The 72,089-nt window shown below is 32.9% G+C and overlaps 5 protein-coding genes, 1 long non-coding RNA gene and 3 pseudogenes across 8 annotated transcripts in view; 4 read left to right on the forward strand and 5 right to left on the reverse strand.

The window, feature by feature from the left end:
* The window catches only part of LOC120197943, a 20,919-nt gene extending 20,345 nt beyond the window's left edge, over positions 1-574 (reverse strand). Inside the window, exon 1 of the long non-coding RNA XR_005523321.1 lies at positions 564-574. This is a non-coding gene — a long non-coding RNA (uncharacterized LOC120197943). The remainder of the gene's footprint in view (positions 1-563) is intronic.
* Positions 575-10,454: 9,880 nt separating this feature from the next.
* LOC120198428 lies at positions 10,455-11,306 on the forward strand. The gene has a single exon (XM_039199781.1). It carries the CDS (start codon positions 10,455-10,457, stop codon positions 11,304-11,306), a length of 852 nt encoding a protein of 283 aa, XP_039055712.1.
* An 8,696-nt stretch (positions 11,307-20,002) lies between these two features.
* On the forward strand, positions 20,003-20,558 carry LOC120198397 (bZIP transcription factor 44-like). Its single transcript, XM_039199745.1, has one exon. It carries the CDS (start codon positions 20,021-20,023, stop codon positions 20,465-20,467), a length of 447 nt encoding a protein of 148 aa, XP_039055676.1. The 5' UTR covers positions 20,003-20,020; the 3' UTR covers positions 20,468-20,558.
* A 1,094-nt stretch (positions 20,559-21,652) lies between these two features.
* Positions 21,653-29,135, reverse strand: LOC120198395 (annotated as a pseudogene).
* Positions 29,136-31,626: 2,491 nt separating this feature from the next.
* On the forward strand, positions 31,627-34,200 carry LOC120198396 (ubiquitin-conjugating enzyme 15-like). 2 transcript variants are annotated; one of them, XM_039199743.1, is made up of 7 exons: positions 31,627-31,769; positions 31,920-32,023; positions 32,135-32,237; positions 32,342-32,405; positions 33,587-33,667; positions 33,885-33,973; positions 34,076-34,200. In XM_039199743.1, exons 1-7 carry the CDS (start codon positions 31,740-31,742, stop codon positions 34,169-34,171), a joined length of 567 nt encoding a protein of 188 aa, XP_039055674.1. In that variant the 5' UTR covers positions 31,627-31,739; the 3' UTR covers positions 34,172-34,200. The 2 variants fall into 2 exon arrangements, with proteins under 2 accessions (XP_039055674.1, XP_039055675.1); XM_039199744.1 differs by lacking the exon at positions 33,587-33,667.
* A 903-nt stretch (positions 34,201-35,103) lies between these two features.
* Positions 35,104-38,518, reverse strand: LOC120198394 (annotated as a pseudogene).
* Positions 38,519-40,735: 2,217 nt separating this feature from the next.
* LOC120198398 (thioredoxin H1-like) lies at positions 40,736-47,905 on the reverse strand. Of its 2 annotated transcripts, none has more exons than XM_039199747.1 (3): positions 47,780-47,905; positions 47,397-47,519; positions 40,736-40,995 (listed from the first exon to the last, which is right to left on the reverse strand). In XM_039199747.1, the coding sequence occupies exons 1-3, from the start codon at positions 47,864-47,866 to the stop codon at positions 40,849-40,851; spliced, it is 357 nt and encodes a 118-aa protein (XP_039055678.1). In that variant the 5' UTR covers positions 47,867-47,905; the 3' UTR covers positions 40,736-40,848. The 2 variants fall into 2 exon arrangements, with proteins under 2 accessions (XP_039055678.1, XP_039055677.1); XM_039199746.1 differs by lacking the exon at positions 40,736-40,995 and adding an exon at positions 46,948-47,307.
* Positions 47,906-55,778: 7,873 nt separating this feature from the next.
* On the forward strand, positions 55,779-57,927 carry LOC120198430 (annotated as a pseudogene).
* A 644-nt stretch (positions 57,928-58,571) lies between these two features.
* On the reverse strand, positions 58,572-60,403 carry LOC120197949 (protein WALLS ARE THIN 1-like). The gene is made up of 6 exons (XM_039199347.1): positions 60,147-60,403; positions 59,995-60,057; positions 59,794-59,910; positions 59,303-59,708; positions 59,071-59,222; positions 58,572-59,002 (listed from the first exon to the last, which is right to left on the reverse strand). The coding sequence occupies exons 1-6, from the start codon at positions 60,368-60,370 to the stop codon at positions 58,822-58,824; spliced, it is 1,143 nt and encodes a 380-aa protein (XP_039055278.1). The 5' UTR covers positions 60,371-60,403; the 3' UTR covers positions 58,572-58,821.
* Between the last annotated feature and the right edge of the window lie 11,686 nt (positions 60,404-72,089).

Below are 72,089 nucleotides of genomic sequence, written 5' to 3' on the forward strand. Positions count from 1 at the left end.
TGTTCTGTCTCTTTTCTCTGGGATCGGTGGTACAGAGATTGCCCTCTACCGGCTCAGCATACCTCAGATGTGTAAGAACTGAATGATGATCGGTTGGAGAAATTGATGAGTAAATTTGGTGGATTCGACCTTGTTGTTGATGGCATCTCGTATAACAATCTTACTGAAAGAAATAAAGATCATCGAGATGAACTAGAAGATTTTTGTTGGCGTCTTTTCTTACAATGACTACTACATCGACTGTCTCTTCTGCTGTTCCAAGATACTCACTGCTATATCCCACTCTTCCCGAATCATGGAAAGGTTTGGTTGATAGTAAAACTGGTAATCTCTACTTTTGGAATCCTGTAATCAATGTTACCCAATATGAAAGGTCTATAAGTGTAGAATCTATTCCAATATCCTATTCTGTGCCATAAGTTCTCCAATTCAAGTTCAACAATCTTCTGAATGACATAATGGACATAATCCTGATAAGGAAAATGATCGACATGGAAAAAAGAGCAATGATGTATCAAATTTTAAACCAGTATCATGATATAACCAGAGTGCAGATGGGGGACTTGTTCATTCTCATAATACACCTTAATGGGACTTATATCTCTGTGATTGGAGGATCTGCTAGAGACATGGATTGATGGCTGGGGAAAATAATTTGTTTGGTGATGCTTATCACCTTTAGCATGAGATAAGTGATAATTTTTCTTGATGAATTGTTAATAATATCACAGGAGAGCGTCACAAGTTCAATTTTCTAGACTTTCTGGCTTCTTGGACCACTTGATTTCAAGAAAGTGAAATGCTTCATTATTCTGGTCTTGTTCATTCTTTTTCTTCAATAGAGGTTGAATAAACAATAACTTGCTTCAAGGACTTTCCTCATTTGAGACTGTCCTGTTTGAAAATGTTTTTCCTCCTTTCTTTATCAAAGAATGAAATAATTTTGTAAAGTGTTGCCTATCACAGATTCACAATAGAATCAAATCATAAGCATGAATTCAAAAAATATCAAAAGAATCAATAACTCTTTAATGTTTGAGAATTATAGCTTTTTGACAAGTATCAAGACTTATGGGTTAGTTTCAGAATGTCTTTCCTATTTTCTATGGTTACATCTATTTAAGATGTCACTCCTCTTTCTTTGTAAACATTGTCACATACCTCGCTTTAAGGACTTGATATTTTAACCAGATGCGTACAAAATAACATAATCTAGCATAACGGTTTCTAGACCTTCTAGAATACTTTCATTTCAATTCTCTGAAATCCTTGATAAAGTAATGTGAAAACATCGATATAATAACCAGATTTGTGTGTGTACGTGTGTGAAATAGACTATAACAGGTCTTCTTTTGCCATTTTGGCTAGCTGAATTCAGCTTTATTGACATTAGCCTTCATTGGACTAATTAAACAGTTCAACTCATCATAAATGTCTTCGACTTAACAATCACAGTGGAGCAAACACCGAACTGCCAAATACCCGATCAAGGTCATGCTTTAAATATATGACTCTTTTTTTTACATTAGCCTTCATTGGACTAATTAAAGGTTCAACTCATCACAATGTCTTTGACTTGACAATCACAGTGGAGCAAACACCGAACTACCAAATATCCCATCAAGGTCATGCTTTGAATATACAACTCTCTTTTTTTAAGAATAACTTGTTATAGCCTAGGTGTCTGGTGGAGTTCAGAAAATCTCATTACCAAATGACTTTAGACTAGATTTGTCAAAGTTTCATCGTCGAACTTCATCAATAGAAAAACAATCTAGTCAGATTTGCAATGTAATACACCAACGATGCCCCCATGTTGTACGCTCCTATATAAAAATACTAAGCCTTTTTGTAATTCCTTTAAATAGAAGTAGGTTATCTCATATTTGTAATATGATATTGTTTGGGTGTATTTCTTCTGAGGTAAGGTCAAGGGTCCTTGTTTTTCTAGTTTTCAATCTTGATATTTTGTCAAAGATTATAACTCTAATCATTAAGAGTTTTTTAATCCAATTGATATTCAAAGAACTGCAAGATTGCAAAATTGACTCAATGCTCAAAACCTTAAAAGCAACAAAACTTATTTATTGCACAAAAGGTAGAGAAAGGAACAAAAAAACATGTGCAAACAAGATGCTGAAAATAGAAAGTACTACAGTGGTAGATACCAACTTCCACTTGTTCATTTAGCTTGCCCCATCATTCCTTAAAGGTCAATACCCTTGATTCAATTAAATTCTGAACATGGCGTTTCAATGCCCCATAATTCTCAATAGTATGCCCGAGCTTCCCATGTGGTAACTACATATTGCATTAACATCATACCCTTCAGGAAATGGGGGTTCTTTCGGTTTAGACTGAACTAGAGTCACAAGATTCTGCTGAACTAGTAATGGGAGCAGTTCTTCATATGTCATTGGGATTTCAACGACAGAAGTCTTCTCACGGGTTATTCTATAAGGTTTGGCCCCATGATAAACTGAATAAGACTTCACTGTATTGATCTCGGCTTCTTTCTCGATATTAGTATTGTCGGTGCCTCTTATCCTGCCTCTTATCCTGTCATTCTTGATCATTCCTTGAGTAACTTCTTTGGATAAACCCTCAAATGCACAAATATTTGCTTCATTCTGAGCAGTTTCTTGATAAAATCCCATCATCATCTTTTTCTTTTCTGGCTGAAAATTGAGCTCATTTTTAGATCCAGAACAACTTTTACTAAGGATGATAACTTTGTCCTGATTCTGAACACATATTGCGGCTGTAATTGGAGTAGTATTCACCAGACTCTTTGTATTGCCCACTGTTTCACTTGTCCTCAGAAAATATGATACAGGTGTTTGAGGTTTCTTCAGAGTTACATCTTTCCAATTCATTCTTAAACATGTGGGCCAGTCTCAAATTACCTCTCATTTTACTTCTTTATCATTTATAATCAGAGAGGCATTGAAAATTGAACGTTTTATCTTTGGCTCAAATACTTTATTTTCATCTTTCTCTGCATCATGTACTTCACTTGTTTTGTTACTATCAACTCCACTTTAGGGTTTGATTCCCAATTGTTTGACCAAAACAGATTGACTAACATCCACTTCTATGATTCCCTGAACCACAAGGTCTTAAACTCGTCATTTGAAGTGACCACAATTCTTAATGGAGTGGCCTCGGGCTCCATTATGATATTCACAAGAAACTTTCTCCTTATACCAACTCGGGTATGGAAGAGACAAAGGCTTAGCCTGACATGGAGCTATAAGCTGAGCTTGGAGCAATTTGTGATATAATTTGCTGCAAAAAAATGAAGGAAAATTGGGGAGAAATTCTTTTGACCTAATTTTCTCCTTGTCATCATCTTGTGAATGATCGTCTATATTTTATCTTTGTTTAGCTTTCTTCAATGGCACTGTAACTTGTTCCATGCTTCTCTTCAACTTGATATTTGTCGCATTTTCTGGTGTCATACCCGATTTTTTAAGATTTATTGAATTTCCACATTCACTGACAAAGTCCTGGTCATTTGTTTCCATTGCATCAGTTACATCATTCATAATCCCATTCAAATCTTTCACAACATGATCCTCTAAGGGTTTCTCACCATGGATCACAACATTCATTAGCTCCATCAGTTTGGTTAGTTGTTTCTTTGAATCATCCTTGAACTTTTTTACTTGATCAGTCATCTCTTGTTGTGTCTCGATAAATTGCTTTTGCAGTTTCTCGATTCTATCAACCCTTGCTAAAATCTCATTCATGGCTATTATCCTTATTTAGGAATACCAAGTTAGCTCCAATTTGATTTCCAAAATTCTGTCAGGGAATTCTCCACGAATTATTTCCATGTTTTCATGATTAAATGCATGTAAAATTGTTTGAAACAAAATGTAATTATACAAATATGCAAATTCAAAAATGAAAATGTAAATACAAACGTAAAAATGCAAAGATGCAAAATGCAAATACAAATGTAAATATGTGAATGTAACATTAAGAATGCAAATTGTGCAATACAAAAGCAAACATAAAAGTACAAATGCAAAATGAAAATGCAAATATGCAAAATGCAAATGCATGTATCAAAAGGTGTTACTCAAGAGTGATCATCTTAAAACATATTTCATTGAACACAAAAGTTTTGGTGTATCAAACAAAACTTTACATATAGGGGACAACTTTTAGTCCCAACTTCAATAAAACTTTACATATAGGGGATAACTTCCCCTCCTAACTTCTCTAAAGCCAAGTTAGTTTCCATTCATGCTTAACAGTTGAATTATCAGTCTGCTTCAATTCCTTATAAAGTCAGCTAAGTCTATCAGCTTATGGGCCATATAGCTTGTATGGATTGCAGCTTCTTCCATGACATTATCTTTTTCCTTCATATTCCGTGTCAATTCTCGGAGTTTCTCATTTTCCCTTGTAAGAGAACCTTTGTGTTCAAGAAGTTCTTGGACAAGATCTTCATATATGTTGCAGTTCTTTTTTAGTTTGGTGGCCTCTGTTATCCACTCTTCTGGGGTGTTTCCTATGCCAGCATTTTGAAAGGCTTGACTGATCTTCTGGAAATCTTCATGCATGGTTTCCATTTTTGTGCTCAATTTCTTGTTTTGATCCTTCAAATAACATGCTTGAGCTTAATAAAAACCTTCTTTATTCTGAATGCCCTGACTGATACTCTTACCGTAGAATGCTTTTGGTATAAATCTAACAGGATCTTTATGGAATACTTTTGGTATTAATATAATAGGATCTTTGTGTGCATAGCTCGCTTCTATCCTCGGAGTTTCCTTAGGATGTCTTTCCTTGGCTGCGTCATATTTTGTTTGATCATAAAACTTTTTGTCCATTTATGAAAACTTTTCAATTTGATGAACAGTCTTTCAAGTCAACACCTTTTGGTTATGTCATGATCATGCAATGCAAACAAAAGAAATCAATATAAACAAAATAACATGCATGGAAAAAATAAAAATAAAAAATAAGAAAAAATAAAATGGTTAGTACCAATTAATGGAAAAAAAAGATTCTATCTATCATGGTATTTATAAATAAATCCTAACCTCATGTTTTCTAGTTCCATGCTTTGTTTAGAAAATTAGCCTAACCACATGATTTCTAGTTCGCAGGCATTTAGTTAGAAAAAAATGAAATCAAATAAATTGAAAGCTAGAGCTTATTTCTCCTTTTTGTATACCTATAGACATGGTTTTAGTATTGTCTTAGATCAAGATAATTTTTAGGGTTTATTATATACAGGGTTTCATTTATAAGAGTAAAGGTACTCGAACTATCCTTGTTGGTGCCCCTTTAGGCTGCCAAACCCTCAATCCTAGTCCATTACAGACTAAAGCGGATCGAGTTCAATTCGAGGGGACACATTTCCCTATGCCTGACACGGAGAATAAATTCTCATGAAGAGATAGGATATATGAACCCCGAAAGTTACTTGCTAGGTCTGACACGGAGAATAAATTCTCACGAAGTCGTCGCTTTCACTCCCACTTAAAAGGGACAAGCTTGATTATAAAGCTTATGTTATGCAATGCATGTGTTGTGTGTGAGGAGAAATTTTCACAGAAAAATTTAATATCTAAAAATAAATCAAATATACAATAGTATAAAATAAATTGAAAGAAATCAAAAGAATCATAAATTAAATAAAATTGGATTCTCAATTTCTAATTATAGAGACAATATATAATCGAATTAGGTTTGACCATTCCCCAGCGGAGTCGCCAAGCTGTCGTAACCGGTTTTTTCCCGGGCACGAAATTTCCTTGGCGGAAAAAGTGAAATGAATAAATAAATGATTTTGATTTTAAAAATATTTTGGGAGTCGCCATCGACCTTTTGGATTAGGTAGGTCGAATACCTAAAAATCATATTTTAAAAGAGTTTTTAAGAAAACATCAGTTAAAAGATAAAATGGTCTGCATTTAACCAAAAATTCGTTCTTTTTAATAATAAAAAGGGATTCGTGGTCGATTACGTTTGGGGAAGGATTAGCACTCCCACAATGCCCAAAATTGGTCTTTGTCGATTATAAATTGTCTCTAATAATAGAATTTAAGAATTTGAATTTGAATTTAATTTACAATCGTGTTATTTCAAATTTAATCTGATATTTCTAAGAATTTTTTTAAAATATATATATATTTAGGGTTTTGTAAATAAGACATTTATTTATTTAAAAATATCAGAAAAGGACATTTAGTTGCTTTAAGACTGTCTTTTCTTTAATATTGATAAATAAATAAATATTAATAATAATATAATAAGTTTCCTAAAAATAATGAAGTAAATATATGTATTTTTATAAGCATGATATTTTTTTTAAAATACCAGAATATGACATATAGTTATTTTAAGACTGTCCTTTCTGATTATTTAAAAATAAATAAATATTATTATTTAATTAATTGATAAAATTAATTAAATTATACTTATTAATATACATATATTAATATGACTAAAATTAAATAATAAAAAATAATTTTAATAGAACTAAAATAATTATATATGTATACTAAGATATTTATTTATTTAAAAATATTGAAATATGACTTCTAGTTACGTTAAGACAGCCCTTTTCATTATATTTTAAAATAAATAAACATTTTTATTTAATCAAATATATATATATATATATAAATAATATTTAAAATATTAAATTAAACATATTGAAATAATAATAATAAAAGTAAATTGCAATTAAATAGTGACTAAAATAAATAAAATTAAAACTATAAGATTAAATTGCAAAATATAAAAATTAATAGTCAAAAATAAAAATAATTAAAATATCAGTGATTAAAATATAACATATTAAAATTAAAAGCTCTAATTCAAAATATTATGAAATATAATAATTAACAGTGTAATTTAACCATAATAATTAACACGAGATTAAAATAAATTTAATAAAATTATAAGGGACTAATTATAATATTTACCCTAAATATATAAACATATACTGGAAAGGACTAAAATAAAATAAAATAAATTCGGAGACCAACTTAAAGGTTCAGAAGTTAGTTTCGGTGACTAAAATATAAATAAGTAAAATTAGAAGATAAAATTAAAATAAACATAAATCTGATTCGAGTGACCAAAAAAAATATTTATAAGATCTGAGGGTTTAAACGTGTGGTTCACCTAAGGAGAAATTACATGGAGGTCCCTCACCAAAAATACGTCGTTTTGGTGAGGGTATAAATACCCATTATTAAGCCTGAAAGGCTTAATCTCTTCTCATTTCTCCATTTCTTTCTTTCTCTAATAGAGAGAGAATTTTTTTTCTCTCAACTATCTCATAAAACCTCCGCTCGAAGGAAGATTAGAAACCGGTCGGCTGCCATGCTTCGCCACCAGTCACCACCGCCAGCCACTGTTCACGGTGGCCGGAACTCGAGAAAATAGCTCCGAATTTCCCTCTTTTAACCCTAAGTCCAAATATGGCCTCCATTTCCCCTAAAATTCCCCATAATTTCCTAGATCTAAGAAAATACCTTTGGTATTTTCAGTTCTTCGGAGATGTTTGGGGTTCTCTGACAAGGTAAGTTCCTCTTCTTCTCTCCTTTTTCTTTCCTTTGGGTTTGTTGCTTGCTGTTGGTGTTCATCCTTGATGTTTTTTTTTTTGTGGTTGTTGGATCCTCGTTCTTTCTCTGTTCTTTTGTTTGCAGGTGTGGTCGATGGTTGTGCTTTTACAACCATCGATGGTGTGGCTCTCAGACCGATCCCATGGGTGAAGTTCGGTGAGTCACCGAACTATGTGGTGACTCACCATATAGCTTCGACGTGGGTGGCTTCGTGGCGTTTCTGGAGTCTTCATCGAGGCGGCAGCGTGGTGGCATTGTCGGAGTAGAGCACCTGGCAGTGGAGGCTTCGGCTGTGAAGAAGCGGCTATAAGCTTCCCTTGGTCCAAGGCGGCGGCGGCGCTGGGTGATGAAACCTTAACAGAAACCTTAAATTAGTTTAGGGTTTTTGCTGGGCCAGCTATAAACGGGCCTTGGGATTTTGGTTGTAACTGGGTCGGGTTATTGGGCTCCGGGTTTTTTTATTTTTATTTAATAATAATAATAATAATAATAATAAAAGCAAACTGAAAAATTAGTGTCTACAACAAAGTACACAAATTCATTTGAATATAGAAAATTATTTTGTTGAATCCCTCAATTATTAAAAATTATTTTGTAGATACCAATATTTTTTTAGTCGTTTAACCCTTCTTGTTGTCTATTTCTTTTCAGGTTTAGATTTAAATTCGTTGCGACTGATCAATATGTTGTTTATTTGTTATCATTTTTATCTTTCATGTTTTGGATCCTCGAATTGGATCTGGATACGCAACACGTGTTCGTCGATAGTTTTCTCACTATACTTGGCTCTGATTTGTGTTTATCAGTGATATTTTAATAGTTTAATCTCATATTGTAGTTTGTTAGCTGTAACATTCAGGTTTATTCGTATCTAACTGTTGTTCGAGTTTTTTTAAATGAGTTTTTCGCATCTTTCTTGAATGATCTTAAGTTGCTAGTTTATTGTGTTAATGATTATAGGAGAATATACATATTATGTGTTTAGTTTACAATTTTATAAACAAACCCTCACATAACTTTGAATATATTTTTTAATAAAATTAACAGTTTTATCTTAAAAATAAATCAATAAACTAATTAATGATTTCCAAAATTTGTTAAGTAGAATCAAAGTAAACGTAATTAAGCTGGTATACAAGAAACACTCGGATAATGTGTACTGTCCAAAAGGGGTTAGGTAGTGTAAACTAATCATGTAAACCAATCCCAATGGGTCCGTATAATGAGAGTTTCTTTCATGCTTCCATAATAAATATATTATTAAATAAGTAAACAAAGAGATGGCCCACTTTTACTTTTCTTAGTGTGAACTGGGAAGGTAGACATGCGACACAGCTTAGAATCTATATATAATATTAAATTGGTGTCACCATTGGACCCCTTCCATTTCCCTTCCTTGTCTGCTGTCTCTGTACCACCTAACCTAACTCACCTCCATCACTATAAACCAAACTTATAATTTAGGCTAATAATATCCAAAAATCACTTTTTGATTAAATTAATATTTAAATAATGTTATTGATTATAATAATATCTTTTTAAAGATGCAGCTCCAAAAAAACTTTTACATTGTTTTTGAGGGCATATTTTTACTTACATGGTAAATCTTTCAGAAGATTTTTTTATAGTTAATGTTACCATGACCGGCATGTAAAAAATGAAAAATAAAAAAAGTATACGAATTTAAAAAAAAAAACACACGTAGTATATGTTGTATACATATATTTGATGAGTATAATCCGATTCGATAATGATTGCTGCACTCATTTGTAAACTTCTTCTTTAATAATTTAATGATTGCATATTTGAAAAATTGATTATATTTAAACATTCTAAAGAAGTTATATATATATAATGTGAGATTTTTTTATAAAATCCGTTAATTTTATTAAAATTATTTTCCTAACTTAACCATTTAAGATCTTACATAAGGACCATACAAGGAAAATGTTTAAAAATTAACCAAATAAACTTGAATAAGAGATAAATACGAATAGATTTGACTACATTGTCAAACGAATCACAAAAAAGAATAAAACTATTGAAAGACCATCGACATACCACAAATAAGAATCGAGCGATGTGAAAATACTATCCAGGAACGCAATTCACATATGCATATTCAATCCGAGAGTCCAAAACAGAGAAGATAATCATGGTAACAAATAAGTGTCATCTTGATCAGTCGTGTCAATATCAAATCCAACCATGAAAAAATAAATGAAAACAACAGTAAAACAACCGAAAACGTGTCATAGAGACAAAAAAATGTGTCATAGAAGTAGAAGAATACGCGTCATAGAGGCATAAGAATACATACTATAGAGGCATAAGAATACGTGTCAAAAGACATAATTATTAATAATAAAAAAACATGAAAAAACAAAGGTACAATATATAAAGCAAAGGAAAAATAATGAATATCAACGATCGGTAACAAAAACCAAGATCGGTGTCGCCACCATCACAAGATGAAGAAGAAAAGATATTAATGGTGGCTATATAAATAATGTGAGATTTAAAAATGTTAATGTAAATATTTATTAATTTTAAATTATCAAAAAATATTTTTAAACTTAGTTAGACTTATATCAGTAGAATAATAATAAAAATTAAAAAAAATTGAAGTATTTCATAAGTAAAAAACATAATAAAACCCTGAAACTTTAATATTTATAAATTTTTCCGTGTTCAGTGGAGAGGCAAGGGGGCAACGCACCTCTATATAAAGCCCATAATCGAATCTGTTCAAATCATTCATCTTCCAAAACACCGAATCATCAAGTACCTACCGTTTTGAAAGCAACCCTTAAACCTGCTCCTACATTTACCCTCGTAACTGTCTCGCTAAACAACAAAATGGATTCCTTTGAATTTGACAACGTTAAGGCAGAGAAAGAGGATGCTCTATGGAGATACAACATGGAGAAGAAGCTTAGGTCCGGTTTTCAATTTATTGGGTTTTTGTTGGTGTTTCTTTTTATATCATGGTCTTGGTTCCCCACTTTGATTCCCGACATCGTCCGGGTCGCCGGAGATCTTCGCCTGCGTTTTGACAACACTCTTAATGAGCCTCTTCCGATCTTCATTATTTTAAACATCATCATCCTCATCGTTTGTGTTCTGTCTAGCCAAAAACAGACCCAGAAACAATCCGATATCTACGAAGAGTACGTCGACTCTCGCCAGAGTATTATGCCTGCATCCGCCGTCGAAGATGACACCACAGTGGACAGACAAATCGTCGCGGCGGAAAATGCGGTTGCTGTTACCACCGGCGCGGAGGAGACCACGGCGGAGAAGCAAATCGTCCTGGTGGAAAATGCTGTCGCTGTTGCAGAGACAAAACGTTCCCTTTCACCACGTAAACGACAGCAACAGCAACAACAACCTTCGACGATGAGCCTAGCACTAACAGTGACAAAGCCAAAACCTGTAATAACTTCAACTGAAAAAGCTAATCGAAAAGAGTACGGAAGAACACGATCGGTGCTCTCGGAATCTGGAAACCGACGTCCCCGCTGGCAGTTCAAAAAATCAGAGATGGCAATGATGGGCAGAGAGCTGATGGTTTCAACTACTGAACCGTCGAGGAAATCGCTGGATGAGATGAGCAACGATGAGTTCCGATTAATAGTAGATAGTTTCATTGCTGAACGAAGGAAAATTTTGATCCAAGAAAACTGCATGTCGATCGTGGTTAAGAATTAGAAGATTATACAGTGAATTCATAGAAAAACCTGGGTATCGTATATTGATTACTGTCTGAGATTTTTAGTCACTGTTTCTCGGAAAGTAACTTTTTTATGGCATTTTTTTAGAGCCCAAATAATCGATAATTTAGATATATTCATATGATTATTTCCTTCTTAATCGTTAAATTTTTAACAACGGATGATTAAAGATGATCAAAACATAACTAAATGTAATTATAAGTATGATTTTAAAAAAATAATTAGATTACTAAAATAAAATAATGAGAATAATTGAGTGACTAAAACAAAATAATAAGAATAATTGAGTGACTAAATATATAGCTTATCTTAAAATATACACAATAATTGCTTAAAAATATTTTTTCTTCTAATAAATATAATATGAATACAAGGTAATATATATTTAAAAACTCTAAACTCTTCGACAATGATCACTTATATTCTTACATACATAGTACTCAAACTCAAAACTTCAAAAGATATCAATAAATTCTTATCCATTAAGACAAATTGGTTCCGAAATCAATTAAATACAAAAATGTTTTTAAGTAACGTCTGATGAAATCTACAGAGTTACTCGGTATTTAGTGCCTGACCAAGGGACCCATCGGGATAAGAAAAGAGGGTTGATATTAAGGCAGCAGTGGTTTTAGTCGGTAGTTGCAGGGGGCATTGCCTTTGTAGTGGGGTTGGTGCCCTTATGGTCTTCGGGTATCTTTTAATTTTGTACCTACATGGTCTCCGATATTTAAAGTACTGAATTTTTTTCATTTTACAATTATAAAAATTAAAATAATAAATAATATTCTGATGAATTATATAAAATTTGAATTGAAATATTGAAAATTGTAAAATGATATTCCACTTTGTTCTCATCATTATGCAACAAAAGAAGAGAACTTTCCCCTTGATTATTAGGCAATCATGACCCCACATTTTGCTACCCCTTTTGTTGTGACAATCGGGTCAACGCTGCCAACTATATTAATTATTCGCTTCTCTTTTTTATTCCGTACAAATGGCGTGTTCTTGTGGGAACTTTAAATAATTCCACCGTAATTAAAAATTATATTTGTTTATTCATAACAATTTCCTTTTTCTTCACCAAATTTTTACTTTACTTTATTAAAATTCGATCATTGTATTAAAAAAAATAAGTAACTAGTTTATTTATCCTGTTAATATTTTTTAAATCTTATCATTAAATTGTTAATCTGAAATACAATTAAAATTTTGATTTTTATACATAGCATATTAATTAAAACTATCTATTTAAGTTCATATGTTTATGGATAATTAGACTAATTTCTTGATCTTTATGAAGTACGAGGATCAAATTTTGAATTTATGATGAATTAATGTAAAAATGCTAACACACAAATCACTAAAAAAAATAAAAATATTAAAGTAAAAGTTTATTCGTTAAACGAAACTTGGTAGAAAAAGATTAACATTTGAAGAATTTTGTACCTCATAAGAGTTATTTATATATATTTTATCGTATGTGTCACATATTTGAACGTCTAAAAAATATCCCCTTTCATTAATATTATTTGGATCATAATGAATCTATTTTATTAATCTAAATAATTACTTAACGAAGAAATGATTTTTTTTAAAAATTGTTTTACCGGTTAATTACTTTTTTTGATTCAGTAAAATACCTTCTTCAGACCTTAACATTTCTATCCCCAAAAAAGTTCCGTTCACAAAGATATTTCATCATGAAATTATGATTCAATATTTTTTTTTAATTTTTCAATGATTTCAATATTATCTCTTCTGATTAACAAATTATCATTATATACAAATATGATCACAATCTTACCCTTTGCTTCTTTGTAAATAATGAATGATCATATATGTTATATTTATGTCCATCAGATAATAAGACTTTTTGTATGACACCCCAACAATTTTTGATTTTCTTTTAAATTTAACAAAAAATATAAAAATAAATAAAATATTTTTTTATAAAAATATTGGCACTCTTAAACATAAATTGACACTCACTATTCATTTTCATCCATTCAAAGGAAAAAAAAACTGCATACAATTTATAAATTTGACATCCAAAAATAAATTTTCTCTAAATTTATCACCCAAAATATGTTTCTAGCTTCTTCCCTGCATTCTACTGTAGCTTGTTTTAAACTATACAAAAGTTTTATAACTTGTATATCATTTTTTTCTCCGGATTGCAAAATCATTTGAGCAATTTCATAAAAAAAACACTTACTTATTAAAGTTTCCTCATGCTACAAAATGCATAACTTATGTACTTTTTATTTAAGCCATGTAATACTACTACTAATCATAATAATTTGCTATCGGCCATAGTGCTTTTATGGTGTTGATTCATGGGCTGATGGCCCTTAAACCATGGGTTTTTTGGGACACTCGTTACTCTGGAAGCCCATGTTCAAACCGATTTTTCACAAACCTTGAAGAGTAGGGTGATTCAAGTCCCTTTCCTTAGAGACACGAGCAGAATAGCACTGGATATTCAAAGTTCCATGTATAATCACACTTTCTTCATGAATTATCAAATATTTGTATTTTAAAGAGGTAGAGAAACAGGACGAGTAAAAGGATAGTGATCGAAAAGATGCTAAGGTTTACGCTCCAAAGACATGCCAGAGCTGCGAAAAATAAGATTATTATTTGGTATACTAATTTAATGTTGCTTGCTTCCCCTTCGTTCTTCCAAACTTGTAAAAATACAAACCACTTTATATTTTTCCAGGAGATTTAATAATTTAATTATAAATTCCTTTCTTTATCACGTTATTGAGATCCAAAATGGGTAAAAGATCCACCAAGTAGGTATAAATTTCGCATAAAATAACAGTTATGTTACCGAAACGCTTTATTCTCCCCGTAACATTTGAACTCCATATTTATATTTGATATTTTCTTACAAGTATCTCATTGATAGAAAAATTATAGTATATTGTTTAAATTCTTTCTAAGTTAGATGGAGATTGTCATTAGTATGAATTGAAGAAGATGATACAACATATAGAGATGAGAGAGAGTAAAAGAGAGAGGATCCATAGTCCTTTCTCTAATCATATATAGTGATTTATATACTAACATTTAGTATTGATGTCAGACTTACGATCATGATGATGATATTTGACAGAACAAGTAGATTTGTTTATCAAATAACACATGTAATTGTAACAAATCACATAAACTTGTCAATGATTATATCAATAGGCTATAATATGATATTCTATATATATATATATCATGGTATGCTACACTGGCAAAGCCAGCATGTGTTGAGCGGTGTCAATTGACACCCGAAAAGTTTTTAAACTTTATTTTTGGTTCATATAAATTATATATATAACAATAAAGAAAAAAAATGGCACCCCTTTTAGAAAGGTTTTGACAATCTTTAAAAAAATGGACCTGTATTTAAAAAAATATTTAACAATGAGGGTTTTAAAATTTAATTTTCCTACTTAAATTTTCTCCCATATAATTTCTAAATTTGACACTTTAAATATTCTTTTTTCTAACTCCGCCCCTGCTATGCTATATATATAATTTTGTATCCAAAACTGAACTCCAAATCAAAGATGATATAGTATACCATGGCAGATCTACAGTATCTTGACCATTACCATGAGAATCATCTTTGAGACTGTTGTTTCACGCATGACGAAGCTATCTGCTTTTTCTTTTGGAATCGTAAAGCTGATTCATTTCATCTTTAATGTCTGCTTTAATTTCACTCCCTTTGCTCGTTTAAAGTCGCACGTAGGGTTTTTAAGTAGTAAAAGATTAGACAATTTGTTTGAACTCTAATGATATCAACCAAAAAGAAAGTTTCCCAATCTCAAAATGGTAATTGTTTTTGTAGCTTTCCCAGATTCCGTTTCTTGGCTTTTTCACAATTTGGTTTTGATATTATCTGCTGTCTGATGTCAAGGGAAATATGCCAAAAGGAAACTCTCAGACCAATTGTTGCTATTAAAAGCTACTATATTATAAGGAAAACATTTGAAAATCTATAGGAAAATCGAAATTTAACTTGTTTCCGGAGGACCCTATTGCAAAAGTTGAGACAGTCATGTTCTGACCCTACAAAGCTGAAATAGAGTTAAATATTCGAATTCTAATATGGTGAATAGAAAAATAAATTAAAATGATCGCCCCTATAATGAATATGCATAGTATTGATTTAGATTAATGAGTTAATAATAAGATATCATGAATTTATTAAAAGAAAATTCTTTCTTAATTTTTTATTTTATATTTGTCATCTAAATATATCCTTAATTTCATCGGATAAAACTAGACAAATTCAAAGATCTATCAATCTTCATGAACAATTAATATAGCATACAAAAGATGTCATCAGAGATGGATCAATACGAATAGTGAGAACAATTTCCCATATAATTTACGTTTTTTAAATATTTTTATTAATAATATGTTTTTGATTATTTTAAAATTTCATAAATCTATTCTCCTAACATAAAGTACTGTGTTCGTCCCTAGTCGTTGCATTCAACATTAAAAACAACAGCTGGTTCATATATATATATATATATATATATAGGCTTAAGCAACTTAATATGGGTGCCTTATTAGGGATATGTGTTAAATAAAACAACAAAACAAATCAACTTTCTTGAGCTGGCCTACCCCAATAAGCATTTTTACTAAAAAATCACAAGTGAAAGAAGCCAAGCAAAGCACAAAACCAGCAAACTTCGTCCCCTCTATCCATGTATGCTCTCTTTGATTTCACCACAAATATTTTGTTAGCTATGTGTGTATATATATATATATATATATTTTGATTTTACTTTTAGGCATAGTGATCTTTGCACTTTTATGTGTAATTGTCACTATCTTGTTGGACCACATAAATACACAAATATCAACACTCACAAACTTTAATCTCTAAGGCCAATGATTGAGGTGAATATGATTACTTTAAGCAACCCATTTCTATTTTTAATCCATTTTCCGATGTCTTTCATTTAAATGGTTAATTACTAAACTAGGAGTACGAAGAGTGTGGGGGATCTCCAACTTCTTAGAGATAAATTTTTAAAATATAGTTTACTAGATAGATTTTTAACAATCGATATTATTTTTAAAATAAATTTTTTCCTCCCATCCTTCAAGAGCCCATAGTGGATTCACAGTTGAGTATATCGGATTTGAAAGTAATACAATCTACAAGACACATGATATGGGTCCGTAGATTTGATAAAAAAAAAAAAGTTTAAACTCGCAACCTAAGGGATATACATCACTGTCATTCATCTTGTAGTTATCTCAAATGGTACTATACTAATTGTTGAAAGTTGAATTGATTATTTAATAATTAAAAATTTTATAATTTTTTTGAAGAAATAAAAAAATCTTATAACAAAGTGAAATAAATAAGTTCTTTTACATTTATACAAACGACCTTAATTACGGGAAATTTATAATATGTCCTAAGATTTATTAGTCATAAGAAGCTTCTAGCTTATGCCATTACAAAGAAAGTTTATGGCAAGTCAAATAGCTTCCCCTTCAATCATGCCTCTTTTCCTTGCTTTTTTTCTTATAGCAATATATCTACTTTAGAGTTGGATTTTTTTAACGGAAGATATCATATTTTATTTTAAATTATTTTAAATAATAATAAAATTAGTTTTATTAAATAAATAAAAATAAAATACAATAAACATTTATAATATTGAAAAAGAAAGAAACTACAAAATTTAAAGTAGATTAATCATGCAAGAATATTATTTTCACTAAAATCATAAAAAACAGAAACTAAGAGCTAAATAGTAAAAATAGAATCATATAATGAAATGATAAAAAAAACCAACCAAACAACTCAAAAAATAAAAAGTATAATGTCAAAAATAGCTCCCACCGTTTATCAAAATAGTAATTTTGGTCTATATTTTTTTTGAGCATTTTGGCCCCCAACATTTCACTTTAGGGAAAAAACTTCCTTTATAGATGAAAATCATTAGTTAACACACGATTAACACTCCAAAATATGAGCCATTTTTAACCTAAAATGAAACATTGAGGACTAAAATATCTCAGAAATAAAAGAATAAGAAACAGAGTGATTATTCTATCATATGTTAAGAGCCTTTTACCTTAAAATGAAACGTTGGAGGGTCAAAATGCTCTAAAAAATAGAATAGGGGACAAAATGATCATTTTGATAAACGTTTGGGCTAATTTCGGTATTATGCCAAATAAAAATACAAACAAACAACAATGTAGATGAAGAAAGATAAGTATCATCAATATTAATATAATAATAGAACATAACAACTGACTTTGTCACAACTTAAATATGAAAAATTTGAGAGAGATTAATTATGAGAACATATCAATATAAGAGAATTAACTCAAGAATTTAAAATAAGCAAGATCAACAAACTAACAAATAACTATCAATGAAAAAAGATACCAACAAATTCGATCCTTATTATTTTTTTTAATAAAAGTAAGATAAACACGTGTTATAAGAACAATTATTTTTATAAGAAAAATGAGAATACTTAAAAGGTTTTAAATCTCTTTAAAAAAGCTGCATAAACAACTTTTAATTAAGTAAACTCGAAGGTCTTAAATCTCTTAAAAATAGATGCATAAACAACTTTTGATTAAGTATCTCTTAGAGAAAAGCTGCATAAGTAACTTAGTTAGACGTGCTAAAGCTCCGTTTCCATTGAAAACCAAGGATGTCACGTACACAGTTGGTGCAACAACAATATTTTATCGGCAGTTCAGGTATATACGAACATGTTTTTTCTTTCATGTTTCATAGTATTGTCGGTAAATGAAATAGTAAGTATCAAAAGATCATGTCTCATAGTCTCATAGATAGTCGTTCCAAATACGCTATTAAGTGGCATCTATTTTAAGTATTTTTCATTTGTTTGGTTAGAATTTTTTATTATAAAAAATGTATTATTTTTAAGATGTTTATGTGGCATTTTGATATCGAAATCTTGTTTTTCGACTCTTAAAAGGATTTCAAGATTATTTTAAAGAATAAGAACATAATATGAGATCATTTGATTTATTATTAGTTATCATCGTGTGGTTCACCATAATTGAAGTTGGACACAAAGCTACAAAATAGAAAAAAATTAGACTATGGTTTGAGATTTATCAGCTGTTGGGATTGAACATATATTCTTTAATTGATGAACCTTCAAATGATTTTCATTATGTGATTGTTCGCCTCACATCAATTGTGATGAACTAACGGTATGTTAAACGATCTTGGATCATGTTCTTTCTCTCTAAGGTATTTTTAATGTCTTTTTAAGGGTCGGGAGGCGTAAAAAAATACCAACATCTTTAAAAAAATATATTTCTCATTGTTGAGCGTTCTAAGTTCTAACCTAAAAATCAAGAGATCCCTTCACAACAGCAAAGAGAACTTATGGCTCTATCAGGCAAAGTTTCATCATTTTTCCTTTTTCATTTTAACTAAAAGAAAAAAAGGAAAAACGTCTTTATATATAAGGGAGCATTAGGGTTATCGTGCGTTGCATTATCAAGGGTTTAAGTTAAACAGGGTAAAGCAATTGGAGAACTTTGATGTTCCCTTTTCTATTTCATGACTTCAATAGGGTAAACATTGGGAACAGATCATAAAACAACTTTGATTTTTTCAATTTATTCTTTTTGGTGCTATAAAGCAAACCATATGGGATTGATCGGTGTCATTTTCAGTGGCATACACTTGCCTAACTTCACTAACACTAATGGAAAACATGATTTCGGTTGGAGCCCATGCAATAACGTAGAGTATAAACCATGATTTCACTATTTCTTTTTGTTACCAAATAATTTGAAGTACATACGTAAATATTTGAATTTTATATTTATTTAATCTATTAAGTGACTATATGATAAAAGAGAATATTATTTTATAGAGTATCTAAATTCGAGCAGTTGCATATATAAAATGCGTGTTACAAATAGATTAAAAACAATTATGAACATATATTATCTTATAATTAACTAATAGTACTATTTAAAATAAATAAATTATACGATGTTAATTCATTTAAAGTTATTAGCAATTAAATAATAAATTTCAATTATAATGACTACCCAACAATGTAAGATCCTTTTTTTGTTCTATAAATTGGCTTCACAAATCTCTCAAAATCCTCTTCCACTTCCACTCTCTTCCCCTCATAGATTAGAGGTTTTCTTGTGTTCTATTCTTGTTTTTTCATGGTTTCTTAATGTTTATTTCATAGAGTATCATTTTGATATGCATCTTTGCCTGAAATGGAGGGTTTTCGTTGTTAACCTTTGTATCTATACAAAAATCTCTTGGTTTCATAATCATCCTCTTCTTTTTGGTGGTGTAAATCTTGATGTTACATAAATAGTTGGCGTTTGAGATTTCATTTCTCCGGTTGTGAGTGAAATCCTCCGGTCGGGGTTTATGATAAATTCCTCACTCAGACGCAGGACCCATCTTGTTCAATCTTTCTCAATCGTCTTCCTCCACTGGTTCTATGTTTTTCATAAATAAACTTCCTGTAATCGCTAGCTTGACTTCCATTTCACATGCATGTAACACATAATAAAAATCAAACTCCACATTAGCTAAACATAATTACTTAATTAGTTTCCGGGCCCTGTCGTCGTTCTCAACCAAAAAAAAGGTTAGATCTTTGTGTAAATATATATAACATGGCCTCGTCTAGTGGAAACTCCAATTCTTCAGGTTCGACCCTGCTTCAGAATTCAGGGTCTGAAGAAGATTTGCATCAGTTGATGGATCAAAGAAAAAGAAAGATAATGGAATCCAACAGAGAATCAGCGAGGAGATCCAGGATGAGAAAACAAAAGCGTTTAGATAATTACCAGATCCTCACAAACTTCAACTTCATCACCCATCAGTACTTGAACATGGAGGCTGAGAACTCGGTTTTGAGAGCTAAGATCATAGAACTGAGTCAAAGACTGGATTCCCTGAATGGGATCCTTAATCATCTCAATAATCCCAGAATAAGCAATGGGGTTTATGAAAGTGAAGCTTTTGAAACAAGTGGTAAAAATTTCACCAATTTCATTGACCCATTCAATTTGGCTTATCTTAATCAACCAATTGTGGTCACTGCAGATGTTTTCCAGTAATGATCCACCATTACTAAATGGGTTTAAAAATCAATTGAATTGTGAACTAGAAAGCAAGAGCTGCCTGCTAAATATATAATCATGGCTCTCTTTTGTTGTAAAACAATGGGGGTTTCTGATATATATATATATATCATGGTGTCCTAGACTCTTAATGTCTTTATAGGTTTTTTGTCTGCTTCCTTCTGATCTTTATAATTGATGGTGTCTGTCTTCTCTTGTTGTTTGAGAAATAACCAAAAAAAAAAATCGTCAAAAGTAATTGGTAATTACAATTGACTACTTTTAATCTCTCTGCTCGGCAGTCTTATTCTACCTTCATCAAAATAATAAGTATTCGCAGCAAGGGATGGATTAAGAGGGAGGATATGGCAGTAGTAAAATTTTAAAATTATCAAATATTTTAGATAATTTTTTTATTTATTTTTTATTAAATATTTATTTTCACTCTTTAAACTTTTATAAATTTATTCAGTCTTAAAATTTTTAAAGTTCGATCCCTAACGTAAAATCATACGTTCATTCGTGACTATGTGTTTTTTGTTTTGTTTGTTAGTAAATTGGGTTGGTAATCCAAAGAATCAATATCTTATATTAGTTAGTTATTGATTTTGTAAAATGTTTATATATGATTTTTTTTGGTTACACAGAGGTTTATATATTTTATATCTGATTTTTAAACCTACTCTCACTGGCTTATTGGAGATAAGATCCAACATGGGCTAATTTCTATTTGCGTAGTTTGAAATATGTTTCCTTTCTGAATGTAATTTGTTTTTTTAGTTAATTGCACTACGTATCTTTAAACTATGAACTTTATTTAAATCAATCCTTAAATTTTTTTAACACTCTAATTTTATCCCCAAATTATGACTTTAATTTTAATTTAGTTCCTAAACTTTTGAATGTTTCAATAACGTCCCGACACTATCAACCAATGGATATGAGAAAGCCTATTACAAGATCATATTAACATCAGCAATGAAAAGTACTTGGCTACGAAAGTTGATAGAGAAAAGCATAAACTACAAATGACAACTGCAATAATATGGAAAGAATGGAGCCACTCATGGTGGCTGAAAATTTGAACTGACACTGAAATATTATGTCGATAATCCAGAGTAAAAAATTCAATTTTCTCGAGGGTACCTAGTCCATCAAGGCTTGTAGAAGAAAATAAAAGCTCTAGTCCTTCCCAAAATCAGCACGGTAGTGTGCAGTAGATTCAAGTTTCTTGACCTCTTTCAATTTTCTTACCGCCTGCAGTTTCACCAGATAGAATCAAGTGAGCATATGATTACCAAAATAATGGAATTATATTCCATTCATTAGGTCTTCGTGAATGGCATAGTCACGATCAACACAAATTGCAAATATTTCAGCCTCCGTACAAACATTTCGTAGATCAGCACCATTAAACCCCAAAATCAATGTGTGAGGAAGTAGATATGAAAGCAATGTATTGAACCAATACTTCATCATTCATTGAGTTATAGCACTCTATTTATACAAGAGTTTACAATTAGCTTTATAACCGTATAACTGCATGACAACTAACATAACAACTAACAGTTATTCTAACAGCTTCCTAACTATACAACTAGCTATAACACTCATCAGCTAACAACTTCATCGTTCAACATTCTCCCTGCTTCTTCTTCTTCCTCCCAAAGAAATGACTGCACATTCACCCTGGTTTTAAACACCTCAAACCGAGCAACAGCTAACGGCTTTGTGAATCCATCAGCAACCTGGTAACTTCCTGGCACATAGTTCACCAACATTTGCTTCAATGCCACATTCTCACGAACAAAGTGAACATCAAGTTCAATATGTTTACTCTTTGCATTATAGACATGGTTTGCTGTCATGGCTGCAGCACTACTGTTATCACACCAAACTATTGGAGTTTTCTGCCTTGCAACGCCCAAATCATTTAGAAGGGCATCCACCCACGTTGTCTCAGCAGTAACATATCTACACTTCTATACCCAGCTTCCATAGTCGACCTAGAAACTGACTTTTGTTTCTTTGAGTTCCACATCACGAGATTGTCACCGACAAACACACAATAACCTGAGACTGACTTGCGATCATCAGCACTTACAGCCCAGTCGACATCAGCGAAGGCTACTACATTGAATCATGTTACTGCAGGTGCAATGACCAAGCCATGGTTAACTGTTCCCACCAAGTATCTCAAGATCCTTTTAACAGCAACAAGATGCTCTTGTCTTGGAGCATGCATGTATTGTGTTGTCTTGTTAACATTAAAGGTTATGTCCGGGCGAGTGTGACACGCGTATAATAACGTACCTATAACGCTTCAATATTCATATGCATCTTGAAGCAACGTCCTCTCATTATGACTCAACTTGGCAGATGCAAGCATTGGTGTAGACGCATGATTAGCAATGCTCATCTTTGTCTTCATTAGCAATTCTAGGATAAACTTCCTTTGGCTGAGAATTAACGAACTACCACAATGTTTAACTTCTATGCCCAAAAAATAATGTAATTCACCAAGATCTTTCAGGGCAAACTCTCTTCCAAGGACTTTCACCACTTCTTCAATCTGTTCATTTGAACTCACAGTCAACACTATATTGTCTACATATACAAGTATGTAAACACAGTCACCCCATTCCCAATGAACAAACAGAGAAGTGTCAGTTGAAGACTCTTTAAAACCAATTTTAAGTAGGCAATTTTTCAGTTTGTCATGCCAATTTCGAGCGGCTTGCCGTAAACCATACAACGCCTTCTCTAATCTGCACACCAAGGGACTACCATATGTAGACACTTGTTTGAATCCTGGTGACTGCTGCATGAACACCTCTTCATACAAGTCACCATGCAGGAACACGTTTTTCACGTCCACCTGGCGTAACTGCCAGCCATTGGTAACAACTAGTGAAATAACTACATTCAACGTTGCAAATCTAATATCTAGATTGAACATTTCTCCAAAATCGTGTCCTGGCATTTGAGAGAAACCTTTAGCTACTAATCTAACTTTATACATGCTAATAGAGCCATCAGGGTTATTCTTTAATTTGAAGAGCCACTTACACCCCACAACCGAGTGTCCTTCAGGTAATTTTACTAACGTCCATGTGCCATTCTTCCTTAATGCTTCAAACTCAGCTTGCACTGTTGCTCTCCAGTGAGGTGACTGAATTGCTTCATGGACATTAAGAGGTTTCATGTCAGCATAACTAGCCACATACAATTTAGGCTTAAATACCCCACACTTACTCCTTGTCATCATCGAATGACAATTTAACACACCAGCACCATTGCCATCTCTTGGGGAAGTAGCATTGTCAACTGACTCAGTGACTGCCATAAGTTGCCTTAGATTTGCTGACTCAAGAGCTTCAATTATGCCACCTTCTTCATGTACACCTTCAAAAGTAACAACTTCTAGTGAAGGCTCACCAAGGTCAGCCATATCTTGACCCGTATGGCCAGAGGTTCCACTCACAATATCTTCATTTGCACTAAGCACTTCCTATGGAACTGCTTCAGTCAAGCCAGCCAGGTCCATATCAGAAGAAGTTGTTCCTTGACCCGAACCAGCTGTGTTATCACGAAATTATCTCATGTCAGTAATAACTTCAAGTTCTGCAGACCTTTGTTTATTGACTTGATTTATGTTACTCAATCCTCCAATCCTTGTAAATGGAAATGTAAACTCATCAAAGATAACATGTCTGGAACTATATATTCTGCCACTAGCTGCTAAACACATATAGCCTTTGTGCTGAGGGCTGAAGCCGAGGAATGTACAAGGTTGAGAACGGAATTCAAGCTTGTGCTGCTGAAACAAGCTTAGGCGAGGAAATCATTTACACCCAAAGACTCTCATGAAATCATAATTCAGTTTCTTTTCAAACAATTTCTCATAAGGTGACAACCCTTCTAAAACTCTAATGGGGAGTCGATTGATGAGGAATACTACAGTAACAGCTGCATAGTACCAATAGCGCAAGGGCATGGCAGCTTATGCTAACAAAACCAAGGCAAGTTCAATGATGTGTCGATGCTTCCTCTCGACCAAACCGTTCTGTTCAGACATATGTGGGCAGGCAACACGATGCACAATCCCTTCTCTTAGCAACATAGTTGATAGACTACGATACTATCTACCCAATCGTTTTGCACAACCTTCACAGTCAGCCCAAACTGAGTTGTTTCCATCTGCTGAAACACCTTAAACGTGTTTACTGCTTGTGATATGTTTTTCAGAAAATAGACCCAAGTGTGTCTTGAGTAAGCATCAACAAAGGACATGTAATAGTGATAACCATTCGAGGCTACATGAGATGGTCCACATATGTCTGTGTACACTAGTTGAAAGAGTTTAGTATAAACAGTTTTAGAGTGACAGAACAACTTATGTCTTTTTTCAATGCAACACGCTTCACAAACTTTATTCACATTTTTATTGACTTGAACATCAATAACTTTGCATACACTAGCAACTGTTTCATATGTTGCATGTTCTAACCTTCTATGCCAAAGGCTATAAGCATCACTAGCTGAAGCAACATTTACACAGACATTTTTATAAGTACTTGAGATAGTAGTACTAGGAAACATATAGAGCTCGTCTTGCATTCTTCCTTGAAGAATCACCTCCCCACTAATTGCATCACAAACACAACAACCTTGTGCATGGAATTCAAACTTCACATTATTGTCCCTAGCAAACTTGGACACAGACAACAAGTTTTATGTTATACCAGGTACATGAAGTAAGTCATTAACTAGCAGTATTCTAGAAGCAGATTTCATGACCGTGCTGCCAACTAGATCAACAGGTAATGAAACATCATCACCCACAACTAGCTTACCTGGACTACTACATCCAGTTTTGCGAGTTACAACATCTGCATCCGGGGTAACATGGTGGGTGGCTCCAGAGTCAATGATCCACTGATCCTGCTCAGCTATAGAAGCATCAGTAATGGTTGAAGCACGTAACTGAGACCCCTTCGAAGAACACATACATTCGCAATTGTCATACGCAGCAGTATGAGCTTGGGCAGTTTCTTCATCATACCTCGATTGAGTGTTACTGACTATTTGAAAAGACTCATCATAACGGTGCCAACACCTATCAACTAAGTGCCCAATTTTACCACAATGTTGACACTGAACACGTGGTCTACCTCGCCCTCGGCCTGCTCGACCACCTGTCCTACCACCTGACTAAGTAGTGGTCACACGATCTCTATCATAGCTCGAGTAGGATCGTTTGGTGTAATCACCTGGGCCAGCCCCACGGGCAATATGAGCCGCAACCATCACCATTTCTTCTTGGGCTGTAAAGCCAACAATTTGGGTTTCTGCATCTATCAACATAGTACAAACCTTATCTAAGGACAGCGTGTCACCACTCGACCTAATAACAGCCATGAATGGTTGATATTCACGTGGTAGCCCTTTTAAAATACTAGCAATATGTCCTACAAGTGGAATCGAGCTTCCACACGAGGCCAACGCATCACAAACCTCTTTGACTTTAGCAATGTAAACTCGCATATTGTCTTATCCATTCTTAAGAGACTGAAGTTTGCAGTGTAAACTCATCGCCGAGGTTGAAGACCTTGTTGCAAAATATTACAACACCGTAGCCCATATTGATGAAGCTGTCTCAACTCCCACAAACTAAGACAAGAGGTATGGACTAATAGTAGACAGTAGCCATGATGCTAATACACTGTCTTGGGCTACAAAATCATCATACTCTTCATTTGGAATTAAGCTGTCATCTTCATCAACTGTCATCTCTGGTGGAGATTGCATTGCACCGGTGAGAAGGTGTTCAAGCCTATGACTGCGAACAGTGAGCAAAACTTGTTGTTTCCACAACAAGAAATTTGTTTCATCAAGTACCACATTGATTTTCTTGTTAGTGAACATTGAATCACAACATCCAATAGAAAAAGAACAAGAAACACCCAAAAGATCTGTTAATCAACCAAGAATATCATACCAAACAATTGAGCAGTTGCCTTCCAAGCTTAACAAGCACACTTTGAGTTACGCAACAAGAAACACATGGCTCCAAGAACTTATGGTGATTGATACCATGTGAGGAAGTAGATATGAAAGCAATGTATTGAACCAGTACTTCATCATTCATTGAGCTATAGCACTCTATTTATACAAGAGTTTACAACTAGCTTTGTAACCGTATAACTGCATGACAACTAACATAACAACTAACAGTCATTCTAACAGCTTCCTAACTATACAACTAGCTATAACACTCATCAGCTAACAGCGTCATCATTCAACACAATGGTTTCCAGAAAACTATATTAGTGATGACGATTACGAGCTCGAAACAAAAATTATATGCCACATTTGACCAACCTTAGAAAGCTTAGCAACCGCTTCATAGTCAATTTCACCTCGATTGGCCATGCAAGCAACATGAATCTTGAGGATTTGCATTCTTGAGTTCTCATTTGGCAATGAAATCTCTATCTTTTTGTCTAGCCGCCCCGGACGAAGGAGTGCGGGGTCGAGAATGTCAGGTCGGTTAGTAGCCATGATCACTTGAACCTACACTTAACAATGTAGGTTGTTAATGATTTTCAAAAGCATGCTTTGAAACTATGTGCATAACTAAAATAATGCACCTTCACAAGTTGATTAAATCCATCAAGCTGATGAAGTAACTCCATCATTGTCCTCTATGCTTCACGGTCAATACTTGTCCCATTGCTGAGACGGCGTCCACCGATGGCATCAATATCATCCAAAAAGATGATGCACGGCTGTATAAAAGAAACAAACATTAAAATAACATTGAAGGGTATAAATAGACAAGACAGAAAACATTCACAACACAAGGCTCTTACTTGGTGATCAAGTGCACATCTGAACATTTCATTCATCGTACTTGCACCATCTCCAAGAAAATTGTTGCAAGCCATTACACTCGAAGTAACCTAAACTCAGATGAGCGAGCAGAAGGTAAAATGCATTTAGTCAAGGACAAGACAACATGCCACAATAAAACCACAAAGGTAGGTTTCAACTATCAACATGATATGGTCATATGACAAGAACACTACACAATGTGTCAAAATATATATGACATGAATTATCATTTATACCATATCAAAATTTGTATAAATATATAATACATTATGTAAATGACTATGAAATATGCAAATACATTAATACGACATGAATACGCAGATTGTAAAATGAACACAAAAGTAAAAAAAAATCAAATATGGTATAAGAGTCTGACCCTTGAGAAGTTACCATCAACATTACATGCTATTGCTCTTGCTAACAATGTCTTGCAAGTACCAGGAGGGCCATAAAGGAGGATATCCTGCAATCTCAGCCAAACATCACTCAGCCACAGCAACTATACACAAGCACATATCCTTTGAAAGGAAAGGAAAGTATAATCACCTTTGGAGGTTTAATCCCAACTCTAAGGAAAAGCTTAGGATTCATGAGAGGGAGCCCAATAGATTCCCTCAATTCTCGAAGTTGATCGGATAAACCACCAACAGCCGAGTAGCTAACGTTTCCAGGATAATAACGCCGCATGCTATAAGCAAATAGATTAACCTGTCATCCAAAAATGTACCAAGGTATCAGGCCTCTGCAAAAACTTGGTTCTACATGATTAATACAGCTGAAGTAATTTGCATGCAAATAACTTACTTTAGGTGGAAGAACCCGCCTGATTGTAATTGATGCTATGTCAACGGTCATTCTGGTTCCTGAAGTCAGCTTCTCCGTATCGACTTTGTTTCCGCAACCAACCACATAGCATATACTTTTGTTTAACTGAACAAGAACTAAAACATCATACACACATTCAGGTAAATCCAAATACAACTCCTCAAACACCGCACTAAGCACTAGAACGCATAAATAAACCAAGTGCGTAAGTTAGTTGAGCAAGTATGAAAATGTTAATCCACTTGGACTAATATACAACCACAACCGGTTCAACACTAAAACAGAAGAGAGGAGTAGTTACAGCGTTCATTTCCAAGAGGCTTACGAACTTCTCCAACAATCTGTGCTGAACTCATAAAAGAGTTCAAAATGTCTTCTGTTCTTTTGCATTCCTTCTTAGCGGCATTCAGATCCTCCTTAACTGAGCATTCAAACATAAAGATTTTAACAGCTACTTCCCAATATGGTAGTCAACCTAATCAATAAGAATTCTTTTGTTTATTCTTCCTCTTTTTATTTCCTCAAAATTCCGAAAAACTAATTTCATTGTAATTAAAAAAACATAGTGAAAACTAAAGCTGATATCAGCAAAACTCGAAGGCACTAAAAAGCATAATATTGTCGACATCATCCACAAAGAGCAGGAGAAAAGAACAAAGACCGGCAAAACTAAGCAGGAAAAGGAACAAAATAACTCTCAATACGACATATTTTAAACCATTAGAAGCAAAACAAAGCAGCGATCGAGAAATGGGAAAGTGATCGGAGGAGACCTGCTCGGAGGCTGGATTCGAGCTCTTTTTTAAGGAGTCTCTTACGGTACAGCGCCGCAATTTCATAACGGCGTAGTTCAGCGTCTTCTTCGCCGCTCATTGTGGCAGTCTCTGATCAGAGATCAAAATCGCTTGAGTTGGAAGAAAGCTTCCCAAGGTTACTTGTGCGAGGAGTCGTGCAAGTTGGGATAAAATGTGATTTTAGGTTAAATAACATTTTGGTGCTTTTAACTTGCAAACTGCTCTCAGTTACTCTAACTAATTCCTTAATTATATTTATCTCAAATTGTCGTTTGACCCCTTATAAAGTTCAAATTTGAAATTTAATCTTTATATTTTAATTTAATATGTTCCCATCCCTCTACTTTTATTATTTTATTAATGAATTCAAATAATTAACACCATTAATACTAACTTAATTTCAATACTAGAGTGTACCATAACATTTGAATATTTTTGCAGATTTAAAATATTTCACTAATAATGTATCTAATACTAACCTACAAAGATATTGGTCACTTCATTAGCCGTCCTTACTTGAAATGGGGGCTAAAAACTCAGTATTAAGAACTCTGATTATAGAACTAAGCCAAAGATTGGATTCATCTTTAATTACCTCAACCATACCACAATGTTAACATATACAAATATCAATAAGAATTAATTCTTGTAATAACGATTATACCATGGACTTTATAAAATATTTTTTTCTTTAATAAATAAATGCAATATGCTTTGAACAAAATTATATAAATTTCTACTAACCTTACCTATCCATGTTCTCTCTATTTTCTAAAAGGTATAAGTGATATTTTGTCTCGTGAAGTTTATTTCTTTTTTACTTTGATCCTTAACTTCGGAATAAGAAAAAGGCTAAAAGCCTTTACAGATTAGAAGTAATTAATCTATCATACGAAGAACCAACCATAGACATCTCGACTTAAATAATCATAAAATTTCATAGACGAATCTGCAAAGAACGTAATACCATAACCCATTTAATGTCCAAATTTAGTATGCGGTCCTTAAATTTTTTTTGTTTATATATTTTTTGAACTTGGCAATGTTCTTAGTTTGTAACCAAAATTTCACTGTTATTACAAAAGTGTGTCGTATTAGCATATAAAATATTATTATAATATATATATGTTGATGAGAACAAATAAGCTACGTCAGTTGTTGACGATTAATTCTTTTTTATTCAGACAAAGAGTCACAATCGATGATGTATATAAAGAGATGAAAAATAATTTTTAGATAGAACATACGAATACATAGAAGAAGAAAGAAAAAAAGAAACCCCCTTCTCTTAACTATTACATGGTTTATATGTTTGACCCCTTATACATGCTTGTATCATATATAAAAGAGAAAATAATTTCAGTGACCAAAAATCTCAGATAATATACGATTTTGACCAACTTTTTTTGGATTTGCGAAAATGACCAACAAAATCGCAATGCGATCTCTAATTCGCATTGCGATCTTCACTATCGCAAATTCGCGTTGCATTTCGCGTTGCGGTAGTTGAAAATCGAGTTGCGATTTTCCATTTCGCGTTGCGATTTTCCATTTCGCGTTGCGATAGTCTACAGTTGTCGTTGCGATTTTTCAAATTCGTTGCGATAGTCTACAGTTGTCGTTGCGATTTTTCAAATTCGTTGTGATAGTTAAAAAAAAGATTTTGTTTCTTAAGAATTTTCTCAAAAAAAGATAGTATCCGCGCGGACGTGTCGAAGACACGTATTACCACGACCACGACGTATTACCACGACGTATTACCACGACCACGACCACGACCCGAGACGAGACGAGACGGCGGTGGCGGCGCGCGAGAGTCCCCCTTGTTCTCTATCACTCAACAAGGAAGTGGGAAAGCCAAGCCTTAAATACCATTCCCAATAGTGTTTTCAATACTATGTGGGATTTGAGCATTACCAATACTTGTTCCCAATACTATGTGGGATTGAGCCTTAAATAGTGATATTATTTTTGAATGTTTTGCTTAAAATTACAATAATCACGATTGATTGTAGATTGACTTTTAATTATACTAAATAGTGGAGATCGCATTACGATTTTGTTGGTCATTTTCGTAAATTCAAAAAAAATTGGTCAAAATCGTATATTATCTAAGATTTTTTGTCACTGATGTTATTTTCTCTATATAAAATCATCATTGTTATATATAGACAAATAAGGTGTATAAATACAACCGTTAATCAATATATTAAACTTGAAAAACCTATTAAATTTATCAAAGGCTTTTTCAAATGTTTTGTCAGTCGAATTTTTTTTATGAAAAAAATTTAAATAATATTCTTAATAGATAGATGAAAGAATTATATTTAACAAAATGTATGACATTATATCTTCCGATTAATAACAATATTCATGGGATGAATAACATCATGCTATCTCTGATTGACAAGTGTCAGGACACGAAAAAAATTAAGTCAAAGAATTAAATTAAAAAATAGTTAAGTTCACGGATTAACATGGACAAAAGAATTAGGGATCAAGTTTAAAAAAGTCAATTTCAGGGGCAAAACGTGACTTATCCCTGTACTTTTCAGGCCACGTGGAAAAAATCACAGCAATACATAACTCAAAGCCCATAATTTTGTGGGCCGTTTGATCTAGTGACATATTTCTCCAACATTCTCCACCAATAATAATAATTCACGTTTCCAGAATCCTTGAGAATATAAATTAGAGCAGACGGCACCGTCTTTTTCCACTCCCTCCTCTCCGAGTTCTCTCGCGCGGAAGCCATGACTAGCTCCTCAGCTCATCCACGCAAGGTTCCTATTCTTTTTCTTTTAATTCAATTTTTTTTTCGTTTTTAGCCCTAGTTAAGGTTGCGTCTTCCGAATTTATTTTGTTTTATTCTTTTTTTCCCTATTTGTTTGATTTTTTTGACCTTTTTTTGTTTGGATTATGTTTTTGCGTAGGCTTTAAGCAAGATCGCCTGTAATAGGCTCCAGAAGGAGTTAGTGGAGTGGCAAGTTAATCCACCCACTGGATTCAAGCATAAAGTGACTGATAATCTCCAAAGGTTTTTTGCTGTTTACTCTTTTTAATTGAATTTTATGGACGATTCTGTCAATAGATGGATTGATTTGGGATTTTAGTCTTTAATTGTTAGATTTGTGTTTTTTATGGAAAGATGGATAATCGACGTCAACGGAGCTCCTGGAACACTTTATGCTAATGAAACTTACCAGCTTCAGGTTGATTTTCCTGAGCATTATCCTATGGAGGCACCTCAGGTATCTCATTTGCTTTCCGTTTCCTTATTGTTTTGTTATTTTGTAAATAGTGAAAGTGAAGGTTTATGAATGGAGATTACGGTATTCGTTTGTTGATTGAGCAGGTGATTTTCATTCCTACAGCACCTCTGCATCCTCATATTTACAGCAATGGGCATATTTGTTTAGGTATTGATGTCGTTAGAGTTTTGTTAATAATTGCTAACAATTGTTTTGAACAACTACCCTTTTTAATCTCGTTGCTTGAAGAATGCATGATGTTTACAGATGATAGAGAATGTTGGTTTGTGAATTTTCCTGAACATGATATGATTATTCGTAATCATGATTGCAGTGGTTCTTTTTTGACATGTCACTTTGTGTTCCCAGTCACCTTCTCACCTTTATGGAGAATGTTTTATCATTAGTCATGCAGAATTTGTAAAATACAATTCTGATTGTCATGATAGATGACATACTACCCAAATTGGAGGTCATCTAATGTGTCAATGATCTAGCACATGTTTGCGCTTTTATTGTATTTAAGAGTGACTATGTAATTGATATAGAATCTTTTATCATTGTTCATAGTAGCTCTTGAGCCTATTATTTATAATTGGAACTATTCACTTATGCTGATATGTTGTCATTTTCCATCATTCGCTTTTCTATTCCAGCTGTGAGCCTGTGAGTACATTAAGCTATGCTCGAAACTGTAAAGTATATTATATTTGTCACAGAGTGATGTATGATAACTTTCCCATGTTTGGTTTTAGAGAAGACTAGATAGAGAGAGAATGAAATGTTTTTGTTTCTGTCCTATGCTTGGGGACACTCTGTTCTAGTGTATTACTGGTTATGGAAGATGTTTAAGAGAAGTTGGTTGGTGACCTAATGGAAATATTAATTACGAAAAAATATGTACTGGAAGGTTTCTAAGAGAGGTTGGTCATTGCTTGCATTTAATGCGACTAGTTTGTAGGTGAAATAATTGTTTCGAGCAGTTTACTCATCATGGCAATGAGTGAGTCTTGATTCCCTAGAACGTTGTATCTACCACACAAGGAATTGAAAAGAGTTTCATACTAAAAGCTTGTCTTCTGTGTCTGTGGGCTCTAACGATCCTCGTTGTTTTGATGATTAGGTAATTTAAACCAAGACAATCAAATATGGTTTTTTGGTTCTGATTGTTCTTTCTTGAGATGCTGCTTAATTGTAACCTTTCTGGCCTTAAGGAATCTATTATGCACTGTGTTTCATGCATCAATTTATATTTTATTTGGCAAGTTTTCTTGGTAATTTTTGCTTCATGAGCCTGTGACTTTTCATTTTAGTCAGGTTTCTGTTACTCATGATTATTTGGTTGGTAGTTAGCAACACCATGGATAGCATGAACCAGAACATTTGTGTCATATGTTTGATGAAAAAAATGTCATTCAGCAGTTTTTCTGGTAAGCATTTTTTACCAATATATGTTTGAGGAGGCAAATAAAAACATTACAAGGGTTAATTAGAACAATTAGGCACACTAAGTTCTTGGATAATGTAGAGCAACCGCGAAGGCTGCTTGATCATTAATGTCAATGTTGTACCTTTCATTGTCATACACTTGATCAGTTTATCTAGCTAACCAATGTTGAAAATCGTGTGGTGTTCATATTATGCCAGATATTCTGTATGATAGCTGGTCCCCAGCCATGACTGTGAATTCCATCTGCATCAGCATTCTGTCCATGTTATCAAGCTCAACTGCAAAGGTTTGTTGGAATTATTAGCAATTTGCCCATTTGTTTTTGTTCCCAAGATCTGGCCTTACCTGTTCAATGCTAAAATACTGATTTCACTGTGTAATTATGCAGCAAAGGCCGGCTGATAACGACCAATACGTTAAGAACTGTCGCAATGGAAGGTCTCCCAAGGAGACGAGATGGTGGTTCCATGATGATAAAGTATGATGATAATAAACCTATTATCTAGAATCTGTGTATGAAAACCGAGGGGTGGTGAACTTTTTTACATTTGTCTTGCTGTGTATGAAATTACTATTAAACGTAGATTTAATTTGAATGTGGTTATCTAATTCAAGCAGCAGACTGAACAATGTAAAACTTACTTTCCTTTCTTTTAGACCTTTTAATTTGTTCTCTGTTCTCTGGTTATTTCTTGCCATGGATTTTGATTTTCAATTTCCCAAGTTTACCAGCCTCAGTTTAGCTATTATTGTGCTAATACAACCTGCGTGCATGAATTTACTCTTGTGAAATTTCCAAGCCAAGAGATGAGCATCGTTGATTGTACGGATTGGTCAGAAATTACAACCTTTATTTTTATTATAACATATTTGTCTCGGGAAATCAATAGTATATTGTCGTAATTTGAGGCTTTCGAAACAAAGGATTAGTCGTAACATTTTGTACTTTCGTTTTAATTTGTTTTTCCTTTTAATTATCTGTTACTGTTCAAGTGTTTCAAGTTGGCGTAAATCTGAGTCACGTAAGATCTGTGGCATAACTGTGAGTAATTATACTAAATATTTGCAAATCCACTACTCTTTTGTCAATCTATCATCCTCCTGAAATTTATGAACTGGAGCCAGCTGTGTGAATAAGCTGCAAACAAGATCCAAAGGCAATCAGTTCTTGGCTTTCGAGATCCCGAGCACTGCAACACTTTAAACATGCCCTGCAAAGCTTATAAGAAACCCTCCCCTCCATTATCACCCGTCTAATTCAACCCTCGTTCCTATTTATTTAAACCCAAGTATCATCATGTTCCTTTTTGGCCCCCCTTTTCCCCCATTTCAATGCACAACAAGAAAATCAATATTCCCAAGTCAGTGTGTTAATGCTTGTTTCTTCTTGCTTTGTTTTGTACCAAATGGTCATTGTCATGAGGCCATATTCGATGAGGAACTGAAGGTGGGTGTGAATATCTGTTGGCCTGTGGCCAAAATGTGCCTTGGGTCAAATTCCATTTTCATTTCACAGAACCAATCCCCCTTACTGCCGAAGTGGTCCATCCACTCCTGTTGAGGAGAGTAATGAGGTAAATATTGCTTCACATTGATCCCTGCTTCACCACGGTATCTGAGAATTTGACGGTTCTGATCAGTCAGGTACTCTGAGCTCTGAGTTACTTCCCCGTTATCCGAGGCAGATGTTAGCAATGCCACCACGTAAAACACACCCTCGTCCGGCGTCACCATGGAGCTCCATTGGTCCCATCTGCACCATATATGGATGTATGTATCATAGATAGTATATATTAGTATGTAGGAGCATATGTTAGAAATGTAAGGGTGACATGCCTTCAACATCATAGATGCATGCATGGGGCAATGAGAAGATACTATTTACATGTTTCATGCATGGCCATGGAATGGAATTATTGCTGTAAAAAAGGTCATACTTATCTTTGTTCATTCGATAGATCAGAATTGGCCCACTTGTCCTATTCCCCAAAATGCCCCTGAACACTCCCTTGTCGAACTCGGCAATCTTTGATTTGGGTATAAAAAGGTTTAGCCATGGGTGTGGAAACTCCCACAAACCCTTGGACCGGAGCTTCAACTCGGACTTGTGGACCCGATCCAAGAAATCCACATACAGCCAATAAGTCGTAAACACTGAAGTCGATATAAAATTTAGTTTCTTCAACAAAGACTCTACTTCATGCATTTAGTTTAATTGGAAGAGAAGATTAATTAAATGTGAATACTTTGGTGGAATTATGGACGGCTTAGATTTTGTAATTTTTAATGCAATAGTATAACCATAAAGTAGTGTTCGAATAGAATTTTATGAGATAATAGATCACATGAGATCTTCTTCCATGTTTTATTAGCATATGTTTGCATTAAAATATTAACTTCACATTAATAATCTCAATCATATAAATCTCCGAAGAGGCGACCAGTCTATGAATCCACTGTTATCAAAATATTTAAAGTTTATATATGATGGGTTGATGGTACGCGAATATATATAGAGACGGACGGAGGGGATTGGTATCTTCAAATTTTCAAATTTTAATATATTTTAATTTGTTTTATATTTTCTATTAATAAGGTATTTTCGTTCATTAAAATTTTATAAGTTCATTAAAGGGACGAAACCGGAACTAAATATTGACAGTGGACGAAATATTATACTATTTTAAAAATTTATAAAGACTTATTAGGTATTTAAACTCAAAATTCAACATGAACCACGCGATCTTAGTGATTTAGGGAATATTGTAATCCTTGAGGTCTCGAGTTCGAGCACTGCGTATATAGGGGTATGAGTGTTTATTGTCAAATAATTAAGAGTCTTTGTACAAGTATTACCTTATATTCATCATAGATTTTTTATATAAAAAAACTCAAAATTCATAAGATAATACCTAATTTGTCTAATATTTAAACTTACAATAACCTAAATTGTTATTAAACCAAAAATTTTGAGAATACGAGAATATCTTTTTTTTAGTTTGGTCCTTGATTAAATATTTATTAAATTTCTTATATTTTTTAATTTAAATATTTATTTTTACATGAACCAGAATATTATTATATCAAATATATAAATTCTAACAAGGGTCGGGACCCCTTAAGACCCTCATTCTCCGCCCCTTGTTCATTCCCTAAAATTATATAAGTTCATCATCTCTAGTATAAAATCATACTACACACTATTATTATTCCATGATCTTGCATGAAAAACAAAAGAAGAACAACAGTGGAAGATTTAAGAACAATAATGCAAAAAGGACAATGATCTCGTCAAAGATTCTAACTTGCAATTGAAAAAACGTCAATAATGTTTGTAACACATCATCTCATCAGTTTATATACTTTCACAAGCTTAATTAATTAAGCTTGAATTGATACTCAGTAATATTTTTCTAATTGATGATATATTAAGATGATAACCTTTATGATTAGGTTGGTAAATGAAACTAGATAGATCATAAATTACTTAAGCTCGATTCGGTCAAAGTTCAGCCAACATTCGATTCAAATGAATTCGGCTCGAATTCTTAACGAGTCAAAGCAAACTACTTGATATATGACTCGAAAAGTTCGCAAATAAATAAAAAAAATAATACATTATATTTTTACTTTTTTAAAATTAAATTAAGGCTAAGGTTCGAACTTGAGTTCGAGCTTCAATCGAATTAAGTCTTGGAATGTTTTGAGTTCAATTTTTTTTAAGCTCAAATCTATTTTTAATTTTTGATTTTGAGTCCAAATCAAACTTAATAATTTTAAAATCCTAAACTTTCAAGTTGAGTCGAGATCAGTTTACCTATGATTAAATATAATATGTACCTGATCAATAGTTTCAGCAGTAGTTTCGTGGTAGTTCTTGGCGATTTCCAAGCAATACAAAACACCTCCGGCGGCAACCAAAGAGGAGATTTTGACAGTGTTTCGAGGAGAAAAGAAAGATGATCTCCTGTTATTGATGAGCCCTTCATCTACAATTACGAAACCTTCAACGTAATCGAATTTTTGGCAGCCCGGCTGTGCATTTAGAGATATAAGATGTTCTTGGTCGCCGGTAAAAGCCGAAAAATTCGAATACAGAACTCTTATTCATCTCACCTACACTAGTAAACAAAAAGCAAGAGAAATTATAGCTTATTATATAAATGCTGCTTGATGAAAAACAGAGAGTGAAGTGATGGGTACCCTTTCTGGAGCTGGTTCAAGGGAATTTCTAGCTCTGGTGATAATGCCAAATGGTCCTAAACCACCGAGAACAGCATGAAACAGCTCTGGGTTTTGATCTTCTGAACATGTCGACAGCTCACCTTTTCCTGTAACTACGTCAAGCTCGTGGACATTGCTGATTTTTGGACCATGATTGAATGTTTGGCCACTGATTCCAAAGCTCCCCACCCCACACGTCCACGTACCTCTCTCGAGCCCAAAACCGAGGCTGAGGTGGGTACTTCCTCCCCGAATCCAACTCACTCCCTTCTTTCGACCTACTCATCTGAATCACCACACCGTTCTTGGTCTGAGCCTGTGCGTTTATCGAATGTCCATGTCCCCTAGCCGATATGGGAAGCCCCCGGTTTGTCCGGTAGGCTGCTTTAACGACTTGAGCAACGTCCTTAGCCGAATCGGGGTGCAAGACGGCGAGCGGCTGGCTTCGAGTGAGCAAACTGAAATCAAGAGAAGCCGGTTCGACGTTGTTCTGGTCGACGCTGAGTTTCCCGTCGATACCAAGAAGCTCCATGGGATCGACGGGCAATCCCGGAATAAGGATTATCAAACTACAAATAACTAAGGTTAAAAGAAGCTCATTTTCCATATCAAAAGAAGCAAAGTATCTTCTTCTTCCCCTAGCAAGAACTGGTTTCTTTGAAGATATAATAAGGAAGGAAAAAAGTGCAGAAAACAAGGTTTGGATGAGGAAAGTGATGCGAGAAAAAGGAACAAAATCTTTGATGGCAGCGTTAACGTAAGCCCAGATAACACTTCAAAGATTTACTACATAAACATCTAACATGCACAGATACAGATTCCTCTCATATTTTTTTTTTTGGAGATTATTTTTTCTAAAAGTGGTGGGTTTTGAGTTCTTCAGGAAAAAGGGTAGATTTTTTTCTTCTGAAACGTCACTGAGATTGTATAAACGTTGTAAATTCTTAGATTTTAAGGAGTTTTGTTTTTTTAATAATAATGATATGATGACATATATTAATATCTTATTGGTCACAGTCACACATATTAAGTGAAACACATTACAATTAGTCATATTGCGATATCTTGGTTTAAACTAAAGCTTCCATACATTCACAGGTGCATGCGCTATCTTTTATCTGTCTAGTATACATCATGTTCTTAAAGATAGCAAAACTCTGAAAGTAAAAGTCAGACCAGAAGATATTATCCTTATTAAGGTCAGAATCTTGCCTGAAAATGCTGCAAAATATGTCCTTCAATGTACATATGGTTGTGGATCTTGTTCATGGGAATATCATAAAAAGATATAATTGCGAAACAACTTTTGAAGATCCGTTCCATTTCTGTTGGGAATATAGAGCAGAAATCAGGATGAACTGTTTCGGGTGTTGATGCGGGCATTGCCTATGTTAATTGGATTTCATCTGCTCACATGAATCACGATTCGAGTGCCTCTCCTCCCCCTAATATTAAATTGTGATCGTAACAGTATAACCACATTATAATATTTTTTTAAGATTATCATTAATCCGTAATTACAGTATAAAATATATACTTCATTTTAGAAAATAAATCACATCATAAGTTCATAACGTTTACCATATCTACAACTGCGATTTAATTAATTCTATGCTACGGTCTCACGTTTGCAGGAGGCAAAAGACTTTTGTCGTCTTTTTCTCGTGCAAGTTGGCAGCTCGGTGATTGGTGTATGCTTTCTTTTGCTGATTGCAAGGGAACCTTTGAAAAGTTTCTCCATGCATCAACTCACCAAATATATTCAAGTAAACATGATTAAGCTATCGTTTGGTGATTTAAGAACATAAAAATCTACACTAATTGAATAGATCTTTATATTATTTGAATTCATATCTGTGTCTATCATAAAGAGGTTCAATTTCTTTGGAAGTGTTTTCATATGGTAGAAATCATATCCTCATACTTAAATTGGTTGATAATGTCAAATATAAAAAAAAAAATGTCAGAGAAACAAATTTTAAGAAATATTTGGTTGGTACAAACTTTAAAAGATATTTGATTTACATAAGAATATCTTTAATATCTTTGTTTTATTAAATTTGTCTATTTTAAATATTAAAATTATTTGATCTAAAATATTCAATTTAAAATATTATATTAAAAAATCAAAGAATAAAAATATTTATAATTTCCTTTTTCATTCTTTATTGTATCGTTCCAAATATTACTTTGACTTTGAACAAATATTATTTTGTATTTACCCTAAATTTATTAAAAAATATATTTTTTTGTATTTTATTTGTTCATGTTCTCACAAAAAAATGTAATATATCTAATATTGCTTTTAGATATATTATCTAAATTTAAAATTTAATTCATAATAAATGTGTTAAAATTTGGAATTCCCTTGTTTCTGAGTTCTCTGGAAATGGAAAAAACCAATACAATATCGTTATTGACATTTTCATTTGAAAGCGAGTTGCTAGACTGAGATTGAACGAACTTGTGATCCACAACAATTTTTCTAAATTTTATTCCAGTTGCTGACATCAGTCCATCGGAGAGAAAAAAACCCCGACTCTCGACGATAATCAGCATCTTCATGTCTTAATCAATGGACAGCTCTCGGGTATGTTATGTATATACACATCAAGCATTATGACCAGAAAATACATTACCATTACACAAGGAGAGCTTTCTACTCTGATATCTGCAAAAATCATACTAAAATCATAGCCCAAAACTTGTCGGTAGCATTCTAAATTACACCCGTGGTGCGATCAGCTTCATAAACACGAGTATCAAACACGGATGCTATAAGATGGAAAGCATGTACTAATTTAAATATAGGATAGATTTCAAATAAAACCAAGATCGAAAGCCAAATATTAAACACAACACAATTATTTAATATATGTTCTTCTCCAGACAGATATTTGGTAAGACCCTAGGTTCTGCTGCAATTAAACACTGAATTCATGCATTCTGCACCGGGGCCAAATGATTCTCAATCTTACACTGCAATTCATCTTTCCTTGCACCCACAACCTTGTCGATTATTCTGCCCTCTTTTAGGAAGATAAAGGTCGGCATACACTCAATCGCCCAATCCTGAGCCACAGACTGCAAAAACACAAACATCATGAAAAATTTTAACGAGTTAATACAATCAAAAGCTAAAATCACATGCATTCTATTAAGCAATTGCTTCGGAGATCAGTCTCTACCTTCAGTTCATCAACGTCCACCTTCAAGAATAAGACTTGGGGCAGTTTCTTAGCAAGATCGGTCAGGACTGGCGCTATAAAACGGCATGGCCCGCACCATGAAGCAGTGAAATCCACCACCACCTATCCATAAAACCAACAACAGCGTGAACTTCGCCAAGTAATCTTAGCAAACGAACATCCAAAAAGTAAGTTCTCGAATAATTTTACAATAATTAAACTCATTTCAAACGAACAAAAGGTACAAAGCAGGTAAGTAAACAAAACCCATTTTTCCAAACAATCAATAAACAAAAATTCCACGCTTATATAAAGAAAGAACATCTTTTTTTACCAGTTCTTTTTGTTTATACAAAGAAAGATGAGATTTTTACCAGTTTCTGGGAGGTGTTGGCCGACGCTAGCTGTTGTTCCCACGACTCAACAGTGTGGCAGGCGATTACTTGTCCCTCTTCCGCCATTGTTTTCCCCTTCTTTAGATTCCTTTCAATCTCTAAGCTGTGATAAAAATGGGTAAATCGGATTCCTTTGTCTTTCGCTTATTTGATAGTTTCTTTGGTGAACAAATCCTTTATATAGAGGAATATGGAGGCTTATTACGACAATGCCATTGGTAAGGTTATAGAAACACGTGGCGCATTCTCATGTCATTGACGCAAAATCTTTGCTGTCAGCGGTGAGAATAGTTTGGAGTTAGCGTTTCCGTGAAGCGTGAACGGCGCTCTTTGGATTTGGATAAGAACAAACGACGGGTGAATGCAGCGCGTGGTGACTGACATAAAATGTAGAATCGGGTTCGATGTAATAAGCAAAATATAAATAAAATGAATGACAGTTCCCACGTGCTTGTCTGCCTTTCTGACGGAAACACGTGTGAGAAACGTGATTGATTATGATGGCTCATGCCAAAGCCCAAACTTTCTTTATTTGCCTTTAGATTGGAATCAGGCTTCAGAAAAGCCCAATCTGTTTTTCCGTATTATTTATTATTTTTAGTATGTGTTATCTTTCATTTAATATTTTAAAATATGAAGACTTAATATATTTTTTTTAATATTAAATATTTAATTTTCTATCATGATTTAAGAAAATAACATAGGTAAAAGATATGTGAGGCCCTTGTATTTTTTTAAAAAAATCAATGTGGTTCTAATCGTTTTTTGCACTTAATTTGGCCCTCAAACTTAAAAAACAAACTCAATATGACCCTTTAACCAAAGATTTCCATCGTTGACCGTTACGGTGACACTTCACGATGTTAACGTGAATATCCACAATGGCTGGTGATGTGGCAGATAAGCTAAATTAGTTTTTTTTTTTTGTCGAGTTTGAGGGTCAAATTGTTTTTTTTTAAAGTTCAAGGGCTTATTTGATTTTTTTAGAAAAAAATTTAAATTTAAACTATACAAATATATAAAAAAATAAATATAAAACTACTAAAAATAAAAATTAAATTACTAAAAAAATTATATATATATATATATATAATTAAAAATAAAATTACTAAGGAAATATGAAAAACAAAAATGAGTAACTTGATCACCCAATCAAATATACTTGCTCAATATGGTTATGTAAATCTATTATTTTCAACTTAAAGGTTGAGATTTAAAAATAATTTAAGTATCATAATTTTAAAAAAATATTTCCGAGCAAATATATTTGATTGGGTGGTCAAGTTGCTCATTTTTGTTCTTCATATTTTCTTTTTATTATATATATATATATATAAACTTTTTTTAGTAATTTAATTTTTATTTTTATTTTTTATTTAATTTTTTTTCTATATTTGTATAGTTTAAATTTAAAATCTAAAATCTAAAATATTTTTTTCTTCTGAAAAATCAAATAAGCCATTGAAATTAAAAAAAAACTCAATTTGACCCTAGAACTCGACGAAAAAAACAATTTAGCCCATCTGCCACATTATCAGCCATTGTTGACCGCCATGTTAGCACTATAACGCTCAACGACGGAAACCGTTGGTCAAATGGCCGTATTTAATTTATTTTCTAAGTTTGAGGGTCACATTGTGTATAAAAAACGATGAGGGTCACATTGTTTGTTTGTTTTTTTTGGAAAAGTACAAGGGTCATCACATACCCTTTTTCCAATAACATATTACAAATCGACTTATATTTTGTTTATAATCTATTTTGTACTGATATTTTTATCTAATTTTTTTTGATAAATTTGGGTGAATACAAAGTAGCATATGTGTAAAGAGTCTCAATATATTAACAATTAACGTTTATACCTTTACATACGTAGTTTTCGAATCCAGAACTTCAAGTGATAAGAATTAATCATTTAATCATTGAGATCCTTTAGTCTGTGCCTGATATATGAGATAAGTATTTTAGAGTTGAAGGGATAGTTAGGGCCACTTTGGCATTGACTTTTAAAAGTGATATAGAAAATAACTTTAAAAAATGCACTTTAAAATTTAACTGATTAGGATTGCTATTAAAAATTGATTTTGAAAAGATAAAATGTTCATTTTAGACATTATATTGTAAATTAAAAATATAGCATTTAAATTATATTTACACTTATTAATACTATGATATATAAAATATATCAACTTAAACTATGAAAAAATATAAAAAAATATTTTAAGATAACTCATTAATAATAATATTTTTATATATTATTTTTTTATTAAGAAAAAAATATATTATCAATACTTATTATCATCTAAATTTTAAAATAATATTTTAATTATTTTGATTTAACCACAATCACTCATTTAAATTTTAAAATAAAATAATTTAAATGACATTTTTTATCCTTTTATCCATTCAAAATTAAAAAAATAGAAAGATATATATTATAAATAAATTTAAAAGGAATTATTGTTATATATGAAACATATTAATTTAAATTATAATAAAAATATAAAAATATAATTATAATAAAGATATATTTTTATAATAACTCATTATTAATATTTTAATATATAAATCATAAATTTTATTTAATTTTAAGTAATTAAGATAAATTATTAAGCAATAAATTATTTTTTAAGGATATTAATATTAAATTATTGAAATAAAATGTAAATACGTAATTAATAAAGGAAATTGAATTTTAAAGTTATCTTTCATGACACATGAGTGAAAACTATGAATTAGTAAGGGTAAAAATATAAATTTGATTCTAAACGCAAAGTTGAAAATGAAAAAGCTATAAATTTTAGTTATTGTGGTTGGTTTGAAACTTCCGTTTTCACAGTATTATTTTAATTTTTATCCGTGTGACATTGATTTTACAATAAAAATGAATTTTTTAACTAAAAATAATTTTAGAGAGCATTATCAAATACACCCTTATTATCCTCAACGGTTCTAGTTTGATGTAGTTGTAAACATGCATGAGAATCTCCTTTTTAAGTTGAATTTTTGTTGGCCGTGAATTCATGGAATTATGCTTCTTTTCTTTTTGGGCAGCTACTAGAATTATGCTTATTTCTAAATGGAAAAGGAATTATGCATTAACTTTTGTTTTTATTGCAAACTTGAAAATGAAAGCCATTCTTGAAAGTGAGACAGCCGACACTCCCACCATGGTAGCTCAAATGGACCTCAACAATTTACTGCAGGTACCAAAATATCCAGATATGCGCATAGCTCAAACTCCCACGTGCGAGATAAGTAGGTTTTTCTACTTTGATTTCGATTTGAAAATTAAAAGTTTTTATCTATATTCTTTTTAAAGTTTGTTGTTTCTTTGGTCTTGTTGGATATTACATGCAATTTGTCAATGGTTTCTAATGATTTCGACGCCCATGACCAATTTGTTGTAAACAGAAAATCTATTTGAATAAAATGATGAGAGACAACAAAGGTTGAATAAATATTAAAGGTGATTTTGAATAACGTGTCGGTGTTTAATTCAATCCGAGTTCAAGAAAGATTATATGTTGTTCAGAGATGCATCATTAAATAGCCTCATATGTATTCTTATACAAGAGGGGAAATTGGTCACTTTAGCATCTAGGTAACTCAATTCTTACGAGCATAACTATCATACTCATGATCTAGAGTTTGTTGCAATGATCCTTTGCCTTGAAGATTTAGAGACGTTATCTCTTTGGAGAGAGGTGTTATATATATATACGCTGACCATAAGAGTCACAAAGTATTTGTTGATACAAAAATAGTTGAAACAACCTAGATATAATGAGTTACGTAAAGACTATGACTGTGTTGTTGATTATCATTCGAGTAAAATCAATATAATGTCTCATTGGTGTTGGATTTTCCTTCTTTCTTTTTTTGGTGTATGCTTCCTTAATTTTGAGAGATTAGCAGCTTTTGAAGAGTTTTTTTTATCAACTCTTACAATTGTTGGTTTGTTGTTGTAGTTGCAACTGAACCACTTCGGAAGCTTGAAAATACATATACAAGCTTTGCAATTCATTATGCAAGTTGTGAACATGTAGGATGCTTTGGTCATAGGAGTACGCGAACTGTTGGTATAGCTGTTGGGGGTATTTTTTTATTGATTTGGTTGTAGGCACCATGGTAGTCTCGTAGTGTGATGTAGGATGCTCTGATCATGGTCGTAGTGTGATGGGTGATACATTCCTAGTTGTTGTTGGATGAAAAAAACTAGGCATCTCAAGGGATTTTAGGAAGAAAATCAAAACTAGGTAGGTTAATTTGTTCTTGGGAGTTTATTTGGACTTCTTGTTTTTGAATCATATATAATTTACGCTCACTGCACCAATTGTTGATAGGAAAAGTGATGTTGCGGAGACTATAAATGATTCACCCATTTTGATTTGGGCAAAGAGTCACTGATTATAATTCAAATGAGTTGAAGAAGATGATACATGATGTGGAGGGAGAGATTGAGAGAGAGTTTAAAATTTGTATACTTACACAAAAAATAGATAAGTTTGTCAAATAATAGATTTGACTCTGATAAATATGTGGGTCTGTCAATAGTCACGTTAAATGATTGTAGATGATTAATAGATATAAAACTTTAAAGACATCAAAAAACTTTAGATACTTCGATCAATAAAGGAGTTTGTTCTAAAATGTCAATCAACGGAAGAATAACAACGAAAGTATAATTTAACAAAAATATAATGTATACAAGAGATATAGATAAGATACAGCAATTCTAATTTAAGATAGTTTGATGAAAAAAGTAGTATTTAATTCCCGAGGATAACGCTTTTTTTTTAATTTAGCATTTATAAATGAAAATAATACTCTAAAATAATAGAGTTTTTCTATATGTATATTCCCTTTTGTTTTCTTCGACGTTCGTCAAATCCTAGGAAATAAAAACCAGTTCCCGTTTCTTGTGCTCCTTTTCTCCTGGTAAGTCCTCTCTCCTTTTGTTTATACTAATATCGCTTTTTTCTTGCATCTGACTTCACGATTTTAGCTAGTATTACAGGAAAATCCTCTCTTTTTTCTTCACAGCCTCATAATTCGTTCATAACTTGGAATTTGTTAATCAAATTAAAATGATGAAATTCTTGGGTTCTGTTTCTTGTAATTGATCATTTCATTTTTTAAAAATTTTTGAATTTACGACTGAATTGGATGTTTAATTTTGATTTCTGCGTTTGATTGTAGCCGACTTTACTGTTTCTTAGTTTTTAGGACAATCTTTGTTTAGTTTTAGTTTTTTTCCCCTTCTTTCGCAGTATGTTTGCTTTCAGTTTGGTAATTTAACATCATGCTTAATCCTTTTAAGTGATTTTCTCCCTTCTCTTTGTTTGGTTACTGATAGTTTACTTGGGAATGTCTATTTTTTATTTAGTTCTGAATTGAAACCAATATTTGTACCATTTTTTTTAATAATTCCTAACAATATATAATGAAACTTCGGGTTCAAATATAAGACAATACTTTTATTATTATTTTTATAATTTATGTTCATAATCTATACTTGACTCCAACAATATATAATGTAACTTAGGGTTCAAATAGAAACAAGGAGAAAAGAAGACTAGCCAAATACAAATACAAACACAAATTATTTAATATCTTCTGTTGGAGAGAAGGACATTTTATAAGAAAATATTTTAAATGATTCAATCAGTCTGCACCGGGGAAGAAGAATGCAAGTCTATCTTCTGCTGCAAGTCATCTTTACTTGCACCCACAAGCTCGTCAATTTTTTCGCCTTCCTTCAGGAAGATAAAAGTTGGCATTGCATCAATTCCCCATTCCCGAGCCACAGGCTGCAAAAAACACAAACATGTATTGAACAAATTTAACATAAAAATCACATGTTTTTCATTAAGCAATTGTTTGAGAACTGAGTTCATACCTCCAATTCATCAACATCCACCTTCAAGAATGTGACATGAGGCAGCTTCTTAGCAAGATCAGCCAGGATTGGTGCCATAAAACGGCATGGCCCGCACCACGAAGCTGTGAAATCCACCACCACCTACCCAGAGATCCAAGAACAGTATGAATTTCGCCAAGTAATCACCAACTATTGTGATAAATAAGCGGGGGAGGTCAAATCTAAGTTTTAGTATAATTTTTCAATCATTAACCTCATTTCAAACAAACCGAAGATACAAAGCAGATAAGTACACAAAACCCATATTTCGAAACAATCCAAGAAACAGAAATTTCAAGCTAATATAAAAAAAAGATTTTTTTTACCAGTTCTTGGTTAATACAAAGAAAGAAGATTTTTACCAGTTTCTTTGTGGCTTTAGACAACTCGAGCTGTTCGTTCCAGGACTCAACAGTGTGGATGGCGAATACTTGTCCCTGTTCCCCCATTATTTTCACTTCCTTTCAATCTCGAAGCTAATAAAGTTCTCCAAAGCGGATTCCTTTTCTTGTTCCTTCGCTTGTCTGGTGGTGAACTTAGGGTACAAACCCATTCTATAGAGGAATTTAGAGAATTATTACGAGAATGCCACCTATAATGCTAAGGGAACACGTGACGCATTATCTTATGTCACCGACGCAAAATTTTGTGGTCAGCAGTAGTTCCACGTTAACGTTTCCGTGAAGATGACCCAAGTGTGAACGGTACTCTTTGAATCTGGACAAGGACGCGGGGGTCGGGGCATTGATTTTAAAGGAGAATCGGATTCAAAGTAATATGTAAAATGGAAATGAATTCCGTTCAGAAAAAAAAAAGAGTCCAGAATGTCAATAATTTTTTTTAGCTTAATAGTTTTATCCATTTATTTGTATAAAATGATTTTAAAGTTAAATTTAAAAAAAATATTTAAAACATATACTAATTTTTTAAAGTTAAACATATACTAAATATTTAAAACATATACTAATTATGTTTTTTTTCAAAATAAATTTATTTTATTTTAAAATAAATTTATTTTATTTTAAAATAAATGTCTTTTATAAATCGAAATAAAAATAAAAGGGAATTGAATTTAAATTACAAAATTATATTCATTAAATCAAATTAAGAATACCACATGATTAAATGATATTGTTTATACTAGCGGACATCATAAGGGTGTTAACATTTCCTCGCGTGTAATCACATTTCTAAACCCATTTGTCTAATTTTACTGATTAAATTTGCTGTTTTAATAGAACTTTTAAATTATCTTTTTTAAAATAACATATTTTTAAATGATCTAATCACACATAAATTTAAAAAATTAATGACGACTACCCTTATCTTTTCAAATATATTTTATTTTCGTTAATTATGATATTTGATATATGTGATTTATATACCTTATAAAATGTGACCTTTTATATTTCCTAAACACTATCTTTATTATGTGAATGTTGGTCTTCTAAAGTCTCACTTTTTAGATATATTGTTTTCTTTAATAGGATTTGGGTTTATCCGAATAAAATTCCAGTCCTTATAGAATGGCACTGAAAAATATTAGTGAAGTTGATAACTTTCTAGATGTAGTCAACTATTATAGAAATTCGTTGAAGAATTTTTTATAACAACTATTTCGTTGAATCAATTTTTTTCTTGTAAAGATAAATTATCATTCTTTTGTAAAACAATAACATAACTTCGATTATGTAACACTTATTTTCTGTATACGTTACCGCATACGAGTTCAGGATGTCACATAATTATTTCAATACAGTTCTATTCGAAAAACAATACAATTTTATTTTTTTCTAAAATTATTCAACTATTATCAAAGATCATAAAATATTTCATTTCGATAACATTAAAAATTATTTTCACTAAAATACTAATCAACAAACTATTATTCATAAACAATAATATTATGTATAATCTAATTAAACCATATTCAAACATATCTATTTAAAGTATTATAACCACATAGTATACATGCCAACTAGTAATATCAATATTAAAAAAGATGCCATACTGATTCTGGAGCGGATATGATCCTCAAAAGTTGATACTACGCTTAGCTCTTTACTCCGAACGCTCTTATTTACCTACATGTGAAAATCATCACACGCTAAGTATACATTTAGTGATACATTATAATTATAATAATAATAAAAGTAAAACATAGTATAGCAAAACATAGTATATATATAAAGTATGAAAGCATTATACAAAATTGATTTGTAATTCATCAAACCATATTAAGATATTTGATGTCTTACCAAGTTTTCAATAAAAGCTCTTCATTCAATCATATCAATTAACTTGTATGTTCACATATCATTTCATATCACAATCCATAGTATGATAAATGAGAATACATATTACGGAAATCACATGTAAATGGATCATATACGATTTAACTACCTTCTAAACAATTTACACTTTTAGTGCTATATCACAATCCATTGTATGATAAATGAGAATACATAGTGTTGGGATTTGCAAAAGCTCGAATCGATAACCGAAAGGGTTCGCCAAGAGGGGTCGGGTCGATTTTTGTGTTTAGGGAGTAAGGAGGTTGAAAGATAGAAAATTGCACAACGATTTATAGTGGTTCGACTTCTCAAACAAGTCTACATCCACTACCTTAGCTCCTCACCAAGGATTTTCCAACAAATTCACTAATTTGTTCTTTCTTTTTACAGGACAAAGAGATAACATTTACAAATTCCCTAGTTTTTCACAGGCTAAACTATAACCTTTTCCCTAGCTTTTAGCATGCTTTGCTAAAACCAAAACCCCTTTACAATGAAAGGAAATGTAAACAACAAAACCTCTCTAAGGTAGGTGTTTACAAGAATTAAGCTCACCATAAAAGAAATATTTACAAGAGAAAGATGAAATAAGAATGAAAAACTCTTCTCTTGTGTTTGATTGCTTGGATAGTTGTTATCTATATTCTTCAAGTGTCCTCAGCTTGTTTTTATAGCTTGAAATGAGTTTGAAGATGTATTTAGCAGTTGGGGATGTTTTGGAGCCGTTGGGGATTCATTTTCTGCAAAATAAAACTGCCCAGAACAAGTAGTATCAGTATTCTTTCAATGAGTATCGATACTACCTTTGTAATATTTGAATTTTTGACCGTTGGGCTTGATACTACTGTAGCAGTATCGGTACCCATTTTGTTGTTCATTACTGTTCACACAGTATCGGTACTATTCATATAGTATTAATACTATTCAGATAGTATCGGTACTATTCATACAATACATTACTATTCATAAAAACATTTTGTGCTCAATTCCAAATTAAAATGAACTTTAAATTATTTTTGAAATCTTTAAAAAATTTTGAATAAATTCAATTCAAGTCCAAAAACATTTTGCCTTAATTTGTCATATCAAAACTTAGTTCAACACATAGTACGGAAATCACATGTAAATGGATCAACTAGTACATTTCCATTTCAGATCAATCTTGTGCCTTTCACTTTATTCATTTCATAGTCTGAATCATTTCAGATCATTCACTTTCATTTTATAACATATACTATTCACTTTTTCATTTCATAACCCAATGTAAATCACTGAGAATGCAATATATGCGAGTAAGATGAGCATATACATAAGTAGCACCACCATTACATAAGTAACGTTAGACATGCTAGGTACCATTGATAGTGGCACCACCGTCACAAAGACGTCCAACGTGCTAGGTACCATTAATAGTAGCACCACCGTCACACAAACATCAGACGTGCTAGGTACCATTAATAGTAGTACCATCGTCACACAAACGTCAGACGTGTTAGGTACCATTAATAGCACCACCGTCACACATACGTCAGGCATGTTAATTATCATTAATAGTAGCACCACCGTCACACGGACGTCAGACGTGATATTTATCATTAATAGTAGCACCATCATCACACAGATGTTAGATGTGCTATTTATCATTAATAGTAGCACCACCGTCACAAAAGTGATGTCAGACATGCTAAATGCTCCACTTTTATACCAATGACTCTCAATGCATTTACAATATGCATTTCTTTAAATCATTTGTCATTCACTTATCAAAATCTTTTCAAACATCATCACAATAAAGTATCATATATCATTCACTTATCATAATCTTTTTAAATATTGACAAAATCAAGTATCATACAATATAAATCTCAATATGCATAAAATGGGTTTTTCCATCACAATCACATATCATTTGAATTTTTAAGTATTCATAATACGAACATGTCAAAATATAACATATAAAAATGCATTGGGCAGTTCATACCCGAAGTTATTCATAAGAAATCGTTAAACAAAATAATAGTATAAAATATAATAAAAAACTAAAATCATTTTATTTTCAAATCATTGAAGGTTGACTCATCGCAAGTATTCCTTATGTATTACTTATAATAATATAAGTAAAATGCACTCACCTGGAAATGCCTTAATAGTTGCACTCCTGAACTTTTTCTTTAGCTTTAAGCTTGTTTTGATTTCGATTTTGACCACGTCTACATGTTCATCATTTATACATCACATATAATTTCAAAGCACATATTAGTATCTTACTATCATGGACATAGTTGCACATTAGCATAAAATTTCTAAAACTTCTTTCGATACTAATCCATTTCGTATAATCCATATCGACCTTAACACTTCAAAATACAACTTCAATTCTCATAATACCCATATCAACCAATATATTTCTTAACTATTTCAAAATCCACGATCTAACCATAAAAATGAATTTATTCAGAATTCTTCCCAACATTTCCAATTTATTCAAAATGGTCCATTGCCATTTAACTTCAAATTCAAGCATAGTACATTAACTTCAATCAATTTTCCTCTTCATTTCTAAAATTTACAAATTCTTACAACTTGCACTACCCTTAAAGAATTATTTTTTTTTGTATTAATATACACACTTGAATTTAATTTTGTTTGTTTCGTTCAAAACTAGACTCAAGTATGAATCTAACCATATAAAGAACTCCTAATTCAACTTGTACAATTTATAGTGAATATTCTAATTCAATTTTCAGAATCTGTTTTAAGCAGAATCTACTGCCATGTTTTCTAACCTATCATTGATAAAAAAATTCATATCTTTCATTATACACTTTGAAATCAATCTCCTTTTGGTTTAAACAAAAGTAAGTTGACATAAAAACACAACGGTATAAAAATCACTTCATAATCATTTTTATATAATTTCTGGCGATTTTTCAAACTTATTGCCAGATTGAAAAATCTAAACAGTTTTCATTGTTTTGCATTCTTAATTTCTTCAATATGGCCAAATGATATAGGGTATTTTTAGCATCATTTTGATTCAAGAATGAATTCACGCTCCTAACATGAATTGCATGTAATTCCAACCAATTCTATAACAACTTTAATTCAAACTACTCAATTTCATCAAACCCTAACATGACCAAAAATTGTATAACCATTTCCAATGATTTTTAATCATCATACAAGCATGGAAATGAATCAACAACATCAACTACATCAAGATCTATCCTTAAAACATAAAACCTAACATCCTCTTCATCCATCCCATTTAAGAACTTAAGGTTTTAGGCATAAAAAAAAGCATGAACTAACTGTACAAAATGATAGAGAATTTCATGTAGATCAATTTTGTATTTCATGCTTTCATCCAAATTTCTTATAAATTGGCTTGAAAAGTCAAAAAGAAAATTTCTTTCCTTTGATATGAAGTTCACGTCCATGAAGAGAAAGGTGAACACCACATTCTTATCATTTCCATTGGGTCCTGGACTCTTATCATTGCCTTGCCTAAACAAAGCCTCCTTAATTTCAGCATTTGAAACCTCCCTACCTAGCTCCTCTGTCGCCCCAGCAGACAGTGTATAATTCAACAACCCCTAAAGCATTCCACATACAAACCTTTAACACCAAGATCAACTGCCTCAATAAGACTAGTATAGAAATGAACCATCTCAGCAGATATATCTTAAAAAGTCTCAAGCGTATTCTCATCCTCATCTTTCATCATTCTAATCGTATTCTTCTTCTTATTATCTCTAGTTTTAAAATATTTTTTATAAATTAAATAATTATTATAAAATAATAAATAAGATGATAGAAAATATAAAGAAAACCATATCTAACGTTTAATTTATGTTTAGTATCTAAAATTTTATTTTTATTCTGTTTTGGTATTTAAAATTTATTTATTTCAAAACTACACTTAATGTTAGTTTATGTTTCATTTTGGTACCCCACCATTAAAAACTTAATGGTGGTGTTGATGTGCCACCATAAGATAACTCCATGTCATCATTGAATTTTTTTTTTTAAAATACCATATCAACAGTTATGTTAATTTAATGGTGGGTAACAAATTGACAGCTAAACTAAACGTTAAGTATGATATTGAAACATAATAAAGTTGAGAGACCAAAATGGATCAGAAGTAATAATTTAGATACTAAAAGTGTAGTTTATCCTATAAAAAACTGGGAATCTGGAAGGGGCACGTGTACTTCATGCAAAGCAATAACAGTTCTATCTGATTACTCTAAAAAAAAGGGGGCTAATATATTCCACGAAAACACCCATCCTCTTTACTTACCATTGACTTCAAACACCAATACCCCAAAGCTTCTCCCATTATGTTTTCAGTTCTAAAATTTGGGTTTTTTTCGCCAAATGTTTATATTGTTTTATGCATTCAATATGTTTGGTTAATTGCATTGTTGCAGAAATTTTATTTTTTTCTAGAATAATCCCAAACCTGATGTATTTTCTTTCATTATTGAATTATAAGAAGTTAGGGTATTGTGCAATTATGATGTTTAAACAGTTTGGTGTAGTTTAATGGGTTCATATGGATTTTTTTGTTAACTATGAGGGTTTGCTAGGCTTTCTAAGGTAATGTTTGGTTCGCAGGAATCCCTTTGAATTAGGGGGAATTAGAATCCAATTACACCACTTTCTCATGTTTGGTTCAAGTTTTCAAAGGGAATTGGAATCCCTCGTGACTTCAACTTTCCATCAAATGAGAGAAAGTGAATTACATTCATTCTATGATGAAATTCAATTCCCTAATTGGAGGGAATTGAAATTTGATCATACTACCCTCATCAATCTTTTGGTAATTTATTCATATATTGAATAAAAATATTTTTTTATTATTTCAGGTCGGGTCGGGTTTCTAATTCATATATTCAGGTCGGGTCGGGTTAAACTTTATTTTTGGTCGGGTCGGTCGGTTATTTTAAGTGTGATATTCGGGTCGAGTTCGGGTTTAGGGTGAAAAATACTCGACCAAAATATATATATATATTTACCTTATATATTTAGGAATAATTATAATAATATCCCTCTATATATAATTTTTTTCAATTAAGTCATTGTTTTTATTGAATAAAAATAATTTTTTTATTATTTCGGGTCGGGTTTCTAATTCATATATTCGGGTCGGGTATGGTGAAACTTTATTTTAGTCGGGTCGGGTCGATTTTTTTTAAGTGTGATAATCGGGTCGGGTTCGGGTTTAGGGTGAAAAATACCCGACCCGACCCAAAAAATATATAATTTTACCTTATATATTTAGGAATAATTATAATGATACCCCTCTATATATAATTTTTTTTCAATTAAGTCACTGTTTTTATTGAATAAAAATAATTTTTTATTATTTCGGGTCGGGTTTCTAATTCATATATTCGGATCGGGTCGGGTGAAACTTTATTTTGGTTGGGTCGGGTCTCGGATGGAGGTTCCCTTGTTCTCGGGTCGGGTCGGGTGGACCAAAAACCCGACCCATGGCCATCCCTAATTGGGATGATTTTAACTTATGATGTTTATTAGCATGATTTTTATAATTTATTGAAATGAATAATTAATCAATAAAATTAAAATTTAATATTTTTAAAAATTTTTATAATATATTGCTACATGTAATTTATAAAATAAACTAAAATTAAACAAAAAAAACAAGAAGGGCAATCCTGTCATTTTACATTACTGAAATCAAATTCATCTGACATGTCTGAGAACCAAACAGAATATGGAATTGGATTCCAATTCAATTTCCTGCCAATCAAACAGAATATGGAGTTGGATTCCAATTCCTGACAGATTCCAATTCCTTCATAGATTCCAATTCCCTCAGAAACATTCCAGCGAACCAAACGCCACCTAAATTTTCTCTCTATTTAGGTCGAAACTAATTCCAAGAACAATTTTGTAATAATGGATTCTGAATTAATTGTGGGTTATATTAAATGTGCATTCGTTTGGTTTTGTAATAGTTCCAATATGTAAGGCTCTCGGGGTTATACTGTTATGGTTGACCTATAAATGGGTTCGGAAGTTAAACCTTTACTCTATGGATAGAACCTTGGCTTGGAAGGTTAGTGCTACCCCACAAGTTCATGTCTTGAATATACATTTGGAAAGATAGTTTTTGTATAATTGTTGGTCTTGGCCGCAGATTGTTTTGGGGTTGTTTGGTCTGGTGTGCATCTAAGTTTTAATTTGTTTCGTGTTTTTGGGTGCGTAATGGAATTGTTTCAGCTGTTTCCTATCGCAATAATTTATACAGTTAATGTAAGGTTATGCTATCGTGTCCTAGCCTATAGTTTGTAGTGTCATAGCTCACAACTTAAAATAGTTTTCTTCATTTTCAGTTGATTTTTGATGAATCATCCAATTTGGTTTGTATCATTTTTCAGCTGTTTCTTCATTTTCGTGTCCTAGCCTATGCTATACTTATGTCCCTCCAGTAGACTTAGCTTCTTATATCTGGGCTTCCATTTCCATCTGTTTTTTACAGGCAGTCAATGATAATGACATCCGCAACATCGTTATGTCGTATCTTGTGCACAATTGCTTTAAAGAAACCGTGGAATCTTTTATTGCTTGTACTGGGATGAAGCAACCTTCTGATCATCTTGAGGACATGGAAAAAAGAAAAAGTAGGGGAAATTTTCTCACTCGATAAATTTATGCATAAGATATTGATAACCTAGGATTATTATGCTGGAGCCCATATATGCAACCATGAAATCTGTTAATTTTGAAAGATGTGGGTTTTCTAATGACTGGTTCTATCTTATGCTTATTTACTGGAAGTGTCAAATGTGAACTAGCATGCTATGTTACTCAGACTCGAGTGTGTTCGATATGGCAATGTGTGGCATGTTCAATTTTGTCTTAATTTTTCCATGTATTGGGAGGGTCATATTCTCATACCCATGTTTGTATATGTGCCAGACGCATGTCGAATGCTGTTACTTCAAGAAATATGACAAGTTGGACAACATTAGTAGCATGCACGTGGGTATGTGTCTAGAAAAGCTAAAGGGCTGTGAAGTATTTGACATAAAAGCTGAAATTTGGCTAACATGCGGTTTAGTGGCCTAGCTTACTAAGTTCTGCAAAAACCGATAGCTTACTTCTGCATGCTTGATGCTAATACAATTCTTTTGAAATATTTTCATGGAACTACAAAAGAAAAAAGAAAAAATTCATTCTTGCCTACAGAGTTGTGTACTTAGCAGTGATCTTACTACCACAAATCATATCTTCTGTGTAGTAGTTTACAGTCACCCCTCTTTTATAGTCTCAAAGTACTGAAAATCGTGTTGTAATTTTGTGCAGGAATTTATCAATTTGCTTCAAAGGGTAATGCACTTAAGGCAATTGAATTAATTGAACAGCTGGCGACAAACTTACTAGAGAAAATAAGGACCTGTAATTTGATCTTCTAAGCCTTCATTTCGTTGAGCTTGTATGCTCTAGGAAATGGTGAGAAGAGAATAAGATATCTCTTGAATTATTAATAGCAGATAATCTATAGCTGAAAAAAATCACTTCTATTACAGCACAGAAGCTCTGGAATTTGCACAGATGAAGTTGACCCCTTTTGGGAAGGAGCAAAAATATGTTGAAAAGCTTGAAGTATGTTAACTTAGCAAATTTTGCACACTTCTAATCTCTCTGTCGGATATTGAAAGAGATGCTGTTACTGCAGGATTTCATGGCTTTGCTTGCATACGAGGAACCAGAGAAATCTCCGATGTTTCACCTGCTTAAGTTGGAGTACCGACAGCATGTTGCAGATAGTTTAAATCGAGCAATTCTTGGTATTATTAGTTCTTACAAGTTACAACTACTTATTGCAACATTAACCTTTTCTTAATGTTGTATAGATTCATCTTATGGCTATCTGCTGATTATTCTTTCTTTTACATGTACAATTATTCTGCATCATGAATAATGTCAGCTTATGCAAACCATCCAACCTATACGGCAATGGAACGACTGATACAACAAACAACAGTAGTTAGACAATGCTTAAATCAAGAGCATGGAAAGGTAATCAGTAGCTGTTTTTGTGTAATGAATACATGGTCTGAATGTAACATTAAACTCGATTCGGTTTTGTAGGATGTGCGACCACTGTTTTCTTTGAAGGACTTTTTGAAAAGCTGAAGAATAAAAAATTTGAAGAATTTCTGCAGAAAACCGTTACATTTTTGTTGCGGAATGTGGTTTCGTTATAAGGCCTCGTCATGATTGACAGTATAGTCGCTGCCCGCGTCTCTGTAAAGGTTTTGACAATGGCCCTTTTGGTGCATCTAAATGTTCATGCACATTCCGTAGTTTGCATGATTGCCTCTTTTCATGAATGGTCTGTTAAAGCTCTGATTTTGCAATGGGGCCTTTTAAAGGCCGTTTTTGAACTTTTATTTTGATTTTAGTTCATTTTGTATCTGAGAAAGAAAAATTTACATGTTGATAATGAATATATTATATTTATCGGTGGCCCCCTAGTCTTTGATGTCCTATCACGTGCCTTCAATTTCTTCTTTCTCTTAGATTGGAGTGAGTATGGGCAGTTTCTCTCCTCGGGAGAGTTTATTTCATGTTTTTCTGTTAGTTTTTTATTTTCATTTTGCAGCCTTCTAAAAAACTTTTTTTACTTGTATTTATTTCTTGTAATATGTTGGTTCCACGTCGCCCCTGGTCGACCTTTTTCTTATTTCATTTTATAATAAAATCAGTCGATACATTTTATCAACAACAAAAAACCTAGTTTCTTTTGCCATGATGGCATATGATCAAGAAAACCAGCATGGCTTATGCCATCATGCATCTTAATGGTTTCCACTATAACTCCATAAATTTTTTTCCATATCTTTTTATCTTAAAATCAAACCATCAAATCAACATACAAAAAGCATATGGGAGCATCATCATCATCATCAATCACCACTTCAAAAAAAAAAGCTTCTCCTTTAGCCCTCTCTGCTACTTAGAGAAAGCCATTAACTAATAAAAAAAAGAAGAAATTACACACAAACTTTCTGAAATAGTGGTAGTGTCTAGTTGTTTCCGCCATGGTTAAAAAGTTGTGGCTTTTGGAGTTAAACGTTTTCCGTCGAGTGGTGGAGCAATGGCTGAGTGAGGCTCGGTGTTCTGCTGCCGTTCCCCTGCTCCGCCGTAGATTCAAGGGCTTCCTTTTCTTTTGCAGCGAACTTCCTCTCTTCGCTTTTTCCCCATAGAACCAAGTACAGTCCGACTATAATCAGCACTGCCCCGATTATTCTGTAAGCAAAAAAAAAAGTGTCAAAATTTATATTAATAACAGTTTAAATACGATTATAAGCACTTACCCTCCTAAATAGAACTCTTCCCCTAAAGCAATGGATGCCATGATAGCGACAACAAGAGTCTGAACAGGTTGATAAACAGCAACGAAAACAGGGCCGCCTCTGTCGATGCACCATATCTGTACGGCAAATGCAATCCCTGATGCCACCACTCCCTGCATGTTCCATGCACAAATTTAATACTGTTATTTAATTTTTATTGTTCGATGGATCGAAAAGGGTAGAATGCACTGACCGCGTAGAGAATAGTGAAGAGTTCTCCGCCGGAGTGGAACATCCAGGCTTGAGAGTCTCTCTCGAAAACTAACGCGATGACGAGGAACTGGATGAGACCGAAGAAACATGTGTAGGATGTGACAGAGAGTCGAGCCGGGTACTTCTTCAACAGCGGTGCCTGCAACACCAGCCAACCGGACCAGGATAGGCAATGGCCGATTAGATAGAGACAACCGAGGGTCCAGTTCTTTCCATTTGCGTCCCCTAGTGAAACAAACATCGGTGTGGGTTTGTTTAGAGGTGGAACCGGGGTGTATATGGTTGGACCTTTGTATAGTGTTATAACCGATGCTCCGGCCACACATAAGATTGTTCCAATAACCTTGGATATCCCATCTTTTCTATCTAGCCTCACTTTCTCTATCCTGATATCAACAACAACAACAACAAAAATCACACACATGATTAAATGTCATTTTCATGTTTATATATATATATATATAGGTTTACCTTAGTATGGCTGCCATGAGAAAGGTAATGGCAGGGACAGAGTTCTGGATTGCTGATGCAAAGGTTGGTGATGTGTTGTCTAAACCCAACAAGTAGAAACCCTGATTGGCTGTGATTCTGTCATGTGAAAAAACAGGCCATTAGTTTTGCTTTCATTACGCTATGGTAAGAGTTTTAAGAACATGCATGGTCTTGCATTACCCAACAAGAGCTAAGAGGAAGAACTGCAGAAGAAAATTTAGAGTGATGGTCGGTCTCTCCTTCCTGGAAAAAAGAACGAACATTTGAAAAAACAAGTTCGGGTTTTGTTCATAAAGCTGCTTTTAGAAGAAATATGGGGTTGAAGGAATTACTTTTCAAGAAAATAAGCAAATGGTAAGAGCAGAAGCAAAGCAATGATGTTCCTATAAACTGGGAACACAAGTTTGCTAACACCCATATTAAGGGCAGCTCTTGAAACCACATGGAACCCTGCATAACCAAACTGCAAGGCCAGCATCGCCATGTGAAGCTGAAGCCTTTCGGGGACCGAACACAGCATCCCCTTGGCAGGGACTGAACCACCAGCATCAGCCATTGAAACACAGTGATCAAGTTCACAAATGAGAGTGGGTGATATGAATGAATGGAAATGGTGGGTATAAATATAGTTAAATTGTTAAAATGTGGATGGTTTTGGACCCACAAAAGATGACATGTCAAAACTGTTCATAGTCCTTTGTAAGATTGTTGGTTGTCTCCCACAGTCTTTTTCACTCGAACTGACAAGACAACTTCAATCGCACTACTGCAACAACATGAACAGAAAGTGAGAGAAAAAGAAAAGGAGATTATTATATTTATTTAACAGGTTCTGTATTGGCTCCATGCCATTAATGATTATGATCGGAGGTAATGAAACGCCATGGCCCATAGGACCCGTGGAAAGGTCCCCCCCCCCCCCCGAAAGTCACAATTACTACTATGCTTTACATTTTCTTGTATTTTTCTTCATTATTTTAATACACAGTACTAAAAGATTTGCATACTTTATATATCGGCAATATATATATATATATATGTCGGGAAGATTCCCCCACCTGATCATCCACCGGAACAATACGATTATCAACAGTTTAAGATGATTAGATCTCAGATCTTGCTTTAAACAAGATCAGAGTCCATTCGGTTTTAGAAAAATAAAGAGGGAAAACTGGCTAAATACGTTCTCTTTTTCTATGATATTTCAAAAGTAGCAGGCCAGCCAGAGGAATCCATCTTTATAAACAATTTTTAACATTTCATAAAATAGATGTTTTAATGTACCGGATTACCTTAATCAATTCCATTAAAGGCCTTTTATCTTTTGGTAATTAATGATCATCTCAACCTACTGTTAACTGATACCATATGTTCATATATATATACCTTTTCGGTCTATCATCTATATTATATAATCATATTTGCATTTAATGATCATCATTTGTGTTAAAAGTCAAATAATTTAGGAACTAAATTAGGCATCAAATTGTGTTTTGTCAAAGTTAAAAATTAGGCACCTAATTTTTGTTGAAATTAGGTAATTGAATAATTAATTTTAGTCATTGTAATTTAGGGTATTTATAAGATTAGTCCTTAAGTTTCAACTATAAATACCCTAGCTCATTTAGCTTCAAAATCATCTCAAAACATTCTAGCTTTCTTCCAATACTAGAGAGATTTTAGAGAGTTTCTTGATAGTTGTTTTCTCCTTTTTATCTAGAGAGAATTATCATTGTTTTCTCCTTGGTAGATCGAGAGAGGTTGTAATTCCTATTTTCTCATAGTGAAATTCTTCTACCATTACCCGTGGTTTTTACCCTAAATTTTTAGGGATTTTCCACGTCAATTTTGTGTTTCTTTTATCTTCATTTTTATTTTCTCAAATTATCAGTTGCGATTTTGCTCTATCTGATAGCCGTCTTCCGCAACAATTGGTATCCGAGCCAGATTTGAGTGTGTAATATCTGCTTATTGTCTTTGTGGTTGCCACCAAAAGGTGGATCCTCCAATATAAGAAAATAAGAAGGTATTACCCATTCTTTGAGGTTCTAGAGAACTATTCACGATAGTGAAATAGTGGGAGCTATCAATAATAGAAGGTATGGCAACGAAATTTGATATTGAAAAATTCAATGGCAGAAATTTCTCATTGTGGAAATTGAAGATGAAGGCCATCATGAGGAAAGACGGTTGTCTAGCAACTATCAGTGAAAGGCCAGTGGATTTCACAGATGACAACAAATGGATCGAAATGGACGGGAATACTATGGCAAACTTTCATCTAGCATTAGCAGATGAAGTATTGTCAAGCATCGAGGAGAAGAAGACAGCTAAGGAGATATGAGACCATCTCACCAAATTGTACGAGGCCACATCGATGCACAATAAAATTTTCCTTAAGAGAAAATTGTACACTCTCCGTATGCCAGAATCTACTTCAGTGACGGAGCACTTAAATACACTGAATACTTTATTTTCTCAGCTTACATCCTTAAGTTGTAAAATAGGAGAATAAGAACGTGCTGAACTTCTACTTCAAAGTCTACTGGATTCGTATGATCAACTCATCATCAACTTGACAAACAGTAATGTCACTAGTCTAGTCTTTGATGATGTTGCAGCTGTTGTTCTACAAGAAGAAAATCGGCGCAAGAACAAGGAAGACAGACAAGTAAATCTGCAACAAGCAGAAGCGTTGACAACGATGAGAGGGAGATCAACAGAACGTGGCCAAAGCAGCAGTCACAAACATGGTAGATCGAAGTCGAGGAGCAAGAAGAATTTAAAGTGTTACAACTGTGGAAAGAAGGGTCATTTGAAGAAGGATTATTGGAGTCTAAATAAAAACTCCAATCCACAAGGCAATACCGCAAACACTTCAGATGATGGAGATGCTCTATGCTGTGAAGCGTCAACCACCGTGGAAGGAAGAAAATGATTTGCAGATATATGGCTCATTGATTCAGGAGCAACATATCACATGACCTCAAGAAGAGAATGGTTCCATCATTATGAACCTGTCTCAGGAGGATCTGTTTATAGTTGCAATGATCATGCCTTAGAGATCGTTGGCGTGGGAACCATCAAATTGAAGATGTATGACGGAACAATTAAAGTTGTTCGAGATGTGTGGCACATGAAAGGCCTGAAGAAAAATTTATTATCCTACGGATTGTTGGATAATAATACAAGCAAGATTGAAACACGAAAAGGAATCATGAAGGTGTTCCGTGGAGCGCTTGTGGTGCTGAAAGGCGGAAAAATAGATGCAAACTTGTACATGCTGAAGGGAGAAACTTTGGTAGAAGCAGAAGCCTCTATTGCCTCATGTAGTTCAGATTCGACAATGCTATGGCATCAGAAACTTGGACACATGTCAGAACAAGGAATGAAAGTCCTTGCGGAGAAAAAACTACTTCCAGGCTTAACAAAGGTATCACTTCCTTTGTGTGAGCATTGCATAACAAGTAAACAACACCGGTTGAAATTCAACACATCAAATTCTAGAGGCAAAAGTGTTCTAGAATTGTTTCACTCTGACGTATGACAAGCACTAGTAACGTCCCTAGGTGGAGCAAAATACTTTGTCTCATTTATTGATGACTACTCCAGGAGATGTTGGGTGCACCCTATTAAGAAAAAGTCAGACGTGTTTTCAACTTTCAAAAACTTCAAAGCGCGGGTGAACTTGATTATGGAAATAAGATCAAGTGTTTCAGAACAGATAATGGAGGAGAATACACAAGCGAAGAATTTGATGACTTTTGCAGAAAAGAAGGCATCAAAAGACAGTTCACAGTGGCGAACACTCCTCAACAAAATGGAGTGGCAGAGCGGATGAACAGAACCTTGTTAGAAAGAACAAGAGCAATGTTGAGGGATGCAGGCCTAGAAAAATCATTTTGGGCAGAAGCAGTCAATACCGCCTGTTATTTGGTGAATCGAGCTCCATCAACTGCAATAGAGCTGAAGACACCAATGGAGATGTGGACTGGAAAACCAGCTGATTATTCAAACCTCTATATATTTGGAAGTATAGTGTACGTGATGTACAACTCCCAAGAAATTTCAAAGTTGGATCCAAAATCCAGGAAATGCAAATTCTTGGGGTATGCTGATGGAGTAAAGGAGTATCGCTTGTGGGATCCCATTGCCCGCAAAGTGATCATTAGTAGAGATGTTATCTTTGTAGAAGATAAACTACAAAGAAAAGAAGACGATGATAGCGCTGAAAAGTCAGAGACTACTCAGATATATGTGGAAAAAGAGTTTGAAGAAGGAGATTCTTCTGAAGCAGAACCAGCACATGATGAACAAGAACCAGAGAGTTCTGAAGCTCCAACAACTCGTCAATCAGATCGTGTGAGAAGACGTCCCAATTGGCACTCAGATTATGTTATTGAAGGTAATATTGCATACTGCCTTTTAACAGAGGACATTGAGCCATCAACATACCAGGAGGCAATAAACAGCTCAGATGTTTCACTGTGGATGATGGCGATGCAAGAAGAAATCGAAGCCCTTCATAAAAATAATACATAGGACCTTGTGCCACTACCACAAGAAAGGAAGCCAATTGGCAACAAATGGGTCTTCAAAATCAAGCGAAATGGTGACGATCAAGTTGAGAGGTATCGTGCAAGACTGGTGGTCAAAGGATATGCTCAAAAATAAGGTATTGATTTCAATGAAATATTTTCTCCTGTGGTTCAACTAACAACAGTTCGAGTAGTTTTGGCAATGTGTGCTACATTGAACTTACATCTAGAGCAGCTAGATGTTAAAACAACTTGTCTTCATGGAAATCTTGAAGAAGAGATTTACATGCTCCAGCCTGAAGGTTTTGAAGAAAAAGAAAAGAAGAACTTGGTTTGCATGTTGAACAAATCTCTGTACGATCTAAAGCAGGCGCCGAGGTGTTGGTATAAGAGATTTGATTCATTCATTATGTGCCTTGGATACAACAGACTTAATGCAGACCCTTGTGCTTATTTTAAGAGGTCTGGTGATAACGATTTTGTTATATTGCTGTTGTATGTGGATGACATGTTGGTTGCAGGACCCAACAAAGATTATATTGAAAAATTGAAGGCACAACTGGCTAGGGAATTTGAAATGAAGGACTTGGGATCAGCAAACAAGATTCTAGGGATGCAAATTCACCGAGACAGAAGTAATAGCAAAATTTGGCTTTCACAAAAGAATTACTTGAAGAAGATCTTGTCACGATTCAACATGCAAGATTGTAAGCCAATTTCTACCCCTCTTCCTATTAACTTCAAATTATCCTCCAGTATGAGTCCTAGCAATGAAGAAGAGAGGATGAAGATGTCTCGAGTACCGTATGCATCAGTAGTGGGAAGTTTAATGTTCGCTATGATATGCACAAGACCAGACATTGCACAAGCTGTGGGAGTGGTTAGTCGGTACATGGCGAATCCAGGCAAAGAGTATTGGAATATTGTAAAGAGGATCCTCAGATACATCAAAGGGACCTCAAATGTTGCATTATGTTACGGATGATCAAACCTACTAATCAATGGTTATGTAGATTCTGACTATGCAGGGGATTTGGATAAAAGTAAATCTACTACAGGATATGTGTTCAAAATTGCTGGTGGAGCTGTAAGCTGGGTTTCGAAATTGCAGTCAGTTGTGGCTACGTCCACAACAGAGGCAGAATATGTAGCAGCTACACAAGCCAGTAAAGAAGCAATTTGGTTGAAGATGCTATTGGAGGAGCTTGGGCACAATCAAGAGTATGCCTCTCTGTTTTGTGACAGTCAAAGCGCCTTGCATCTAGTAAGGAATCCAGCATTTAATTCAAGGACAAAGCACATACGAGTTCAATACCATTTCATTCGTGAAAAGGTGGATGAAGGAACGGTAGATATGCATAAGATCCATACCAAAGACAACATAGCAGATTTCATGACGAAGGCAATCAATGCTGATAAATTTACTGGTGTCGATCCTCCTGTGGCCGTCAAACGTAAGCAACACTGAAGTACAAGGAAGAAAGAATGGTGTGAAGATATGATTATTCCAATCAAATCTTCAAGTGGGAGATTGTTAAAAGTCAAATAATTTAGGCACCAAATGGTGCTTTGTCAAAGTCAAAAATTAGGCACCTAATTTGTTGAAATTGGGTAATGGGATAATTAATTTTAGTCATTGTAATTTAAGGTATTTATAAGATTAGTCCTTAAGTTTCAACTATAAATACCCTAGCTCATTTAGCTTCAAAATCATCCCAAAGCATTCTAGCTTTTTTCCAATACTAGAGAGATTTTAGAGAGTTTCTTGAAAGTTGTTTTCTCCTTTTTATCTAGAGAGAATTATCATTGTTTTCTCATTGGTAGATCGAGAGAGGTTGTAATTCCTATTTTCTCATAGTGAAATTCTTCTACCGTTGCCCGTGGTTTTTACCCTAAATTTTTAGAGGTTTTCCACGTAAATTTTGTGTTTCTTTTATCTTCATTTTTATTTTCTCAAATTATCAGTTGCGATTTTGCTTTTTCCGATAGCCGTCTTCCGCAACAATTTGAGCATGAACCAAAAGTGATTAAGAAATTATTATTATTTTTTGAGATATCAGATTAGAACACCACGTATTCAGGGATATAAACATTCAATATCAAATGATTGAGAATCTTTGAACATATATTATATTTAACTCACTCCAGATTAATAAAAAGATGATCATTTTATCCAAATATGGTGTCAATTCGGGTGGGTAAATAACCCAACCCGGTCTATGATCAATCCTATTTATATTCAATAAAATATGGCCTCCGGTTATTTATAAAACATAAAATATTAAAAATATCAAATAATCGTATTGAATATAATCATCATATATATTCACATTAGGCACTCGTAATCAAATTCTCTATCGTTTTAAAATTGAAGAAAAAGGGGTCTGCCCATGGGAAACAAGAAAGGAAATGTGTTTAGCCTTTTTCATCTATAAACCATGTTTGAATCTGACAGAAAAATGCTTTAATCTTTACGTATACTTTTTTAACAAAGATTGGTGAGTCTAGGAAGTGTAAGACCAAGGATTTGAAGAAAGAAAACCGAGTCTGACTCGGCCTGCGTGAAGTGGTCGGAAATCGACCTGCCCTGCCCAGTTGTGATGTTAATTGCGTTTTAAGTACTTGACTGACAGCTAGAATAGATTTTGTTTGCACGAGAGAATCTTCAATGCCAGACTCTGGTCGAGGTCTGAGTCGACTCGACTCCCCTTTTCCTTTTTTTTTTCATTCTAAAAGGCATATTATAACTCTTGATGACAAATGGAAATGGGACATACGTTTATTATTCGAGTAAACTATAATGTACTATTTAAATTTTTTTAAATTATATCAAACATTTAATTTAAATTTTAATTTGATACACTTCTTTAAAAACTTAACAGTTATATTGAAGTGTCACCATAAGATAATGTCACATCATAATTGAAAAATTAAAAAAATATCGCGCCATTAATTTTGTTAAATTTTTAATGAGGATATCAAATTAAAACCTAAACTAAACGTTAGATATAATTTTTTTTAAAAAAAATTAAAGTTTAGATACCAAAATGGAACAAAAATAATAGTTTGGGTATTAAACTTATAGTTTACCCTTATTATTTTAAGGGTTGATTTTGAAGGAAAACTTCAATTAAACATGGTCTCTTTCCACAATATATAGCTGAAAGATGGATACCCCACTATTCCACATTAATTGTGGAGATGATTTATAAAATTATTATTTTAAAAAGGTGTCATTAAAACTATTTGAGAATTGGGTAAAACACACAAATGTTCCATGATTATAGGATATTAATTTATTGAATCTTCCGACTATTAAAAGTTATAAAATGGTCACCGATTATAGAGAGTTGCTTTATTAAGTCCATCAACTATTAAAAATTACAAATTGATCACTTGACTATTCATTATGTTCCAAACTTTTCCTTTTCCGTTAAAAAATTAAAAGTCGTCTAAGCTGAACGTTAACATGCAAATTGAGATATGATAGTTGTTTATGATTATGATATCATATTTTATCATATCTCAGTCAGTAGGGTAACGTCCAGCTCAGACTGCCGACATTTTTTTAACGAAAAAGGACGAGTTTGGAATATAATGAATAGTCAGATGATCATTTTGTAATTTTTAATAGTCGAGGGACTCAACAAAAACAACCCTATACGGTCAAGAGACCATCTTGTAACTTTTAACAGTAGGTGAACTCAATAAAGTAATTCCTATAGTCGATGGACCGTTTACGTACTTTACCCGTGAGAATTTGAGTTTTAAAAGTTGAATTTAAAATTTTCGAATGTACATATGATTATAAGTTGAATCATGAATTTATATCATATTTCATTTATCAGAATTTATTTCCCATATTTTATAAAACTTAAGTAATTAATCCTGCTAGTGAAAACATAAATTTAGATTGTTGTTCTTTACTAATTTAATTTGTTGCATGTAAATGTCAAAAAAAGACAGTGTTATCTAATTGAATTAATTCTCAGTTTGTATATAATGGGAGAGGACTAAATTCTAAGCATGTTGTATAAAGGCAAAATTGCTAAGATAATGAACAGTGAAAAGGTCACGTAGAAGACCCTCACTGCTTTATACGTTTTTTTGGAACCATGCAAAATTGTTTGACATCTTTTTTGTCTTAATGTTCAAAATACCATATTTAAGAAAATAATCTCAATGATACAATATACGATGATTTTTTTTTGTACCGCCATATTTGATCCATTTTGCCGTTGTATAAATTTATGCATAGGTCATTTTATGGCTTTGCTTCTTTTAGATGTTTAAATCTGAGATTTTAATTGTGTATTTTTTTAAAAAATAATTTGGATTTTATGTTTATTTATCAGTTAATTTAAAAATAATTATTTTGAATAAAATATTAACATATATTTTTTTAAATCAATTCGAATAAGTAATTATTAAAAATTTAAGAGGTTTTTTCACCTGCAAAAACAATCACAAGTAAAGTGGGAAATTAAGCTAATCTACATTGTCTGCAAAGTGCTTGACAGCATGTTATATATGTTGTGATTTGTGAGGGTAACTTTCAACTTATTAATCATGAAAGTTAAATGAGGTTAAGTAGTTTTGTAAAGAAACAATTCTCAGAGTCTTAGCCAATAACATCGTAGCATAAGTGCTTAGCAAACATTATTATTGGTAATTATATGTATTAATTAAGGTTGTGATGCATGCTTACCTTCAACCATAATTACTTGAGGATATTTTAGACAAGTTTTATAAACTTTGATTTTGGACTTTTTATCACCTAATTACAACAGTAAAAATGTGCTTCAAGCCTAACCTTTTATATTTTACTTTGGATTAAAAAAAGTTAGGCTTAAATAACTTGAAAATATGTTTACTAAATTTTTTTATATATGAAATATTTTGAGTTAATTAAAATATGTTTAAAGCTTTTAAAATATGAACAACACTATTCAATCATGATTTGACACTGTTCATGACATTGTTTATACATAGGTACTATTCATGAATAGTGAGATTTGAAACTTCTGATAAAGTTTCGAAACTTTCACCCTTGTAACAACTTCAATGGATTGATTTTCTCTCACGGTCATATTTTTAAGTAGAGTTTCAAAACTCATGTTAAAAGTTTCTAAAATGTATTTTTTATATTCGAGAAAAAGATCTTCAAACGGTTATAATTGATCCCAATGGCTAGAAATCCATTCCTCATCATATAAGCACCTCAAGAACACTTCAAGAAGGTTACTACACCAATCCAAGCTAAAAGATCAAGAGAAAATAGTCTTCAATCTTTATTATTTTATTTCCCTTGTACATCGTGTATAGTGTTTCATGAATATCTTTTGTATTCGTTATTTATGAGTTCAATTTTGTAAACACCCACCTAGAGATCTCCTTTGTTTACACAAATCAAACCTTGTAAAAGGAGAGATTCCAGTTTTGCCTTAGAAAAACTATAGTGGCTCTATCTTAGCCATTGTTAAAGATGGGAGATTTCTATCTAAGCTTTAAAAATATAGAGTTGTAAGGTTACACCTTATCCTTAATGGTAAGAACAAATTAGTGAATTTGTTGAAATCCTTAGTGGTGGAAAACTAAGTTAGTGGATGTAGACTTTGGTTGAGAAAGTCAAACCACTAAAAATTGATTTGTGCCCAAAGTTTTTATTTTTCCTTCAAGTTTTCACCAAATTCTATTAAAGTCGATTCATCACCTCTTGACAGTTTTCAATTGATCGATCGAGCTAACACTATTTAAAAGTAATAATAACCGGGGTCGATTACTTTTTTTATGCATGTATAATTTGTATTATGTCAGTGATTCGAATTGTAAATTCAATTCAACTTAAAAATTAAATTACTTATTCAAATTGATTTGAAAAACGACTCAAATTTAACGAAAAAATTATTATATTTTAATTATATCAAATTTTATTCGTCCCCACTTATAATTATTAAAAAGAATGAGATTTTGTTTGATGATCACATTGATTGCTTATGCAAATTCACTTATTAGGAATCTAGGTATTGCAAGTGTACATTAAAATTTTGGAAATATTGTACAATTAGTATCTAAACTATTATTTTTGTTTAGTTTTCGTACTTAATTTTTTTCAAAATCATGTCTAATGTTTAGTTTATGTTTCAATTTGGTACACCGTCGATAAAAATTTAACAGTGATGTTGATGTGTCTTATAACTAAGTTGACATAATAAAAGTAATAGTTTAAGTATTAAATGTATAATTTACCTAAAATATATTCTCCACTTAGCTGAGCAACTGACTGATGAACCCTTTTGATAACTTTTATATTGAGAAGTCATATTCAGTTGAGCTTTATTCACCGAATCATACTATTTCATTTCGGTTACATTCACAAAATCGAAGATTCATGAGACTCTAACTCAAGTCATTTTTGCTTTAGTTTGGCCGCCTATTTTTAGGTGAAGGTGCACCACTGCTAACTGAACCGGGGCCACTCAATTGACTAGGAAGAGCCAGGCATTGTTTGAATCCGCACCTTTATTCATGTGCAAAACCCTAACCATAACAAAGATTTACAAAAAAAAAAAACCCTACTTGGTCCTTTGGAAACACCCTCTTATCTTTATTTGTGTTTAGCTTTTGCATGAGCTTTGGCATTTAAAGTGATTCCACTTTATATCACATGTTAGAAAGGTTAAAGATATCAATCTCACATTGGGGAAAAAAGAGAGAAGTCGTTAAGTTTATATACAGTAATGTTATACTTCTTATCATATGTTTTTTAAGGTAATGACCCGCGTAACACATTCATTGAGAATGACTCACGACAAGTCAAGACAGATATTTTGATGAAATATGTTCACATGATTTTGTTTACGGTACCTACCCCAATGATGATTAGATAGGTTCATCATCATGCATAAACTTTACAAATTGCGTGTGTCATAGTCTAATTAATAAAGCAAGATCATTCCCATTAGTCGTTAGGCCTAAGATTTGCATTTTGCTTTCCTACATCTTTTGACTGAAATACAAAATTGATTAATGATAGAATATGAGCCGAAATCAAAAGATGAAATAATTAAGCAATTTAACCGGAAAAAACGTGTTGTTTTGATCCCTAGGAAGATATGGTGGCAATGCCGAAACTTTCAATGTATCTTCTAATCAAGAACCAATCTTTTGAGTCTTTTTTGGATGATATTTCTTTTGTCAATGTGGCTAGCTATCTCTTTCGTGGGTTGTTTTTTGGGGTTCCCACTTTGAGCATCCACGTTCATGGAAATAACACATTCATGCACATCCATTTCTTTTTGAGTGTGGACTAAGGTGAAAGAAAGGGTCAAAGGAACCCCTTTGATGGGGCAGTACCCCCATCAGTATACCAAATAAAGCCCTCGAAGGTCAATTGGAGCAGTTACAATGGTCAATCGCCCATGTTATTTGAGAAGATGGTAATGGAATCTTTAGGTAGACGATGGGATTGTAGGTTTTTAATAATTATTAAAAACCTTTGCTTAAATCACATTCTTAAGCTGAATATTGCTCTCTGTACACTCTTCGTGAGGGGTTCCTTTTGACTATCCCCTTCAATTGGGGGTTAAATTTTTAGAAAGGAAAAGCAACGAAAAATTACAGATAGATGGGAGCTATTCAGCTCCTGTGTCCTCCGCAGATTTTTTTCAATAATTATTTCTCATTCTTATATCCTCATTACAATTGTGTTTTAATATAAGTAAATGTTATATTAAT

This window comes from Hibiscus syriacus, unplaced genomic scaffold (genome assembly GCF_006381635.1).
Source record: "Hibiscus syriacus cultivar Baekdansim isolate YM2019G1 unplaced genomic scaffold, ASM638163v2 tig00117056_pilon, whole genome shotgun sequence".
Taxonomy (NCBI): Eukaryota; Viridiplantae; Streptophyta; class Magnoliopsida; order Malvales; family Malvaceae; genus Hibiscus; species Hibiscus syriacus.

Bases quoted from the DNA above. Each gene is read 5' to 3' on its own strand.
- LOC120198428 (XM_039199781.1), top strand. From the start codon at position 10,455: ATGGATTCCTTTGAATTTGACAACGTTAAGGCAGAGAAAGAGGATGCT.
- LOC120198396 (XM_039199743.1), top strand. From the start codon at position 31,740: ATGACTAGCTCCTCAGCTCATCCACGCAAG. The intron at 32,406-33,586 runs GTATTGATGTCG...TTTGGTTGGTAG, and splicing joins CAATGGGCATATTTGTTTAG to TTAGCAACACCATGGATAGC. The intron at 33,668-33,884 runs GTAAGCATTTTT...ATATTATGCCAG, and splicing joins GTCATTCAGCAGTTTTTCTG to ATATTCTGTATGATAGCTGG.
- LOC120198397 (XM_039199745.1), top strand. From the start codon at position 20,021: ATGGCCTCGTCTAGTGGAAACTCCAATTCTTCAGGTTCGACCCTGCTT.
- LOC120198398 (XM_039199746.1), bottom strand. From the start codon at position 47,866: ATGGGGGAACAGGGACAAGTATTCGCCATCCACACTGTTGAGTCCTGG. The intron at 47,520-47,779 runs GTAAAAATCTTC...ATCTCTGGGTAG, and splicing joins CTAAAGCCACAAAGAAACTG to GTGGTGGTGGATTTCACAGC. The intron at 47,308-47,396 runs GTATGAACTCAG...TGTTTTTTGCAG, and splicing joins TGGATGTTGATGAATTGGAG to CCTGTGGCTCGGGAATGGGG.
- LOC120197949 (XM_039199347.1), bottom strand. From the start codon at position 60,370: ATGGCTGATGCTGGTGGTTCAGTCCCTGCCAAGGGGATGCTGTGTTCG. The intron at 60,058-60,146 runs GTAATTCCTTCA...TCTTTTTTCCAG, and splicing joins TTTGCTTATTTTCTTGAAAA to GAAGGAGAGACCGACCATCA. The intron at 59,003-59,070 runs GTAAGTGCTTAT...TTTTGCTTACAG, and splicing joins GAAGAGTTCTATTTAGGAGG to AATAATCGGGGCAGTGCTGA.